This window comes from Oncorhynchus masou, chromosome 26 (genome assembly GCF_036934945.1).
Source record: "Oncorhynchus masou masou isolate Uvic2021 chromosome 26, UVic_Omas_1.1, whole genome shotgun sequence".
In the NCBI taxonomy this organism is placed as follows: domain Eukaryota; kingdom Metazoa; phylum Chordata; class Actinopteri; order Salmoniformes; family Salmonidae; genus Oncorhynchus; species Oncorhynchus masou.
In genome coordinates, this window is record NC_088237.1 from 12,578,819 (window position 1) to 12,639,766 (window position 60,948).

The following is a 60,948-nucleotide window of genomic DNA, read 5'->3' on the forward strand; positions in this document are numbered from 1 at the left end:
TTGATTGTTCCATATCAGCGATCACTTTATTCAGTGTCTTAGTCTTGTCCGACAGACCCTGATGCTTCAGTCTAAACACCAGTGCTTTAGACAGGTGTATGGGCAGCTTGGGGGAACATGTCCGTCCTGCATAGCATTGACAGGTGAACCTCCTGGAGAAGAGAGTCAGGTCAGCCAGACTGGGCGTCCCCAGGACCATGTACGTGCCCCTGGCCCGGAGGATACGGAAGTTCCCTGAGGACAGGTGGAGGTAGTGGTCCGACTCGTAGTGCTTCCGGACGCAGCGCCCGTTCCCCTGGCACAGGAAGTCGCCGCAGAGCTGGGCGGCGGCTGTCACGTTGGCGACGTAGGGGTTGAGCGTGGTGGTGAGGTACGAGGAAAGAGCCTGACAGGACGCCTGTGGAGGCGGGGGGGGAGGAGAGAAAGTCGGAGGATATGAAAACTCTTCATGTCCACGCGCAGTGGTGAGGTACACCTAGTGAGGCTCACAGGACGCCCGTGGGAAGGGAGGGTGGAGGGAAGGAACAATACACCAAAGGAAGTCAAGTGGATTCATGTGTGCTGGAGTTTAACGTAATATTCTATTCATGGTGAGAATGCTTTTTCCTGTTTTCGTATAGTTTTGTTGCTTAAAACAATGTTCTGTTTCTCAAATGGCACCCTATAAATGTCAGTGACATTGGCTTTCAGTGTGAGTAGGGAGTATCACCTTGAGTGTGTATGTGTGTCAGAAGCCCTGTTTATACCTGGCTCTAGCATGCGTCCTTTGTCCTAATATTGTCTACATTCTGATTTTGCCCACATTTTCAGAACTATGTGAGGCTTTAGTATTAACGTGTGACTCAAATCCGTTCATTGTGTCCACATTGTGACCAGATTTCCTTGTCCCTCCTTGTATGCGTATTTATTTGTTTTAAGATGCATATTAATGCCATAAGTTAATGGTGCCACCTGTCAAATATTTTAGAAGGCAGGATAAGGATGATTTGAATGGTTTCACTGTCCAGATCCATGTACACTTGTAAGATATCCAGACACAATGTGTGCCTGACCACCTCCGGAGGTGCTGAGCAAGATCTGATCACAATGCATCTTTTGATTGTCTACGTACACCTGCATGAAAATGTGGGCACAATCAGAATGTGGACAAGATGTGGACAAATGTCACAACCAGGTATGAACCGGGCTAGAGTATCACCTAACCTTGTCATCGTAGTCGGCACTGGCCCCCCACAGCACGGCTCCTGAGGCCCCCACGGCAGCACTCTCCCCGATGGTGCTGACCAGGTCCCCCTGGAGAACATCAAACAGTTAAAGCAGAGAACCACACACAGTTAAAGCAGGGAAGGGTTATTATTACGGTGGTAGGGGGTATGACAGAGGTAACTGCACCCCATGACAACATTTCTCTGACCTCAGAATCCCACCATCACCCTGTTTCATGTGTCTGGGGGGATTGGTCAAAAGCCTTTGTAAGAAGATATTTCTCACCTGGCTGAGGAAGCGTCTGTTCTGGTCGACGAAGACGGGTCGTGTGTACACGTAGACGGGTGCGGTGGTGGGCCGGGCGGGCAGGGCAGACACCCTCAGCGCCTCTTGGACTCGGTTTCTCACCAAGAGGGCGGCGCTATGCCTGTCCCCTAGAGACGCCTAAAAGAGGCACAACAACCCCATATGAGTTAGTCTCCCTTACCTTACCTACAAACTAGGAAGCAATGCAAACTAGGAAGCACTTTAGTAAAACCTAACAGACTACATAGGAGATGGCAAACCAAAACACATCTGGGGGTAGATGTTAGATTAGGAATTAGTCATATCCTGCCCACCCCCAACAACAACAAAAAACATTCTTACCTGCAGGTATATAGAGGGGTAGAGTGCGGAACTTGCCTCCCACAGCCAGAGCAGCTCATCATTCTGCCCCATCACCTCCTTGGTACATCTCCCTGTGTATCCCGGCACCATCCATCCATGGTTATAACAGTTGGGGAACAGGTAGAATCCCCACTGGTAGTTGGGCCTGAGGCGGCTACCCAAGGACAGAGTTCCTGCCATGTAGCTGCGGGCTGCTGCCTGGAACTGCTTCTTGGCCGTAGCCGTGGCCCGCCAGGCTGTGAGGGAGCGGTCCCTCTGGCGGGCATGGGTCACTGATAGGGTCCTGTAGATCCACTTGGAGCCCCAGTTCCTGGCCCACAGGGGGCGCCAGTCCTCCCAGTCGATCACAGCCAGGCCACGGGCCGTCCTGGAGGGAGGTGGTGGAGCAGTAAAGTTATAGACTTATTATGCACTGATCTAAGGTCAGTTTTGTGTCCCCAACTCTCCCTTAATGGTTAAGGTTAGTGTTTGAACATGGTGAGCTAAACATCGATCTGTGCCTAAGGGCAACCTCTACACGGTTAATAATTAAGGTTAGGGTTTTGGAGCTGATTCTAGGTCAGTACTTGGAGGGGATGTAGTAGTTGATGTCAGCCCTGGCCTTGGCCAGACTGGCCCTAAGGTTTCCTCTCTGGGGGATGCCTCCATAGAACTGCTGCCTGGAAGGCAGGTCCACGTGGGGGTAGAGCCCCAGTCGGTCAGTATAGAACAGAGACAAGAACTGACCTGGCACCTAGAAACAGGGAGGAAGGAAGCACAGTAACATTTTTGTTAGGAAAAAGTTATGTCTTGTACTTCTCTCAATAAATCCCTGTTAGGACATTGAAGTATATGATTGTTTCAGGTTTGATGTGTCAAACATTGTTATGGACATCCTTCAATTTCAAACACGTTACCAGCTATCCAAGAGGAATGTGCGTATTGTTTCTTACCTTGGCAGGTGTGGCCACGCCTCTGTAGGGGGAGGTGTCCAGGGAGATGTTGTACCTGTTACAGACCAGCTTTGGGATGTTCCAGGTCACTATGAAGGGCTCACGGTCAAATAGAGGGGGGGCAGTGTGGGGGAGAGGATGGGGGGAGGTTTTGGGCGGATTAGGAGTGGAGTTTTTGGGTAAGGGACGCGTGGTAGAGGGAAGAGGAGCCATTGTTGTTTTGGGAAGAGAAGGAACAGTAGTTCTGGAGAGAGGAGGGGTGAAGACCTGAAAGAAATGAGGAGTGATCGTTTTGGGACGTGGATGGGAAGTTTTGGGGAAGGGACTGGTGGTATGGGGGAGAGGTGGAGGAAGAGAAGGGGAGGTTTTGAGTAAGGGAGGGTTGGTCGTTTTGGGGAGACGAGGGCGGGATGTTTTGGGAAGGGGAGGGGTGGTATGAGGAGGTGGAGGAGGGGAGGTTTTGTGGGGGAGTGTGATGGTGGTTGTGAACAGGGGAGGGATGGTGGTGGAGGAAGTATAGAGGGGAGGACCGGGGGAGGACTGAGAGAGAGGAGAGGTGGTGATTTGGGGGAGAGGAGGAATGGTCGTTTTGGGAGGACGGGGGCGGGCGGTTTTCGGGAGATGAGGAGTTGTAGTTTTGGGGAGACGAGGCCAAGAGGTTTTCGGGCGATGAGAGGAGAAGATTTTGGGGAGACGAAGGCGATATGTTTTGTTTAGGTGATAGGAGGTATCGGGAAGAGGAGGGACAGTGGTTGTGAAGGAAGTGTAGGGGACAGGAGAAGGGGAGAACTGAAAGAGAGAAGGGGTAGTGGTTTTGGGTAAAGGAAGCACAGTGATTTTGGGGAGACGAAGGTGGGATATTTTGGGAAGACGGGTGGGGGAAATTATGGGGAGATGAGGAAAGGTAGTTTTGGGGGTTTTTGGAGAGGTTTTGGGTATCAGAATGGTCATATAGGGAGTAGGAGCAGGAGAGGTTTTGGGAAGGAGAGGGAAAGTAGTTTTGGGGAGACGAGGATGAGAGATTTTGGGGAGACAAGGGTGAGAGGTTTTGTGGAGACAAGGACGAGAGGTTTTGGGGAGATGAGTCAGGGAGGTTTTTGGGAGGGGACTGGCTGTGTCGGGGAGAAGAGAAGGGGATGTTTTGGGGAGACGAGGGCGGTAGGTTTCGGGGGGATGAGGGCGGTAGGCTTTGGGGGGACGACGGCGGTAGGTTTGGTTTAGGGGTGGCAAGGTATTGAGGACGGGAGGAGGGGAAGTTTTGGGGAAAGGAGGGACAGTTTTTGTGGAGAGGGGAAGTATGGTGGTGGAAGTGGTGTAAGAGAGCGGAGCAGGCGAGGACTGAGAGACAGGAATTATGATTGCTTTGGAGAGAAGTGGACGGGGGGTTTTGAGCAGATGAGTGGGGGAGATTTTGGGGAGACGCAGACGGGAAGTTCTGGGGAGGGGACTGGTCATATAGAGAGGAGTAGGAAGGGAAGTTTTGGGGAGACGAGGGCGGGAGGGTTTTTGGAGGAGGCGTGTAGTATGGGGGAGTCGAGGGCGGAATGTTTTGGGTTTGGTACGGGTGGTATGAGGTAGAGTAGCATGGGAGCTTTTGGGAAGAGGAGGAACAGTGGTTTTGGAGAGGAGTGGGACGGTGGCGTAGGGGAGAGGAGCGGGCGAGGACTGAGAGAGAGGAAGGGTTAAGGTGGTAAAGGAAGTTTGACGTTGGAGCTGGGGGGATGTGGAAGTGTGGGTGAGAGGAGAGGTGGCAGTAAGTGTAAGAGAAGGGCTGGAGGTTGTTGGAGGTAGGAGGGTAGTGGAGCTGATGACACCCAGGAGAGAGATGAGGGCGGACAGCAGCAGTACAAAGCCCCTGCTCTTCTGGATGTACCAACCCATCCTTTCTCCTGTGGAGGAGAAACATTCAGCAAAGAAACAGACAACAAACTGTCAGCGGGAAGTGTACTGCGTATAGAACATATATACTGTTCAGATTTACAGATGGCTGTTTGTTTTAGTCAATTAGAACTTATAGTCATTTAGAATGTACAGTTATTTAGAACTTACTGTCATTTAGAACTTACTGTCATTTAGAACTTACAGTCATTTAGAACTTACAGTCATTTAGAACTTATAGTCATTTAGAACGTACAGTTATTTAGAACTTACTGTCATTTAGAACTTACTGTCATTTAGAACTTACAGTCATTTAGAACTTATAGTCATTTAGAACTTACAGTCATTTAGAACTTACAGTCATTTAGAACTTACAGTCATTTAGAACTTATAGTCATTTAGAACTTACAGTCATTTAGAACTTACAGTCATTTAGAACTTATAGTCATTTAGAACTTACAGTCATTTAGAACTTCTACAGACATGTATTTGTTTCACAGAGAGATTTATATCATCTTAACAATCTTCTCACAAACATTTTTTAATCCCTTTCCCCATGTCCTTAAATGAACCTCCTTGGCTAAAGGTTGTTGCCATGTCAGAATGCTGGCTATGGCAGCTGAGTGCCAGCCTCAAAGATGCCCACAAAGATGGCTGGCACTGTATGGAAGAACTGCCATGGAACTGCCATTTGGATAATCACTATCCCTTATCCCTAGCCTGCCAAGCCAAACCCACAGATAGACATAACGACAAGGTAAAAGACAGACGACACGGTACCTGGTCATCCCTTCACATCAGGTCTTGACCACAGCTCCTTGATTTGACGACACTCTGGATCCAACGAAGACACCTTGGCTTTGGGAGAAATGGCTTTCGCACCTCAATCGGACCAGACTAAGAAGGTAATGTCAAAACAACCTTCTGGGTATCCTATACAGAGGAGACTAGACCCATTTCCTACACAGACCAACAGGAGGGAGGAGAAAGCTGGGCAGAGCTGTGTATAAGGATGCACCCACCACTGCCTGTTTGTCTATCGAGAATAACTTGTTATGGTCTGCACCAGCCAAGTTGGTCTTGGAGCAAGAGAGGATGAGACACCTGGGTGTGAGGTTGTGGAGCGTGTACTGTTTTAACCTCTGTAATGTAGCAAGCAGACTGGGACCGGGGGCAGGAGCTTGGCCGGAGTAAATACGGATTGTTAAGAGGATGGGCTGGAGCAGCATATGGGACTAGGGTTGGGTTAGGCTGGGGTATGGGGGTTCGGGCAGGGGATGGGGATTGTGATCGATAAGGAGATTGGTAAGGGGATCTTGAAGGGGATGAGCTAGGGCTGCATATGGGGTTGGGACAGAGCATCACAAAGAGTTTATGCTTTTGTATTTAAAGCAGTATTTCCGAATGCCTTACTCGTTCTGATTTGATTGCCTTTACACTGCACTGAATCAAAGCCGCCTTAAAATAGAGGTGTCACGTGTCACAGTCAACCGCTCATATGTTCCAGGAAATGAAACTGGGCTAGTTATCAAAGCACTGTAGCTGTGTAGTAATCTAAATCAATGAGACTTCCTGAACCTGACAGTCTGAGAAAGATCTTATAACAATTGTAACTTTCTATTGTCTGGTTCAGAGCACATTGTTTCAGTCATCTCCAGTACGCAGCTTGATGGGAACACTGGTTGTCTGTGCAGCACTCCGCTCTGGCCAGACTAGTTGTCTATGCAGACCATCTCACACCTCAGTGACAGGAGAGAAGACTATTACGTAATAGATCCTACATTGAATGTTGCTTAGAGACTCACTAGCAGCAACACCACTGTAGTCCGGGGTGTCAAACGTGTTTGTGGGAACAGACATGTTTTTCCTCCTAGGCCTCCAACGCGACAATGCGATTCAGACACTGATGAATACATACTTTTTCCAGGCATGGAAAGGGCGAGCTGGGAGAGGGTGGGAGGTATTGCAAGGTCTCTCTGCAGCTTACGGTACATTATTGTGAGGTCAAATATAAGGTAGACATACAGGCTGGAGGGTTCACGTAGAGCTGAGAAACCATAATAAACCATAAATCATTAGACAAAATGGCCAGGGCTTGAATGCAGAGTCTTGAATGTAGTACAAGTATTGAATGTAGTTAGTACGATATGAAATGATAGTAAAACAACAACAGACTCATTTTGAAAGGAAGAAGGGCTATACTTTATGAATCGTGATAGACTAAATTCCTCTGAATCTATTGAGGACATAGCACTGGCAGCACACCTCATGTTCTCTCTTTTCGCACGATGAACTCTGTGACATATGACCTCTGACCTGGTAATACTGGCTTACTATAGGATTACAGTCATGGGGCAGGGGAGTGGTCGACGGTGACGGTGATGGGGGATGACATGTGCCAGGGCCACAGGCACAGGGTGCTGATGGGGGATGGGAGGTGGACGTGGGGAGGTCAGAAATACAATTACATTGTATGATGTTAAAGAGCACATGTCGAACTCATTCCACGGAGGGCCAAGTGTCTGCGGGTTTTCGCTCCTCCCTTGTACTTGATTGATGAACTCAGGTCAGTAATTAGTAAAGAACTCCCCTCACCTGGTTGTCTCGGTATTAATTGACAGGAAAAATCAAAAACCTACAGACACTAGGCCCTCAATGGGATGAGTTTGACACCCCTGTTACAGAGGGTTAATGGATTATTTCACATACAGTGGGGAAAAAAAGTATTTAGTCAGCCACCAATTGTGCAAGTTCTCCCAATTAAAAAAATGAGAGAGGCCTGTAATTTTCATCATAGGTACACTTCAACTATGAAAGACAAAATGAGGGAAAAAAATCCAGAAAATCACATTGTAGGATTTTTTATGAATTTATTTGCAAATTTTGGTGGAAAATAAGCATTTGGTCACCTACAAACAAGCAAGATTTCTGGCTCTCACAGACCTGTAACTTCTTCTTTAAGAGGCTCCTCTGTCCTCCACTCGTTACCTGTATTAATGGCACCTGTTTTAACTTGTTTTCAGTATAAAATACACCTGTCCACAACCTCAAACAGTCACACTCCAAACTCCACTATGGCCAAGACCAAAGAGCTGTCAAATGACACCAGAAACAAAATTGTAGACCTGCACCAGGCTGGGTTGCCGCCCCTATCCCTCTAGTGGTGTGGGAGCTGTGCTTTGGCAAAGTGGGTGGGGTTATATCCTTCCTGTTTGGCCCTGTCCGGGGGTGTCCTCGGATGGGGCCACAGTGTCTCCTGACCCCTCCTGTCTCAGCCTCCAGTATTTATGCTGCAGTAGTTTATGTGTCGGGGGCTAGGGTCAGTTTGTTATATTTGGAGTACTTCTCCTGTCCTATTCGGTGCCCTGTGTGAATTTAAGTGTGCTCTCTCTGATTCTCTCTTTCTCTCTTTTTTCTCTCTCTCGTAGGACCTGAGCCCTAGGACCATGCCTCAGGACGACCTGACATGATGACTCCTTGCTGTCCCCAGTCCACCTGGCCGTGCTGCTGCTCCAGTTTCAACTGTTCTGCCTTATTATTATTGGACCATGCTGGTCATTTATGAACATTTGAACATCTTGGCCATGTTCTGTTATACTCTCCACCCGGCACAGCCAGAAGAGGACTGGCCACCCCACATAGCCTGGTTCCTCTCTAGGTTTCTTCCTAGGTTTTGGCCTAGCCACCGTGCTTCTGCACCTGCATTGCTTGCTATTTGGGGTTTTAAGCTGGGTTTCTGTACAGCACTTTGAGATATCAGCTGATGTTCGAAGGGCTATATAAATAAATTTGATTTGATTTGATTTGGGAAGACTGAATCTGCAATAGGTAAGCAGCTTGGTTTGAAGAAATCAACTGTGGGAGCAATTATTAGGAAATGGAAGACATACAATACCACTGATAATTTCCCTCAATCTGGGGCTCCACGCAAGATCTCACCCCGTGGGGTCAAAAAGATTACAAGAACGGTGAGCAAAAATCCCAGAACCACACGGGGGGACCTAGTGAATGACCTGCAGAGAGCTGGGACCAAAGTAACAAAGCCTACCATCAGTAACACACTACGCCGCCAGGGACTCAAATCCTGCAGTGCCAGACGTGTCCCCCTGCTTAAGCCAGTACATGTCCAGGCCAGTCTGAAGTTTGCTAGAGAGCGTTTGGATGATCCGGAAGAAGATTGGGAGAATGTCATATGGTCAGATCAAACCAAAATAGAACTTTTTGGTAAAAACTCAACTCGTCGTGTTTGGAGGACAAAGAATGCTGAGTTGCATCCAAAGAACACCATACCTACTGTGAAGCATGGGGGTGGAAACATCATACTTTTGGGCTGTTTTGCTACAAAGGGACCAGGACGACTGATCCGTGTAAAGGAAACAATGAATGGGGCCATGTATCGTGAGATTTTGAGTGAAAACCTCCTTCCATCAGCAAGGGCATTGAAGATGAAACTTTCAGCATGACAATGATCCCAAACACACCGCCCGGGCAACGAAGGAGTGGCTTCGTATGAAGCATTTCAAGATCCAGGAGTGGCCTAGCCAGTCTCCAGATCTCAACCCCATAGAAAATCTTTGGAGGGAGTTGAAAGTCCGTGTTGCCCAGCAACAGCCCCAAAACATCACTGCTCTTAGAGGAGATCTGCATGGAGGAATGGGCCAAAATACCAGCAACAGTGTGTGAAAACCTTGTGAATACCTACAGAAAACATTTGACCTCTGTCATTTTCAACAAAGGGTATATAACAAAGTATTGAGATAAACTTTTGTTATTGACCAAATACTTATGTGATTTTCTGGATTTTTTTTTCTCATTTTGTCTGTCATAGTTGAAGTGTACCTATGATGAAAATTACAGGCCTCTCTCATCTTTGAAGTGGGAAAACTTGCACAATTGGTGGCTGACTAAATACTTTTTTGCCCCACTGTATAGTACATTGTTGACGTTGTCTTTTGAGAAGACAAAGTCAGAGAGAATTTGCATGCGAGTGACTTTCCGGTACATTTTCAAATCCAACCACAAGATGGTGCTCCTGGTATGACATATGCATGGTGTTGTGGTGGATAAATTGTCCAATATAATTGTCCCAATACAATTTCCATCCTAATCTTCCACCATAATGGAGAGAGGTGAACTGTTAGTCTTGATGCAAACAAATCCAATGTCCAGAGTTTGATTCAAGTCGAAATATAAGAATCCATGTATTTGTCGTTCTTCTTGTTACAAAAATGTTACGAAATATCGAACAAAGCTAAATTGTTAAATTCAAACCAAAGAAACAAACAACATGCATGGTTTGGTATGGTCAAATGAGTGTGTGCTGCCATTGCAGTCACCCCGAAGACGTGGATGTCGATTAAGGCTGCCCTCTGCACCTCTCTGATTCAGAGGGGTTGGGTTAAATGTGGAAGACACGTTTCAGTTGAATGAATTCAGTTGTACAACTGACTGGGTATCCCCCTTTCCTTTCCCTTTCCCGATAGGCCTTGGAGCCTGTAGACATTTGAACTGTGTTCCCCTTCAGTAGAGGGGGATATACACACCTGAAAATGAATGGCAGTAACACATAAAAATATACAATATAAGCCAGGGATGAGCAACTGGCAGGTCACCCCTTTGCTAGGCCCGCAGATCCATTTCCAAAACGTACTGTTTAGAGTTAGAATAGTAGAATACACAAGGTGCCATTTTGGAATGTGGTTGTGCATCAGCAGTTTTTCACTTGTGATGTCAGTCACTGGGATTCACTCAATTAGTCACCATCCCCATTGATTTTGTTAGTCACTCTCACTCAGATATATTAAAAACTGCAACCATTTTTCTCCACCTAATGGCAAAATGTATAGAGAGCAGGAAATGAGTTGTACAATTGCAAAATGGGGGGAGTAACACAACTGAACTTAGGGGCCCCAAAAGGCTAAGGCTGGCTCTGACTGCATGTAGAACCGTGAGCCACCGCAACCCCTCAGGATGAATCCGTGTTTCTGGTGGCCCCCACCCCCATCAGTTGCTCTGACAAAGACGGAACCTTTTTCTTATTTTCTTCTTTCCAATGCAATGATATTTTCACAGGTTCCTCACTCAGCCTTTTCCTGTAGATGTCCCTTTCATACCTTTTAGTGCAACTTTTTTTTGTATTTCGTTTTTTACCCCTTTTTCGTGATATACAGTTGGTAGTTACAGTCTCGTCCCATCGCTGGAGAGGCAAAGGTCGATAGCCATGCGTCCTCCGAAACACTGCTTCTTGACACGCTACTTGCTTAACCTGGAAGCCAGCCGCACCAAGGCGTTGGAGGAAACACCTTAGGAAACGCCCGCCACAGGAGTCACTAGAGCGAGACGGGACAAGGACATCCCAGCCGACCGGCCAAACCCTCCCTTCACCCGGACAAAGCTGGACCAATTGTGTGTGCGACACAGCCCGGGATCGAACCCGGATCTGTAGTGATGCCTCAAGCACTGCTGCGCCTCTCGGGAGGCCTTTTAGTATTCATTTGTGCAGTTGAATGAGTGAATGAGTGGAGAAGGGAAAAAAGAAGGGCTATATTATATGATCTTTATTTCTGCCTAGTATATACTGCCATCTTGTGATAGAGTTATATTTCATCTATCTGTCTCTGATCTCTATCTCTCCCTCTGTATCTCTCCCTATGTCTCACTCTGATCTCTCTATCTCTCCCTCTGTCTCTCTCTGATCTCTCCCTCTATCTCCCACTGATCTCTGTCTCCCTTCCTGTCTCATACAAACTCTAATTTTCTTCATTCATTAAGTTACATAATCAATTATTTCTGTTCTGTGGGCATTTGAGGAACTGACCTGGTTGCTGCATTTACTCCCCCCTCACTTCCCATCGCTCTGTGTGTGAGGAGAGCACTAGTATGGCAAGGGGCGTGTGTGTTTCAAGCTTCACGTTTTTTTTAGTAGTCATGTATATGGGATGCACACCGTCCAGCGAAATGCTTAGATGCAGGTTCCTTCTCGACAATGCTACCACAACAACAAATAATAAAAGAAAGGAATACGAACAAAGTCAATGACAGTAGAATAGAATAAACATTTTATCATAAGTGTAATACAGGAAGACAATTTATAGGCCAATATGTACATGTGCTTTGGAGACGGGGACGTTGGGGGGCAAGTGTTTAAATTGTGCAGTATTTAGCAATAATAATAAAAGACTCTGGTAGCAGCAGTTGTGATATGTGTGTAGCATGAATGTATGTGGGTGTGTGTGTGTGTTAGTATTGAGTAGTGGGACCTGGATTATAGAGATTTCCCAGACCCACACACTTTTCCCAGGACATTTCTCCTGCGCTGCAGACAGCTGCATAGGTGCAGGAGTATTAAAGGCCTAGTGCCCCCCCCCCCCCCCCCCAACAAAAATAAAAAACCTAGATTAGAATATCTTGCTGGGCATTTTTCTTTAGCATTTGTTATACTAATAGAATATTTGTAGAGGGATGCAAGCTCTTGATTGCTCCATGTTAAATACAGCAGCCAATAGAACTCACTGGGAGTCTGAAAGAAGAGAAAAAACACAATGGCGGTAGGCTATCGCAGTTATTTATTCAGACCCATAACCATTCACTGTAACTGAAGAGAAGTAAAAGCCTTCTGCATTGTATTCTAGTTTTATTCAAGCATGTCATTAGAATAAGGAAGATAAGGAAAACACAACTTATTTCATTTAACTGTTGAAAGCAAAGAAGAGACGAAGCAACAATCGAGAGAGAAAGGAGAACAAAAAAGGAGAACAATAAGTTATGAATAATATAATATTATGAAAGTACAGTACCAGTCAAAAGCTTGGACACACCTACTCATTCAAGGGTTTTTCTTTATTTGTACCATTTTCTACATTGTACTGTATAATGTAGGAGGTATATTTCGGGTCATTGTGTAAGAACCCACGCTGGAGTAGAGAAGCAGGTACGGAGAGTGAACATTTCGTTTTGCACAGACATGGAACAGGATAGGAACAGCGTCAGAACTGGGTAACAAAAAAACAAGCAAACATTTAATGCTGAAGCGGGGAACAGAGCTGGGGAACAGACAGATATTAGGGGAGGTAATGAGGTGACTGAGTCCAGGGGAGTGTAATAATTTGCTGATGCACGTGACGAGGGAAGCAGATGCGCGTAATGATGGTGGCAGGAGTACGTAGTGCTGGGCAGCCTTGCACCCTCGAGCGCATGAAGGAAGAGTGGGAACAGGCGTGACACATTGTCCTATTGAAAAACAAATGATAGTCCCACTAAGCGCAAACCAGATGGGATGGCGTATCACTGCAGAATGCTGTGGTAGACATGCTGCTTATGTGTGCCTTGAATTCTAAATAAATCACAGACAGTGTCACCAGCAAAGCACCCCCCACACCATCACACCTCCTCCTCCATGCTTCACGGTGGGAACCACACATGCGGAGATCATCCGTTCACCTGCTCTGCATCTCACAAAGACACAGAGGATGGAACCAAAAATCTCAAATTTGGACTCACCAGACCAAAGAACAGATTTCCACTGGCCTAATGTCCATTGCTTGTGTTTCTTCACCCAAGCAAGTCTCTTCTTATTATTGGTGTCCTTTAATCATGGTTTCTTTGCAGCAATTTGACCATGAAAGCCTGATTCACGTAGTCTCCTTTGAACAGTTGATGTTGAGATGTGTCTGTTACTTAATTTGATCTCTGTGAAGCATACATTTGGGCTGCAATCTGAGATGCAGTTAACTCTAATGAATGTATCCTCTGCAGCAGTGGTAACTCTGGGTCTTCCTTTCCTGTGGCGGTCCTCATGAGAGACAGTTTCATCATAGTGCTTGATGGTTTTTGCGACTGCACTTGAAGAAACTTTCAAAGTTCTTGAAATTTTCTGCATTGACTGACCTTAATTTCTTAAAGTAACGATGGACTGTCATTTATCTTTGCTTATTTGAGCTGTTCTTCCCATAGTTTAGTCTTTTACCAAATAGGGCTATCTTCTGTATACCATCCCTACCTTGTCACAACACAACTGATCGCATTAAGAAGGAAATAATTTCCACTAAACATCTTTTAACCTGTTCATTGAAATGCATTCCAGGTGACTGCCTCATGAAGCTGGTTGTGAGAATGCCAAGAGTGTGCAAAGCTGTCATCAAGGCAAAGGGTGGCTACTTTGAAGAATTTCAAATATAAAATATATTTTGATATGTTTAACACCTTTTAGGTTACTACATGATTCCATATGTGTGATATTGCATAGTTTTGAGGTCTTCGCTATTATTATACAATGTAGAAAATAGTGAAAATAAAGAAAAACCCTTGAATGAGTAGGAGTGTCCTAACTTTTGACTGGTTCTGTATGTCACCCTCCTAATTATACAATTTTTAAAACGTCCCTATTAAAATTACATTCATAGTCTATAATTGTAACTTTGAAGGCAGCATGTCCCGAACCAGCAATGCAAGTTCTCTCCCAGCTTCATGGTTTGAAAGAGGTGTGTAATTCCAGTATATATAAAACAGTATAATACAATACAGTAAAGTAATACAGTCCACAAAATTAGCCTATTGGAGCTTGTTTCGTTTCTTTTCCCAAGAGAGCGTAGCTGCATCTATGGGCTTTCATGTTTTTCTGTCATGCATTATGTGAGGTAGCATATAGCCTACTGTATATCATAGGCTATTTATTGGATAATGGCACTATCATTTGGACTTTTTTGGGCTTGGGATCATAAAATCTATTTAAAGTAGGGCTCCTAAAATATCTTTAATGTATGGCTCGTCAGGCTCAGGTAGCATCAGGCTTGAATCTTCATGCTGGTCAAAGCTCGAATCAAATCCAGACATATTTATATGCTTTAGAATGACACTTCTGATTTTGGCGGGAAATACTGGGTTACCTGGGAGAAAAGTGATCTATTCTCGGGATGGAACATTTTTAAATACCGGGAAAATATTAAACCCTAGTGTGTGTGTGTGTGTGTGTGTACGTGACTGAGTAGGTGCGTGTGTGCTAAGGTGCAGGTGGTCAGTCCAGTTTGAGTGTTCAGCTGTCTAATGGCCTGTAGACAGAAACTGTCTCTGAGCCTTTTAGAATCAGACCTGATGATCCGTTGCCGTCTGCCAGTCTGACAGTAAGGGAGTGAACTGCTCGTGGCCGGGGTGTGTGGTGTCCTTGATGATGCTACGGGCCTTCCTCAGGCACCATTTTGAGTAGATGTCCTGGAGGGTTGGGAGCACGGTCCCCATAATGTAGTGGGCCGTCTTCACCATCCGCTGGAGGGTCTTGTGGTCCTGGACGGAGCAATTCCCGAAACCAGGTCGTGATTCATCCAGTCGATGTTAAGCAGTATTTGGAGTGCACCCTAGTCGGCATGCCGAATTTCTTCAGCCTCCTTAGGAAGTAGAGACGTTGTTGCGCCCTCTAGACAAGAGTGGTGGTTTTGTTGGTCCATGCCAAGTCCTCTGTGACGCAGAGGAACTTAAAACTCGGACTCTTTCTTTTGCAGTCCTGTTGATGTGGATCGGAGCATGTTCCTTTGGTTTGCTGACGTTGAGGGGGAGTTTGTCCAGGGGTCTCTGAGATACCGCAACACATGAGAAGAAAAGTGACAAACACAACGTAGGAGTGCAGCAGACAGAGTAAAAAGCCAAGAAGCCTACTATCTATGGTGGTGAAATGTACAGCGCTCTCCAAGGTGCTGATTCATTCAAATTATTTTAGACGTCACTGCGGAATATGTACTATGAACACTCTGCTCGAGCAGAGCTGTGGGGCTTACCCAAGTCTGAATCTCTCACAGCCTTTTAAGACATCAATGTACAGCAACATTTTTAGATTTCACTGCAGAACACCCATCATATGCATATAGAGCCCCACAGTGGATGTGTCATAATACCCATAAAACCAAGCAGTCAAACAGGGAAATGGTTCCAATTGTTTTTCCACCATTCATTTTTCCCATAGGGGAAAATTAAAATAAGGGCTGTGTTTCGTGAAGGCTTGCCCTGGGGTGACATTTTGAAAACCATAGAAATCTCGTTCAGACAAGGTGACTTTGATCAATATATTCGTCTCAATTTACTCTCAGATTCTAAAATGCTAATTAGCATCAAAGCAGCCATCGTGCAAAACTAGAAATCCTTGCAAGCACCTTCAAGTCATCTCTATCTGATACTTTTGCTAACAGGTATTTTGTCAATTTGAAACTTTCACTAGACAGTTCCCAGAATTGTCCATTTAAAGACATTTTCCCAATGTATTCAATACTACATTTAGCTAACATTCAATAGTTAATCCAGAGATTTCTTACCTTTGCCTCGAGTTATAAGTTTCGTCCAGATCATCATGAAATTTGTAGTTATTTATTTTAGACACATTAGCAGCTAATTAGCATTTCATTTGGGGGGGGGGGGGGGTAAATACATACATAAATATTTATAAAAGTCATATCATCCTAGAGAGATTTACACAGTTATCAAAATGTCACGCCAGAGTACACAAGCGTACACAAAACACAGCCCTTATTTTAAGTGTTTCTAAAATCCCCTATGTTGTTGCCGATCCTTGCGGCCTGTGGTCTGCCTGTCAGGAAGTCCAGGATCCAGTTGCAGAGGGTGGTGTCCAGACCCAGGGCTCTGGGCTTGGAGGGAACAATAGTGCTGAATGCTGAATTGTAGCCAACGAACAGCATTCTCACATGGGGTGTTCATCTTGTCCAAATGTGTAAGGGTCGTGTGAATAGTGATGGAAAAGGCATCTCCTGTGGATCTGTTGGAGTGGTAGGCAAATTGGAGAGGGTCCAGTGTGCCTGGCATGCTGACCTTGGTGTGGCCCGTGACCAGCCTCTCGAAGCACTTCCTGATTATCGGCGTAAGTGCAATGGAGCGATAGTCATTTGGGCATGTCACCTTGTTTTTCTTGGGCACTGGGACAATGTGTGTGTGTGTGCGTGTGTGTGCTTGATCACTGAGGCCAGGGTTTGCATTGTAGCTGTGTCTGTGGTGTCTCCATCTCTTACAACGTTCACTCTTGGGGCTGTTTTCTTTCTGTGGGAGTTTGCTGTAACTCTTCTTGGGGCATTGAGATTTTACAGAACACTCTCTGAGGAGGACAAGGGGTTGTACTTCAATCAAGTGGATGGATTGATGAGCTTCCCCTGAGCTACAAAGATGAAGGGTCAAGTATCCTGAATAGGCATGGAGTTTCAGGCATGGATGGGGCTCCATGCCTGAAGTTTGAAAATTCACATGACTCTGTTACTGGCACAGCCTGGTCAGTTCAGTCATTATACATTTCACAAGATGCCTCATCTCAAGTTGATTGGGAGTGAACCTTGGAAGACCTTTTGTCCGTCTGACTTCCCATTCCTTCAAATCATATTATGTAATCTAATCCTAGAGGTTAGAGTTTCCAGAGCACTGAAAACATTCTCAGTGTTGTGTGTGTGTGTGTGTGTGTGTGTGTGTGTGTGTGTGTGTGTGTGTGTGTGTGTGTGTGTGTGTGTGTGTGTGTGTGTGTGTGTGTGTGTGTGTGTGTGTGTGTGTGTGTGTGTGTGTGTGTGTGTGTGTGTGTGTGTGTGTTGCAGTTCAGTAGCCTGGTCCCATCTGCATGCCCTGCTTTAGCCAACTATTCTGACAACAATGGCATGCATGACACCAACGGTCAGAGGAGCTGGTTAACACACATACAGAGTTGATCAGCTAACCTGACCTCAGGTCTACTCCCAAACAGTCTGTATGTCAACTCTCTCTCTCATTTGGTGACATACTCTTAAGATCCTCGTGATTCGTACCAAAGAACGGTGAGAATGGTGAGAGACCAGAAAGCACCCAATGATATTGAAAAATCACAAAAGACGGTGTCCGAACGTTGACAGCCAAGTTACCTTATTACACACATCCCTGTCCTTAATTCGATCCAGCTGTAATTTGTGACTGCAGGGCACTCCTTTGTGCTCAGCTCAGTCCCAACCACAGGGAAACACCTCAGAACACTGAGGGATGTGAAACGGTGTAACTCTACTCAGAAAACCAAGTTTACATCAGTAACGCCCCATTCTCTGGCTTGGTTTGTGTTTCGTTGGCTTTACCACTACTGCCCTTTATAGACAGTACAACAAAGCTGTCATTGTACTTAAGTGAGCAGTTAGCCTCGTCCTCTTCATCATGATTATTATTGTCGTCGTCATCTTTATCATCGTCGTGATTTCCTTTACACTCTGAAAGAGCATTGTGTACTACATTCCTCTCCTCGACAACATTCATTCTCTCTATCGGCATGTTTCTGTGTTTGACAGGCCTCCTGTGCTGGTATGCCGTGGGCCTCTCTCCCTCTTTCTCTGTTTCACTGACCCATATTGAGACCTCTGTTCTCAGTGAGGAGGATCCTTCTCTGCCTGCCTGTCTGGTTCCACGGGTTCTTTCAGTCTGCTCCATTGAGCCACTCAGCAAAACCAGCTTACAGGTGTATGTATCATTTTATGGCAACTAATCATTTTCTGATGGGAGTGGCCTGAGTCCACTGTCATGATGTAGACCCAGAAAAACTATAAAGGCATGTTGTCCTGATGCTCTCATCAGGAGTGCGTGAGTGCGTGTGTGTGCGTATGTGTGTATGAATCACTCTGTTAGAGGCTGGGAGCCGAGGCTCTGCATCTCTACCCCCTCGAGCTCCATGATGAAATATGCAGCAAGAAACTTGTATGCTTCTCTCGTAGGCCTACATAGGCTTTGCTTCATTGTGAATATTAAAGCAAAATGAATCTGTGAAAACTGAACAAAAATATTTAGATGTGTGTTGGGTACTGTACTGTCTGAGTTGAAAGGGCCAACAACAATTGCTGACACAATTGGTTCATGTGTGATTTGTTCCAGCCCTGCCACGTGCCCTCAAGGGAAAGGAAAGGGGGATACCTAGTCAGTTGCACAACTGAGTGCATTCAACCGAAATGTATCTTCCACATTTAACCCAATCCCTCTGAATCAGAGAGGTGCTGGGGGAGGGGGGGGGGTGTATTAATTGAAGTGTATGTCATCGGCACCCGGGGAGCAGTTGATGTCAAATCAAATCAAATGTATTTGTCACATACACATGGTTAGCAGATGTTAATGCGAGTGTAGCAAAATGCTTGTGCTTCTAGTTCCGACAATGCAGTAATAACCAACAAGTAATCTAACTAACAATTCCTAAACTACTGTCTTATACACAGTGTAAGGGGATAAAGAATATGTACATAAGGATATATGAATGAGTGATGGTACAGAGCAGCATAGGCAAGATACAGTAGATGGTATCGAGTACAGTATATACATATGAGATGAGTATGTCAACAAAGTGGCATAGTTAAAGTGGCTAGTGATACATGTATTACATAAGGATGCAGTCGATGATATAGAGTACAGTATGTACGTATGCATATGAGAAGAATAATGTAGGGTAAGTAACATTATATAAGGTAGCATTGTTTAAAGTGGCTAGTGATATATTTACATCATTTCCCATCAATTCCCATTATTAAAGTGGCTGGAGTTGAGTCAGTGTCAGTGTGTTGGCAGCAGCCACTCAATGTTAGTGGTGGCTGTTTAACAGTCTGATGGCCTTGAGATAGAAGCTGTTTTTCAGTCTCTCGTTCCCAGCTTTGATGCACCTGTACTGACCTCGCCTTCTGGATGATAGCGGGGTGAACAGGCAGTGGCTCGGGTGGTTGATATCCTTGATGATCTTTATGGCCTTCCTGTAAAATCGGGTGGTGTAGGTGTCCTGGAGGGCAGGTAGTTTGCCCCCGGTGATGTGTTGTGCAGACCTCACTACCCTCTGGAGAGCCTTATGGTTGAGGGCGGAGCAGTTGCCGTACCAGGCGGTGATACAGCCCGCCAGGATGCTCTCGATTGTGCATCTGTAGAAGTTTGTGAGTGCTTTTGGTGACAAGCCGAATTTCTTCAGCCTCCTGAGATTGAAGAGGCGCTGCTGCGCCTTCTTCACGATGCTGTCTGTGTGAGTGGACCAATTCAGTTTGTCTGTGAGGTGTATGCCGAGGAACTTAAAACTTGCTACTCTCTCCACTACTGTTCCATCGATGTGGATAGGAGGGTGTTCCCTCTGCTGTTTCCTGAAGTCCACAATCATCTCCTTAGTTTTGTTGACGTTGAGTGTGAGGTTATTTTCCTGACACCACACTCCGAGGGCCCTCACCTCCTCCCTGTAGGCCGTCTCGTCGTTGTTGGTAATCAAGCCTACCACTGTTGTGTCGTCCGCAAACTTGATGATTGAGTTGGAGGCGTGCGTGGCCACGCAGTCGTGGGTGAACAGGGAGTACAGGAGAGGGCTCAGAACGCACCCTTGTGGGGCCCCAGTGTTGAGGATCAGCGGGGAGGAGATGTTGTTACCTACCCTCACCACCTGGGGGCGGCCCGTCAGGAAGTCCAGTACGCAGTTGCACAGGGCGGGGTCGAGACCCAGGGTCTCGAGCTTGATGACGAGCTTGGAAGGTACTATGGTGTTGAATGCCGAGCTGTAGTCGATGAACAGCATTCTCACATAGGTATTCCTCTTGTCCAGATGGGTTAGGGCAGTGTGCAGTGTGGTTGAGATTGCATCGTCTGTGGACCTATTTGGGCGGTAAGCAAATTGGAGTGGGTCTAGGGTGTCAGGTAGGGTGGAGGTGATATGGTCCTTGACTAGTCTCTCAAAGCACTTCATGATGACGGAAGTGAGTGCTACGGGGCGGTAGTCGTTTAGCTCCGTTACCTTAGCTTTCTTGGGAACAGGAACAATGGTGGCCCTCTTGAAGCATGTGGGAACAGCAGACTGGTATAGGGATTGATTGAATATGTCCGTAAACACACCAGCCAGCTGGTCTGCGCACGCTCTGAGGGCGCGGCTGGGGATGCCGTCTGGGCCTGCAGCCTTGCGAGGGTTAACACGTTTAAATGTTTTACTCACCTCGGCTGCAGTGAAGGAGAGACCGCATGTTTCCGTTGCAGGCCGTGTCAGTGGCACTGTATTGTCCTCAAAGCGGGCAAAAAAGTTATTTAGTCTGCCTGGGAGCAAGACATCCTGGTCCGTGACTGAGCTGGATTTCGTCCTGTAGTCCGTGATTGACTGTAGACCCTGCCACATGCCTCTTGTGTCTGAGCCGTTGAATTGAGATTCTACTTTGTCTCTGTACTGACGCTTAGCTTGTTTGATAGCCTTACGGAGGGAATAGCTGCACTGTTTGTATTCAGTCATGTTACCAGACACCTTGCCCTGATTGAAAGCAGTGGTTCGCGCTTTCAGTTTCATGCGAATGCTGCCATCAATCCACGGTTTCTGGTTAGGGAATGTTTTAATCGTTGCTATGGGAACAACATCTTCAACGCACGTTCTAATGAACTCGCACACCGAATCAGCGTATTTGTCAATGTTGTTATCTGACGCAATACGAAACATGTCCCAGTCCACGTGATGGAAGCAGTCTTGGAGTGTGGAGTCAGCTTGGTCGGACCAGCGTTGGACAGACCTCAGCGTGGGAGCTTCTTTTTTTAATTTTTGTCTGTAGGCAGGTATCAGCAAAATGGAGTCGTGGTCAGCTTTTCCGAAAGGGGGGCGGGGCAGGGCCTTATATGCGTCGCGGAAGTTAGAGTAACAGTGATCCAAGGTTTTTCCACCCCTGGTTGCGCAATCGATATGCTGATAAAATTTAGGGAGTCTTGTTTTCAGATTAGCCTTGTTAAAATCCCCAGTAACAATGAATGCAGCCTCCGGATAAATGTGGTGTTGGGGAGCAGCCCTTGAGCAACTGCCTTGCTCAAGGGCAGGGCATCAGATTTTTCCATCTTTATTTGTATTTTCTATTATATTCCTAGGATTTTATTGCAATAAAATAACGCCTAAACGGCAAACAATAGGAATAATAAATAATTATGGATTTAATTAGAATGAATTATCCATGTAATAATCAGCTACTAATACATGTTATCTAATTATGTCCTCCTGTCCATAATATATGGCCTATTAGTGGGGGAACGACTGTCCCCGTTCATTGAAGCCACAGAAGTTCAAGGCAGACCGTGCTACTACAGGCATAGTTTGCAGAAAATAGGATCCCCCTTTATAGTGGATAGAACATTTCTATCATGTTTGTTAATCTTCCAGTAAGTAAAAAAGGGTTATGAAGACAATCATGTTACCAATAATTGCTTCTAATACACCAGATGTATGTCCTTGAACTGATTTTTTAAAAATCGCACACAGAAGGATCAACTGAAACAGGAAGCACCCGTGGTAGGGACTATTCGATGTCGGTCTGATCAATCTAAATCTATGCTTTAAGTTTGTTTTGATCACGTGGACTGAAAAATATTCCGGGTCGCCTCTGAGAATAGTATCGACGTACATACTGACTCGGTGACTGGGTTCATCAGGAAGTGCATAGAAGATGTTGTTCCCACTGTGACGATTAGAATTGATCTAAACCAAAACCGTGGACAGATAGCAACCTTTGTGCAAAACTGAAAGTGTGAACCACCACATTTAACTATGGAAAGGTGACTGGGAACATGGACGTGTACAAACAGACCAGCTATGACCTCTGTAAGGTAATCAAAGAGGCAAAGCGACAGTTACAGGGATAGAGTGGAGTCGCAAATCAATGGCTCAGACATGAGACGTATGTGGAAAGAACTCCAGACAATCACAGATTATAAAGTGGAGCGAGCCACATCGAGGACACCAATTCCTCGCTCCCGGATAAGTTAAACACCTTCTTTACCTGCTTCGAGAAAAACAACATCGAGCCACCAACGCGGGCCACTTCCTCTCACGAGGACAGAGTGCTCTCGTTCTCCGTGTCTGACTTGAGTAAGCCAAATGAGTGGGTTGAGTCACTGATGTGATCTTCCTGTCTGGGTTGGCGCCCCCCCCCCCATTGGGTTGTGCTATGGCAGAGATCTTTGTGGGCTATACTCGGCCTTTTCTCAGGATGGCATGTTGGTGGTTGAAGATATCCCTCTAGTGACTTGGGGGCTGTGCTTTGGCAAAGTGAGTGGGGTTATATCCTTCCTGTTTGGCCCTGTCCGGGGGTATCATCGGATGGGGCCACAGTGTCTCCTGACCCCTCCTGTCTCAGCCTCCAGTATTTATGCTGCAGTAGTTTATGTGTCGGGGGGCTAGGGTCAGTTTGTTATATCTGGAGTACTTCTCCTGTCTTATCTGGTGTCCTGTGTGAATTTAAGTATGATATCTCTAATTCTCTCTTTCTCTCATTCTTTATCTCTCTCGGAGGACCTGAGCCCTAGGACCATGCCTCAGGACTACCTGGCATGAGGACTCCTTGCTGTCCCCAGTCCACCTGGCTGTGCTGCTGCTCCAGTTTCATCTGTTCAGCACCTGAGGTGCTGACTTGCTGCACCCTCAACAACTACTGTGATTATTATTATTTGACCATGCTGGTCATTTATGAACATTTGAACATCTTGGCCATGTTCTGTTATAATCTCCACCCGGCACAGCCAGAAGAGGACTGGCCACCCCTCATAGCCTGGTTCCTCTCTTGGTTTCTTCCTAGGTTTTGGCCTTTCTAGGGAGTTTTTCCTAGCCACCATGCTTCTACACCTGAATTGCTTGCTGTTTGGGGTTTTAAGCTGGGTTCCTGTACAGCACTTTGAGATATCAGCTGATGTACGAAGGGCTACAGTATATAACTACATTTGATTTAATTTAAGCGTGTTAACCATTACAAGGCTGCCGGCCCAGATGGCATCCCAAGCCACATCGCCAATGTACTGCACACTGCACTATTCCACCTGGACAAGAGAAATATAATAATGCTGTTCATTGACTACAGCTCAGCCTTCAACACCATAGTGCCCTCTGAGCTCTTCACTAAGCTCAGGGCCCTGGGTCTGAACCCCTCCCTGTGCAACTTGGTTCTGGACTTCCTGACAGGCAGACCCCCACAGGGGTGCGTGCTCAGCCCCGTCCTGTATTCCCTGTTCACCCATGACTGCATGGCCATGCATGTCTCCAACTCAATCAACAAGTTTACTAACGACACCTTGGCAGTAGACCTGATTGCCAACAATGATGAAACTGCCTACAGGGAGGAAGTGAGAGCCCTGGCGTATGGTGCCACGAAATTAACCTCTCCTTCAACGTCAACAAGACAAAGGAGCTGATCGTGGACCATAAGAGACAGCAGAGAGACTCCCCCAATCCATATCGATAGAGCCGCAGTGGAGAGGGTCAAAAGATTCAAGTTCCTCGGTGTACACATCACTGATGACCTGAAATGGGGGCACACTGCCTGCCCTCTACAGCATCTGGTGTCACAAGAAGGCTACGAATATAATCAATAACCTCAACCACCCGAGCCACGTCATGTTTATCCCGCTAATATCTATGTAGAACAAAGATTTCAAGCTCACTCAGGATATGTATATTTTTGATACCATTTGAAAGGAAATACTTTGAAGTTTGTGGAAATGAGAAATTAATGTAGGAGAACATAACACATTAGTTCTGGTAAAAGATAATGCAAAGAAAAAACATGCGTTTTTTTTGTACCATCATCTTTGAATTGCAAGAGAAATGCCATAATGTATTATTCCAGCCCAGGCGCAATTTAGATTTTGGCCACTAGACAGCAGCAGTGTATGTGAAAAGTTATAGACTGATCCAATGAACCATTGCATTTATATTCAAAATGTTGTATCAAGACTGCCCAAATGTGCCTAATTTGTTTATTAATACACTTTCAAGTTCATAACTGTGCACTCTCCTCAAACAATAGCATGGTATTCTTTCACTGGAATAGCTACTGTAAATTGGACAGTGTAGTTAGATTAACAATAATTTAAGCTTTCTGACAATATCAGAAATGTCTATGTCCTGGGAAATGTGGGGGATCCACTGTCACGCCTTGATCTGTTTCACCTGTCTTTGTGCTTGTCTCCACCCCCCTCCAGGTGTTGCCCATCTTCCCCATTATCACCTGTGTATGTATACCTGTGTTCTCTTTTTGTCTGTTGACAGTTTGTTTTGTTCGTAGAACTTACCAGCGTTTTGTTTCCCTGCTTCCACCTGTTCCTTGCTCCTGTTTCCTTGCTCCTTGCTCTAGTTTCCCATTTCTGACCATTCTGCCTGCCCTGACCCCAAGCCTACCCACTACTCTGGATTACTGACCTCTGCCTGACCTGACCCTGAGCCCGCCTGCTGTCCTGTACTTTACACCCTATCTGGATTATTGACCCCTGCCTGCCTTGACCTGTCGTTTGCCTGCCCCTTTTTGAGGAATAAACTTTTGTCTTCAACACTGTCTGCACCTGGGTCATACCTTAAAACGTAATACCCACCGATCCTGTAGAGGTTTTAAACCGTCGCCACTAGCCAGCCTGCAACCAGTACCCTGCCCTGAACCTTAGTCACTGTTACTAGCCGGCTACCACCCGGTACTGTACCCTGCACCGAGACTGCTTTGCCCTATCAATATAGAGTCATTGAATACTGGTCACTTTAATAATGTTTACATACTGGCTCATCCTATATGACTACTGCTGTACACACCTTTTCTATTCATATACTGTCCATTCACACCATTATAAAGTGCATTCGGAAAGTATTCAGACCCCTTCACTTTTTCCACATTTTGTTACATTACAGCCTTATTCTAAAATGTATTAAATAATTTTTCCTCCTCATCAATCTACACACAATTCCCCATAATGACAACATGAAAACAGGTTTGCAAATGTATAAAAAACAGAAACACCTTACTTAGATAAGTATTGAGACCCTTTGCTATGACTGTAAATTGAGCTCAGGTGTATCCTTTTTACATGTATCATCTTTGAGATGTTTCTACATCTTGATTGGAGTCCACCTATGGTAAATTCAATTGATTTGACGTGATTAGGATATGCACACACATGTCTATATAAGGTCCCACAGTTGACAGTGCATGTCAGAGCAAAAACCAAGCCATGAGGTCGAAGGTATTATCTGTAGAGCTCTGAGAAAGGACTGTGTCAAGGCACTGATCTGGGAACCGATACCAAAACATGTATGCAGCATTGAAGAACACAATGGCCTCCATAATTCTTAAATGGAAGAAGTTTAGAACCACCAACACTCTTCCTAGAGCTGGCCGCCCGGCCAAACTGAGCAATCGGGGGAGAAGGCCCTTGGTCAGGCAGGTGACCAAGAACCCAATGGAGTTCCAGAGTTGCTCTCTGGAAATGGGAGAACCTTCCAGAAGGACAACCAAACCATCTCTGCAGTAGTCTACCAATTAGACCTTTATGGTAGAGGGGCCAGACGGAAGCCACTCCTTAGCAAGAGGTACATGAGAGCCTGCTTGGAGTTTGCCAAATGACACCTAAAGGACTCTCAGGCCACGAGAAGCATTCTCTGGTCTGATGAAACCAAGATTGAACTATTTGGCCTGAATGCCAAGCATCACGTCTGGAGGAAACCTGGCACCATCCCTACGGTGAAGCACGGTGGTGGCAGCATAATGCTGTGGGGATGTTTGTCAGCGGCAGGCACTGGGAGACTAGTCAGGATCGAGGGAAAGATGAAATGAGCAAAGACATCCTTTATTAAACACTGCTCTAGAGTTCAAAGGACCTCAGACTGGGGCAAAGGTTCACCTTCCAACAGAACTAAGACCCTAAGAACACAGCCAAGACAACAAGGTGTGTTTTTTGGACAAGTCTCTGAATGTCCTTGAGTGGCCCAGCCAGAGCCCAGACTTGAACCCAATCGAACTTCTCTGGAGAGACCTGAAAATAGCTTTGCAATGATGCTCCCCATCCAATCTGACAGAGCTTGAGGAGATCTGCAGAGAAGAATGGGAGAAACTCCCCAAATACAGGTGTGCCAAGCTTGTAGCGTTATACCCAAGAACACTCGAGGCTGTAATCACTGCCAAATGGTTTTTTTTAAGTACTGAGTAAACAGTTTGAAAACTTATGTAAAATGTGATATTTCAGTTTTTATGTGAATTGCAAAAATGTCTAAAAACCTGTTTTTGATTTGTCATTCATTATGGGGTATTGTGTGTAGATTGTTTTTCCCCCTCATCAATTTATTAATCAATTTAAATAAGGCTGTGGAAAAACAAAATGTGGAAAAAGTCATGATCAGAATTCTATCCAAATGCACTGTATACTCTGAGTGTACAAAACATTAAGAACACCTCTTTCCTTGACAGATTGACCAAGTGAAAGTTATGATCTGTTATTGATTTCACTTGTTAAATCCACTTCAATTAGTGTAAATGAAGGGGAGAACAGGTTAAAAGATTTATAAGCCTTGAGACTTGTATTGTGTGTGTGTGCCATTCAGAGGGTGAATGGGCAAGACAAAATATTTAAGTGTCTTTGAACTGGGTATGGTAGTAGGTGCCAGGGGTACCGGTTTGTGTAAAGAACTACAACATTGTTGGGTTTTTCCAGTGCGAAATAATACAGCCAACTTGACACAACTATGAAAGCATTGGAGTCAACATGGGGCAACATCACTGTGGAAATATTTCGACACTTGAGGCTGTCCTGGGGCAAAAGGGGTGAGTGCAACTCAATATAAGGAAGGTGTTTCTAATGTTTTGTGTAGTCAGCCATACAGTGCCTTCGGAAAGTATTCACTTTTCAAGGTATTCACCCTTCCCTTTTTCCACATTTTGTTACATTTCAGACTTAATCTAAATTGGAATAAATAAACAATTTTCCTCAGTAATCTACACACAATACCCCACAATGACAAAGCAAAAAAACTGTTTTTTAGAAATGTTTGCTAATTTATTGCCTATATATTTATATTCTGGACTCTGACATTGCTCATTTGGATTTTTCTGAATTTCTTTCTTTTTACTTTCAGATTATGTATTATTGCTGCACTGTTTGAGCTGGAAACAAAATCATTTTACTGTACCTGTGATAACATCTGTCAATAAATGTTGATGTGATTTGATTTGTCCAGGCCTAGGCCTACTCCACCATAACCGCATCTCCGATATATCCTCAATGCTTATCCTTATCCTCAGTGCTGTGTTCACTCTCTAGTCTGAACTCGGAAACTCGGAAATGTCCGACTTAATAGCTGGTTGACGTAGCAAGTCGGAATGTCCGGGTTTCCTAGTTGCGTTCAGGAATAACCACAGATAAAACAACGAGCCAGATATTTCACCGGATGTATAGATGTGAAGCATCCGGTTTGCGTGTCCGCTCACTACTAAATATGGTGATATAGAGGAAGCCCAGTGGCCGGCAGTGGGAGAAGATGGAGCAACACGGATTTTGGCCAATGTTCTGCAAGTTTTCTCATCAATTAAACATACAGGTTTCTGTTTCCAAAACCAGAATCTGAAACAAACAGAGTGGACTGCCTTTTGTAGACATTTCCATTTGCCAAGGTTTCAAAAATTGCGTTGTTTAGAAGGAGTGCAAGGTTCAAATAGAGTTTTTGCACAGGCGCACTTCCCATAGTAGGCGTTCCCTAACGGATATATGTAAATTATTACTTAAATGCGCCAATAGGATCTCACTAGGTCGTGCTTGCCTCTCCCCACCTCCTTGCTCGTTCTGCCCACTGTGCTTAATTTGTTCCCGTTTCATCCATCTTGGGTTAGTTATAAGAATCTTTGGTATAAGCATAGGCGGACTGGATCGTACCGTTCTCTCCAAAAATATTTTAATTGCGCTTCTTTTGACGAATTTGCATTAATTTTTAATATAAAGATTTTACATGTGTATGTGATACATGATGTGTAACAACCGTTTAATGCTCTCAAGATGATCTAGTCCTGCATTTCAAAAAGTGCGCACTCCCCCCGTTAGGTCTTTGGTTTATTCCCACAGACTGCCATGTTGGATTGAGCCACAAATCTGCTGCTGTTCGCGCTGGAGTTCTGATGAAACTTTAGTATCTACCGTCTTCAGGACGTTGCAGTAATGTTCTCATAATTTGGATTGAAGGAGGACCTTGCGTTGTGTTTGGAACCAACGGGAATGTTCGCGTACTAAAGCGGTTTCTATCGGGTTGTGGTCAGACGTGCATGGATGTGAGGGTCCGGTTGCAGGCCACGGCAGATCAATGACTATTTGTTTGAGTTTCATACAACGACGAATCGGAATCATAACACACCTTTTGGTTGATTGTCAGTAATGAGTGGCCATCTGCCGCAACGGCGGCCCGCTAACAATGGATCCATACTGCTAACCCCACAAGAGAACGACTGTCTCTTCAATTACCTCGGCAGGAAATGCACGGTAAGTTTTATCAGTCATACTTTCTTTACTAATTGCTCATGGATGACGTTTACCCGTTTCAGAATGAATTGAAACCTGTGTAATTGATGCCTCAATATATTTGATAAAACAATCGAAAGGGAAACAACTCTTGCCACTGGCACTGACGGTCCTTCCATTGGCTTGGGCTAGACCGGTTGAACAGGGTTAAGGAAAAGGGAATGTTGATATCCCAGGACACAGTGCCATTTGGGCGGTAGAAAGTTTGTCAAGCCCGGAGGCCTCTGGTGTTTCCTGACACACCTGCATAGCATGGAAACACCCATACGAGGTAAACCACTTAACAAGAATGTGCTCCTCGGTTTTGTTGGCCTAGACCAAGGCCAGTGTTTGGATCTGGCAAACCCATCAACCCGGCTACGAATTATTATTCGTACCAGCGTTGCATAATGCCTTGGCAGATTTCGGAAGCCGCCTGTGTGTTCGGAACAATCTGTCTGGCATGCTACAACACTTGCCATTCATTGTTCTGCTGTCCACACGATACTTTCTCATAGGCAATCACACGATTCAATTCAGTTGACTGCTCTCCTCGGGTTTTGGAGATGCAGCAATCAGTGAAGAATGTGTCCAATGTAGCGTTACATTGTATCACTGGCAAATTATCTCTGCTGAGCAAGGCGCTATTTAATGTGACGGCCTGAAATGGATATTATATAACGCGTTTTGTTATCAATTGACACTTCCAGAAAATTATATTTCAATAGAAGCAATGTGTCCTCTTGAAATATGATCTGCATTGATTGCACTCTTTAACCTTGGGTATTTTAAATTGGTGTAATGTACAATAGAATTGTAACCTACACTTATGTCAACAAAACAGTACAGTATCTATTCGCTGTTTTTTTTTAGATCAAGTTGACACACTGGGGTGTATGTCAATAAACTACCTGGCTAGCCTTGGGTGGTTAACTAATTGTCATCAGATGAGAATGCACCCGCCCCTTATTTCACTCTCCATACAGGTATGAGCTTCCTGTAAACACCAGGTTGGTTTGATACAATTGGACGCCATTTAATGTTGTTAATCAGTTCATCGGGCATGTGGTTTAATCAGATTTCCTCGTGGATATAGGTCAGGATGTGTTGCGTAATGTTTGAAACTAAGTATGGCTTCTTGGCAGGTTTCTGCCCCGTGTGAAGACGGATACTGCTCGCACAGGTTCCCTACGGTGGTTGAGCCGACAGTTTCTCGAGAGTAGATGTTTTCTGTTTTGGTAGTATCCTTCCCATGCCACATTACCACACCCTTTACTTCCCCGTATGATCTGGCTTTGAGTCATGTTGCCGTTGCCATGTTCACAAAGTAGGCTCAGGTGGTGTGGAGGAAGTAGTCTTAACTTACTTCCTACTGCTCACGTGGTGGGCCAGAAGAGAGTCCCGCCTCCTACCTGTCAGTCAGTCATACCTGTCCCACGTGTCTCTGCACATGTGTTGTACACCTGCATACACAGCCAATGACGTCATTCCACAGACATCCAGGCCATGTCACTCACCATGTGACACAGCCCAGGCAGTTGCGTGAGGAACATTCCTGCCCTCTCTCCTCTTGAAAAAAAATCTTGTTAAAATCCAGGAGAGGTGAGTGATTGCTTGTTATGTAGTGGTCTCACGTAGCTCGAGATGAAAATGCAGGAACTCATTATTGCTGCTGCAGTCTTTTCTCTTCCTCCACAGAGAACTGAACAGACCCTGGCTTCTGTGTTTAACCTTTAGTTTAATTCCATTCGTTTAAGGCAAGTAATGTTATGCTAGCTGAGCCGGAAGCTAATGTCTAATACCCAAGTTGCCTGTTGAGACGTTGCTGTTATATGCTACTTGGAATCAGAGCTGTCAGTGGATTTCAGCTCAGTGTCTCTCTCCTCTCTTTCAGTCATTCATACATACAAACAGTGAGCCGCAAACTCTGAAACGCAGGGCCCTGCCAGATGATGAATCACACATGTGAGAGGTCCAACCTGGGTTGCTGTGGCTTTACTGACATTCAACTCATTGGTATTCCTACTGCTTCACTTTTTACTATCAGCACCAGGCTAGAGTTGGAAGCTATCCAATTCGTGTGTGTGAGAGACTGCCTGAGCAGCAGTCCTCTCCAGCAGGAAGTGCGGTAGTCGACCTCCTTCAGTGTTTTGTGCAGGAGTGGCAAAAACTTGCCTTTTGATCTTTACCACATACTCTCCTTCCCAACCTTTTCCCTGTTCCCACTCTTTCCCCACTTCTGCCTCCCCTTACCGGCCCTACTCTGGGCCTCTGCCTCCCCTTACCGGCCCTACTCTGGGCCTCTGCCTCCCCTTACCGGCCCTACTCTGGGCCTCTGCCTCCCCTTACCGGCCCTACTCTGGGCCTCTGCCTCCCCTTACCGGCCCTACTCTGGGCCTCTGCCTCCCCTTACCGGCCCTACTCTGGGCCTCTGCCTCCCCTTACCGGCCCTACTCTGGGCCTCTGCCTCCCCTTACCGGCCCTACTCTGGGCCTCTGCCTCCCCTTACCGGCCCTACTCTGGGCCTCTGCCTCCCCTTACCGGCCCTACTCTGGGCCTCTGCCTCCCCTTACCGGCCCTACTCTGGGCCTCTGCCTCCCCCTTACCGGCCCTACTCTGGGCCTCTGCCTCCCCTTACCGGCCCTACTCTGGGCCTCTGCCTCCCCTTACCGGCCCTACTCTGGGCCACTGCCTCCCCTTACCGGCCCTACTCTGGGCCACTGCCTCCCCTTACCGGCCCTACTCTGGGCCACTGCCTCCCCTTACCGGCCCTACTCTGGGCCACTGCCTCCCCTTATCGGCCCTACTCTGGGCCACTGCCTCCCCTTATCAGTGTCTACTCCTTCTCAACTCCATTCTGAATTTCCCCCTCTTTCTGTCCTTCCCAACCCCAGACATTCCTACCCTATCCCACTTTTTAGGATAAATGGGAAATACTGTCAGGACATGGATGGATGAATGATGCACAGTTGTCGTGCATTCAACATCCTGTTTATTTCCCCCTGTGAGCCCTCTACAGTCCCACTGGCTGTAGTGTGTAGTAGCACCAGCAGCCTGGAGAGTGGTGCCATGGCGAGCTTTGATGATGTCACTGGGACTGGGTGCCTCCTGTGGCCAGCGGGGCTCGTTCTGGCTGCCGCTGGTGATCAGAGCTGGAGAGGCTGATGGATGATACAGCTCAGCTCTGTGACCTCACTGCGGTAGCACAGCCCACTAGATGAGCACAGACAGATATTGCTTTCTTTGAAATGTAGGCTGTCCCCAGACCCTGCACAGCCCATCTGTTTGTAGTTAGCTACTAGGTTTTCTAGTAAACATGGTTTACCACTTTATGCTCTGGCCTGCCTTTCATCTACAGGGCAATGGGCCTGAACCCCTCTGCGACGAGGCTAGTAAACTCGGGGAAGGACCTTGGCCCCGTTTCCCAAAAGCATTTTAAGGCTAAGTTCGCTGTTAGAACTTTCGTAGGAGCATCGGTAAATCTCCGTGCTGTTTCCCAAAACCTTTGTTACTGAAGTTGCACTTGAAAGTGCTCGTTATTTACCGACGGCCTAAGACCACTCGTAAAACAGCTAAGTGTCGTTAGCGGCTTTTTTCCCCACCCTTCTGCGTCACTTTATTCACAGAAGATCTCTGCTAAACATAGAATCAATATGTTTATCTGTCTGATTGTGATCAATGATAAATTCAGAACAAAGTTTGACTGCAAACCTTTGCATTTGTTACAAACAAGTGAAGGATGAAAAGCTTTTAAATGAAACCGGAGATGATTGCATTAAAATATACTTTTGGTCATGTAATGTATGTGAACACCTGGTCATTGAACACCTCAGTCCTAAATCTTGAGCATTAATATGGAGTTGGTCCTACCTTTGCTGCTATAACAGCCTCCACTCTTTTGGGAAGGTTTTTCACTAGATGTTGGAACATTTCCGCTGGAACTTGCTTTCATTCAGCCACGAGCATTATTGAGGTTGGGCACTGATGCTGGGCGATTGGGCCTGGCTCGCAGTCGGCGTTCTAATTCATCCCAAAGGTGTTAAATGGGGTTGAGGTCAGGGCTCTGTGCAGGCCAGTCAAGTTCTTCAACACCGATTTCAACAAACAATTTCAGTATGGACCTTGCTTTGTGCATGAGGGCATTGTCATCCTGAAACAGGAAAAGGCCTTCCCCAAACTGTTGCCACAAAGGTGCAAGCACAGAATCATCTAGAATGTTACTGTATGCTGAAGCATTAAGATTTCCCTTCACTGGAACTAAGGGGCTTAGTCCAAACCATGAAAAACAGCCCCAGGCCATCATTGCTCCTTCACTTAACTTTACAGTTGGCACTGGCATCCGCCAAACCCAGATTTGTTTCCACTGATCCAATGGTGGCGAGCTTTGCAACACTCCAGCCGACGCTTGGCATTGCGCATGCTGATCTTAAGTTTGTGTGCGGCTGCTCGGCCATGGAAACCCGTTTCATACAATTCCCGCCGAATAGTTATTGTGATGACGTTTCGTCCAGAGGTAGTTTGGAACTCTGTAGTTAGTGTTGCAACCAATGACAGACCATTTTTACATGCTTCAGCACCCGGTGGTCCCGTTCTGTAAACTTGTCTGGCCTACCACTTCATGGCTGAGCCCTTGTTGCTCCTAGACGTTTCCCCTTCACAATAACAGCACTTACAGTTGACCAGGGCAGAGATTTGACAAGCTGACTTGTTGGAAAGGTGGCATCCTATGATGGTGCCACGTTGAAAGTCACTGAGCTCTTCAGTAAGGCCAGTCTACTGACATTGTCAATGGAGATTGCATGGCTGTGTGCTCGTTCTTATTTTATACACCTGTCAGCAATGGGTGTGACTGAAATGGCCGACTCCACTAATTTGAAGGGGTGTCTGCATACCTTTGTGTGTGTAAATAGACATGTACATGTATATTTGTCACATGCTTCGTAAACAACAGGAATAGAGCTCAGCACAGGCAAAGTCCTAGAGGAAAACCTGTAACCAGTCTGCTTTCCACCAGAAACTGGGAGATTTAATTCACTTTTGAGAAGGACAATAGCTAAAGCACAGGGCCAAATCTACAATGGGAGTTGCCTACCAAGAAGACAACGAGTGTTCCTGAGTGGACAAGTTAGTTTTGACTTACATTTAAGTCATTTAGCAGACGCTCTTATCCAGAGCGACTTACAAATTGGTGAATTCACCTTCTGACATCCAGTGGAACAGCCACTTTACAATAGTGCATCTACTTAAATCTACTTGAAAAAAATCTATGACATGACCTCAAATGTTTGTCTAGCAATGATCATCAATCAATTTGACAGAGCTTGAAGAATTTTGAAAATAATAATGGGCAAATGTTGCACAATCCAGGTGTGCAAAGCTCTTAGAGATTTACCCAGAAAGACTCACAGCTGGAATTGATGCCAAAGGTGCTTCTACAAAATATTGACTCAGGGGTGTTTGTACTGACATTTGAAGTTGGAAGTTTACATACACCTTAGCCAAATACGTTTAACTTCTTGCGTCGAGCAATCCGGGATCCTATTTATAGCCTCAAGCTCATTAGCATAACGCAACGTTAACTATTCATGAAAATCGCAAATGAAATAAATATATTTGCTCTCAAGCTTAGACTTTTGTTAACAACATTGTCATGTCAGATTTTCAAAATATGCTTTTCAACCATAGCTAAACAAGCATTTGTGTAAGAGTATTGATAGCTAGCATAGCTATAAGCCTAGAATTCAGCCAGCAACATTTTCACAAAAACAAGAAAACCATTCAAATAAAATCATTTACCTTTGAAGAACTTCAGATGTTTTCAATGAGGAGACTCTCAGTTAGATAGCAAATGTTCAGTTTTTCAAAAAATATTATTTGTGTAGGACAAATCGCTCCGTTTTGTTCACGTTTGGCTATGAAAAAAAACCTGTATCCAGTTATAGCCTCAAGCTCATTAGCATAACGTAACGTTAACTATTTATGAAAATCGCAAATTAAGTGAAATAAATATGCTATCTCTCAAGCTTAGCCTTTTCTTAACAACACTGTCATCTCAGATTTTCAAAATATACTTTTGAACCATAGCAAACCAAGCATTTGTGTAAGAGTATTGATAGCTAGTGTAGCATTTAGCGTAGCATTTAGCAGGCAATATTTGCACAAAAACCAGAAAAGGATTGAAATAAAATCATTTACCTTTGAAGAACTTTGGATGTTTTCAATGAGGAGACTCTCAGTTACATAGCAAATGTTCAGTTTTTCCTGAAAGATTCTTTGTGTAGGAGAAATCGCTCCGTTTTGTACATCACGTTTGGGTACCAAAAAAACCTGGACACCTGGCAAATGTAGTCTCTTATGGTCAATCTTCCAATGATATGCCTACAAATACGTCACAATTCTGCAGACACCTTGGGGAAACGATAGATCGGGCAGGCTCATTCCTTGCGCATTCACAGCCATATAAGGAGACAATGAAAAACAGAGCCTCAAATCCTGCTCATTTCCTGTTTGAAGTTTCATCTTGGTTTCGCCTGTAGCATCAGTTCTGGGGCACTCACAGACAATATCTTTGCAGTTTTGGAAACGTCAGTGTTCTCTTTCCAAAGCTGTCAATTATATGCACAGTCGAGCATGTTTTTGTGACAAAATATTGCGCTTAAAACGGGCACGTTTTTTTAATCCAATAATGGATTGGCGCCCCCATAGATGTAAGAGGTTAAACTCAGTTTTTCACTGACATTTAATCCTAGTAAAAATTCCCTGTTTTTAGATCAGTTAAGATCACTTTATTTTAAGAATGTGAAATGTCAAGATTTATTTCAGCTTATATTTCTTTCATCACATTCCCAGTTGGTCAGAGGTTTACATACACTCAATTAGTATTTGGTAGCATTGCCTTAAACAATTTAAACTTGGGTCAAGCGTTTCGGGTAGCCTTCCACAAGCTTCCCACAATAAGTTGGGTGAATTTTGGCCCATTCCTCCTGACAGAGCTGGTGTAACTGAGTCAGGTTTGTAGGCCTCCTTGCTCCCACACGCTTCTTCTGTTCTGCCAACAATATTTCTATAGGATTGAGGTCAGGGCTTTGTGATGGCCACTCCAATACCTTGACTTTGTTGTACTTAAGTCATTTTGCCACAACTTTGGAAGAATGCTCGGGGTCATTGTCCATTTGGAAGACCCATTTGCTTGGCAGGCTACTTTTACCATCCTGCGTGAGTAGACTGCCTAGATGTCAGTAAGCCATACAGAGGACAGTACTGGTGTGTACACACACACCACACACACACACGAGGACAGGGTGACTTTATTCCTGCTGAGAAATGAACCACGCTGCGGTAGTCTAAACTCTGCCAGTGCTGTCACACCTCTGTAGTAGTGTTTCTGCGCATACATTATTTTCTGACCTTGATTTAAAGGTCGACTTGGTGAGATGAGGTTGCCCTGAGCAGATCCGCGGACTTTGAGATGAGCGCGATGCAAACATTTGCGCAGTCGCAGAGTATCTGCGCAGGTGCGCTTCACACAGTTTCAGCATGACCGCTACGGGAACAAAACAGCAGAGAAGTTTAGCCACGCGCTTCCACACTCTTAGTTGTTGTAGAAATCGGCCTGATATTGTGTTTACTTGGATCCTTGAGTGTACCTTTTTTTTTTTACTAGAAAGTTGATTCCATTGAGGTCAAATACCTCTGTTTGTTTTTTTACTTAAAAAAAACACTCACTGTAAAACACAGACTGTTTGTGGGTCTTTGTGGGTTAAATCCCTATTCCATCTATTTTACATTTTACTCATTCAGCAGATGCTCTCATCCAGAGTGGTTTCGTTAGTGCCTTCATTCCTTGTATTAGGAGTACTATACTCTCATCACATCATTCATTAACCCCTTGTGCCTCTCTCTGTCGCTCTCTCTCACTCTGCAGTCGCTGTGTTCTGCGGTGGTGCAGGTATACGCAGCAGACAGGAACTCAGCCTGGACCAAGAGGTGCTGTGGTGTGGCCTGTCTGGTCAAAGACAACCCAGCACGATCCTACTTTATCAGGGTGTTTGACATCAAGGTGGGTTTAGTTCACACACAAAACACACACCAACTCGGGGACACGGCAGCACCTTTACTATAGAGCACCTTTACTATGTCCTTTACTATAGAGATGAGAGAGACACACACACTAAATCTGTTGAAGTGCCGTTGAGCAAGGCACTTAATCATAATTTGCTCCGAGTGTCCCGCACTACAATGGCTGACCCTGTAAAACCCATTTCACTGCACCTATGTGACAATAAAACATATCCACTCTCTCTCTCTCTCCCTCCACAGGAGGGTAAAACCGTGTTTGAGCAGGAACTCTACAACAACTTCTCAATCACAGTTTCCAAATCTTACTTCTTCACGTTCGCAGGAGATGTGAGTTATACCTTTCTCTATGTACTTGATATATCTTGCTCCAGCCAAGTCCTTTCACATCACATGGCCATTTGTTTATGGCAAAAACCTGTGTGTGTGTGTGCTGTTTTTTCAAGCTTGCAGTGTTAGTTCGTTCTTATGACATTCTACTTCCTGCGTTTGTGGGCGTGCGTATTTGTGTGTGTGGGCGTGCGTGCGTGTGTGTAGTCGTGCCAGATGGGACTGAACTTCGCAAGCGAGGAGGAGGCCAAGCATTTCCGGGTCGCCGTGGGAGACCTGCTGGGGAGACGACAGAGAAAATCTGGTGACTACCGACGCCATCTTTGATTCTACTGACCTCGGACCTCTATTAAAACCATCTCCTCTCCTCTGATCTCAGCCCGGTCTGCTAATGATTGGACAGGTCCTCTCCATTTTGAGATATATGGATCTCACCTTTATCTGCCATCTCCTTTACTTCCTAATTGTTCAATTGACAGCGCTCTCTTCCTTTCTCTCTCGCTCTCTTCCTTTCTCTCTCGCTCTCTTCCTTTCTCTCTCGCTCTCTTCCTTTCTCTCTCGCTCTCTTCCTTTCTCTCTCGCTCTCTTCCTTTCTCTCTCGCTCTCTTCCTTTCTCTCTCGCTCTCTTCCTTTCTCTCTCGCTCTCTTCCTTTCTCTCTTGCTCTCTTCCTTTCTCTCTCGCTCTCTTCCTTTCTCTCTCGCTCTCTTCCTTTCTCTCTCGCTCTCTTCCTTTCTCTCTCTGGCCCACCGTTACCTCCGGTAGAAGGGGAGCGGATCTAGAATCAGCTTTACCCTCTCTGAAATCCTAACTAGAGGTCGACCGATTATGATTTTTCAATGCCGATATCGATTATTGGACCACCAAAAAATAGCCGATACCAATTAATCGGCCGACTATTATGTTTTTATATATATAATGACAATTACAGCAATATTGAATGAACACTTTTATTTTAACTTAATATAATACATAAATAAAATCAATCAGTCTCAAATAAATGAAACATGTTCAGTTTGTTTTAAATAATCCAAAAACAGTGTTGGAGGAGAAAGTGAAAGTGCAATAATTGGCATGTAAAAAACCCAATGTTTTAAGTTCCTTGCTCAGAACATGAGAACATATGAAAGCTGGTGGTTCCTTTTAACATGATTCTTTAATATTCCCAGATAAGAAGTTTTAGGTTGTAGTTATTATAGGACTATTTCTCTCTCCACCATTTGTATTTCATATACCTTTGACTATTGGATGTTCTTATAGGCACTATAGTATTGCAGCATAATATCGGGAGTTGATAGGCTTGAAGACAGAAACAGAGCTGTGCTTCAAGCATTGATAAGAGCTGCTGGCAAACGCAGGAAAGTGCTGTTTGAATGAATGCTGACGAGCCTGCTGCTGCCTACCACCGCTCAGTCAGACTGCTATATCAAATCATAGACCTAATTATAATATAATAAACACACAGAAATACGAGCATTAGGTCATTAATATGGTCAAATCCGGAAACTATCATTTTGAAAACAAAATGTTTATTCTTTCAGTGAAATATGGAACCGTTACGTATTTTATCAAACGTGTGGCAACCTTAAGTCTAAATATTGCTATTACGTTGCACAACCTTCAATGTTATGTCATAATTATGTAAAATTCTGGCAAATTAGTTTGCAACGAGGCAGGTGGCCCAAACTGTTGCATATACCCTGATTCTACTTGTAAAGAACACGAGAAGTGACACAATTTCCCTAGTTACTATTGCCTGCTAACCTGAATTTCTCTGAATTAAATATGCACGTTTAAAAAAAAATATACTTCTGTGTATTGATTTTAAGAAAGGCATTGATGTTTATGGTTCGGTACATTTGTGCAACGAGTGTGCTTTTGTTAAATTATCACCTGTTTGGCGAAGTAGGCTGCGATTCGATGATAAATTAACCGGCACCGCATTGATTATTTGCAACGCAGGACAAGCTAGTTAACCTAGTAATATCATCAACCATGTGTAGTTAACTAGTGATTATGTGAAGATTGATTTAAAAAAAGAATTATAAGTTTAATGCTAGCTAGCAACTTACCTTTGCTCCTTGCTGCATTTGCGTAACAGGTGGTCAGCCTGCCATGCAGTCTCCTCGTGGAGTGCAACATAACCTGCCATAATAGGCATCCAAAAATGCCAATTACCGATTGTTATGAAAACAACTTGATATCGGCCCTAATTAATCAGCCATGCCGATTAATCGGTTGACCTCTAATCCTTAACATAAACCTGTGATCAGCTAAGACCAGTGTCCAGGGGCAACAGTGCTCCTGAAGTGCTCCTAGAAATAAGCTTGCTTTAGTAACAAGGTCAAGACTGTTTGCCCTCTGTCCCAAACCAGCAATAGTCTATGCAGTCTCTGTATGAATGATGGTCCTCAACTCTTTTAGATCTGAGCTCAGTTTTGTCAGTCTGCCTGTGATCGTTCTGGTAAATTACTAACTCGTACAACTTGATATCGGCCCTAATTAATCAGCCATGCCGATTAATCGGTTGACCTCTAATCCTTAACATAAACCTGTGATCAGCTAAGACCAGTGTCCAGGGGCAACAGTGCTCCTGAAGTGCTCCTAGAAATAAGCTTGCTTTAGTAACAAGGTCAAGACTGTTTGCCCTCTGTCCCAAACCAGCAATAGTCTATGCAGTCTCTGTATGAATGATGGTCCTCAACTCTTTTAGATCTGAGCTCAGTTTTGTCAGTCTGCCTGTGATCGTTCTGGTAAATTACTAACTCGTACACCTGCGCTTGACGATTAATCCACACACACACATACACCCCTGCTGCTTATAAACTAACTCGGTCCGAACCACCCCCTTGTTGCAGAAGAGTTCCTCTTTGATCCGTGCACTTCAGTCACCTGTCACTCCATACCAATCCCTCACCTCTCCCTTTCACTAACACTAACACACAGCACTATACAGGAGTTTAATTCTATACATTTTGTTTTACAGAAAAGAGACGTGACCCTCCAGGTCAAAATGGTAGGTCCTTCATGAAATTCACTCTGAAAATAATTTTTATTTTAATCAGAAATTGATGTACACACTACGCTTTTAAACAACCCAGAAATGATTTGACTTAAAATATTCCTCCACAAACACAATTGTCACTCCCCGACTTCCCCACATGGCTTTGATTGAATGTTTCCAGTGAAAAGCCATTGGATAATCCCCTGATAGCAGGGTCTTAGAGTGAACACCTCTCTCAAGCCCCTGGCTAACAGATGACCTTTCCCCAGTCTTAATCTTAACCAAAAAGGGCATGGACGTACTGTATATCTGACTGTAGCATCAGTGGTGAGAGGCAATTTCTAAGTACATAGATCCACTATACAGGACATGCTTTAGGTATTCTGCACACACACACTCTCCAGAAAGCCAGTTCCACAGGGACGTTGAGCAGATCCCTCCCCTCAATCTGAAAATACCAAACCTGTAACAGCACTCATACTCCAAACCAGGCCATATGAATAGTCAGCCTACATTCACAGTAGATCACTCAGCTATAGATAAGATATATATATAAATATAAATAAAATAACCTTGTAGCATATAAGCGGCATCTCATGCTCAAATCCCCTCTCATCAGCACCCAGACAGGCTGGGGGGTGATACGGTTCATGTCACTTGGTACCAGAGCTTTCCCCAATTGTACAGATACTATAGCAGTCGAAAGCTCTTTTAGAGATGCTCTCTGAACTGGTCATGTAGATTTGCTGTTGTGGAACAGTACAGTGGCACACTTTCATAGCACTCCTTGGCATCGCTTGGCAACAGTGCATACTATTGGACTTCAGCTAGTTTGCTCTGCCTGGCTCCCCATAGTATTGTACTGGTCTGACTGGGTGGACAGACGGTGTCAATCCCTGCTCTGCTTAATCAGGCTAAGAGGATTTAATTCAGCTGCTAATGTTAGTTACTGCACAGCACTCACACTACCCCAGTCCCCTAACACTCATAGCAATGTCCATGTGGAACGGAAGGAGTTGTGGTGTAGGGGTAGAGGAAAGGGGGGGGGTCAGAATTGGTGACATTTTCTCTTCATCATAGCGGTGACCTGTAAACAGATTGCTGAGGGTTGATGTTTTTGCATGGCGCGGCCTAGACCTATCCTGTCCCCTGAGGGTTGATCAAATCAAATGTTATTGGTCACAATCACATGGTTAGCAGATGTTAATGCGGGTGTAGCGAAGTGCTTCTGGTTCCGACACTGCAGTAATATCAAACAAGTAATCTAACAATTCCCCAACTGCTGCCGAATACACACATCTGAAAGGGGTGAATGAGAATATGTACATATAAATGTATGGCTGAGCGGCGTAGGCAAGGTGCAATAGATGGTATAAAATATAGTATATACACTACCGTTCAAAAGTTTGCGTTCACTTAGAAATGTCCCTGTTTTTTGAAAGATAAGCAAATGTTTTGTCCGTTAAAATAACATGAAATTGATCAGAAATACAGTGTAGACATTTATTAATGCTTTAAATTACTATTGTAGGTGGAAATGGCTGATTTAAAAAAAAAAATACTACTAATAATGGAATATCTACCAAGGAGTACAGAGGCCCATTTATCAGCAACCATCCCTCCTGTGTTCCAATGGCACGTTGTGTTAGCTAATCCAAGTTTCTCATTTTAAAAGGCTAATTGATCACTAGAAAACCCCTTTGCAATTGTTAGAATGGCTGAAAACTTCTGTTGATTTAAAGAAGCAATAAAATTGGCCTTTAGACTAGTTGAGTATCTGAGATTTGTACAGGGTAAAATCCTTCCTCCTTCAAGTTCGCTATCACTCCATTTTACAATGTCATGCCATACCCTGTGGACGGCGCGTTCCTCTTACAACAGAACAATGACCCAAAGCACAGCTCCAAACTGTGCAAGAATTATTTAGGGAAGAAACAGTCAGCTGATATTCTGTTTATAATGGAGTGGTCAGCACTGTCACCGGATCTCAACCCTATTGAGTTGTTGTGGGAGCAGCTTGACTGTATGGTACGTAAGAAGTGCCCATCAAGCCAATCTAACTTGTGGGAGGTGCTTCAGGAAGCATGGGGTGAAATCTCTTTAGAGTACCTCAACAAATTGACAACTAGAATGCCAAAGGTCTGCACGGCATTAATTTGCTGCAAATGGAGTATGGGACAGCAGACTGAGATAGGGAGCAATTGAATATGTCCATAAACACACCAGAATAACTACAATGTTTATATTCAGCCATATTCCCAGTCCTCTTTCCATGGTTAAATTGGGTGGTTTGCGCTTTCAGTTTTGCGCGAATGCCGCCATGCATCCACGGTTTCTGGTTGGGGAAGGTTTTCATAGGCACAGTGGGTACAGCCTCTCCAATGCACTTCCTTTTAAAAATTCACTCACCGAGTCAGAGTATAGGACGATGTTACTCTCTGAGGCTGACCGGAACATATCCCAGTCATCATAACAATCTTGAAGCGTGGATTCCGATTGGTCAGACCAGCATTGAATGGTTCTAGTCACTGGTACATCCTGTTTGAATTTCTGCCTATAAGACGGTAGGATCAAGATGGCATTGTGGTCAGATATGCCGAAGTGAGGGCGGGCTTTGTATGCATCACGGAAGTTAGAGTAGCAGTGGTCAAGTTTATTACTCCCGTGCATAGTGCCCAAGCCAGACTGGCATGGCTTGGGCTTTGCCCATACAGACAACATTGTGGTCTGGTTGGCATTGTGTGTTCTGTCTGCAGTAATGACAGGTGAGAATAACCCTGCGGATAGGAAGAGGGCACAGCCAGATCCAAATTGGGCAGATGGATGTGCTACCGGGTTTGTTTGCGTATGACTCACTAGTGTGTGTCTGCGGAATTAACTGTGTTCACCCGGAAGGTTCCAGTTTTCGTTGCCTTGAATGCCCTCTCACATTCACCTCTCCCGCTCCTTATCGCTCTCGCTCTCTCCCGTTTTCTCACACCATCTCTCCTCCTTTCTCCATGCCGTCTCTTGAGTCCTGCCTCCCACCCACCCAGCCAGCCTCTCTCTCTGATGTAGATTCATCATGTTTAAGAGAACCTCAGGGATTATGGTGGATTAGCAGTGGGCATTAATGGTTATGTAAAATCCAGCATCATTGTGATTTGCTGGGATTAGAGGTGGGCTGGAGTTGGGGGTGTGGTTTGGCCTGCTGGTGGAGAAAAGCAGAAGGGAAGGGATGAGAGAGTAAGGGAAAGAGTCAGGCTCAGAGATGGGACCTGGCAGTGCTCCCTGTTGTGAAGGGGAGGAGAGAGTACTCAGTTTGGAGGCGGGGCCAGCTGTTGCTGTGGCATTTTCCCAAACCCTAGGCACCTCACTTAGCCGGAGGGTCTTAGTCTGCCTGGCTCTGCCTGCTGTCTGTCTGGTCCGTACCCTGCTCAGTCTCCTCTCTTGATCTCTCTGGTTGCTCCTCCACCTGGTTCTCTGGATCTGAATCCTGGAGTTGGTTCTGTGGCTCGCACACCCTGTGTTCCTCTCGGGATGTCTCTCTGATTCTCAGGACCAAGAGATCTCTCTATAGCCCAGGACTGGGCACCACGTAGTCTTGCCCCCCCCATGCTGCCTCCATCGCTCTGTGATGATGTTCTGTACCACCTTCCTGTCCTCTCCCTCTGAGGACCTATCTGAGGGGGGAGGAGGAGGGATCCATCCAGGAGGGTGTCTCTCCACCCTCCACTGCCTGATCCTTCCCCAGGAGGAACTATATGCGCCCCCCTCTGACCCTACCAACCGCCTCTCGCTACGCCACGGGGACCAGGCCTGCAGCGTTGTGGGTGAAATGCTTCTGGACGTCAACACAGCAGCTGCCGGAGGGTGTAAGGGGGACAGAGGTGGGAGGAAGGGGGACGGAACTCCCTGTGACTGTAGTCCCTCGGTCAGAAAGAGTCCCCGTGGGGACTCGAGCCACAGAGGTAGGTGGCTGAGGAGTCAGGACACTCGTGTCCGTAGAATTCAGTTTGGTTTGACCGCTGTGTGGGTGTCACAGGACGTGTGAGCCGCAGGCAGTGGCAATATTATTCCGTGTGAGGTTTCCACACGCATCTCATCCAGTCAGTGTGGTAGTCGTTTTTCTTATCTGCTGTGCGTTGGTTAGCAGACACATCTCTCTGACTGTCCTAAGCCTAATGGGAGGCATTCGAGAGGAGATGGTTGTACACGAGGAGTGCTTAGTGAGAATGTAATGTGATCTCAGCAGCAGATTGTGTGTTGTGACGCTGGCTGAACTCTCCAGGTGTTAAAAGGCAACGCACTGTGTCACCCTGTGTGCCCTCTCATCGAACTAATTGGAGGAGGACGCGTCAACGATGGAGTAGACCTCCATTAATGAAATGTCAAAAGTCTCTATTGTAATCCAGTATGTTAAACTACCTAGATCTGAGACTCTGGTCTCCCCCAGACCAAGACTCTCCGGGCCTGTTGCGTTGTGGGTACTGTAGTTCTGACTCTCTTCTCCCCCCCCCCCCCAGGCCCGGCCCTGCCCATGGCCACGGTGGACATCAAGAACCCAGAGATCAACACTGTGTCACGGTTCCACGGACACACCTCTCAGACTAACATGGTGAGCAGCAGCTTCAACAACAACAAGAAGGAGAAGAAGGTGAAGGGAAAGAAGGGCAAGAAGCTGACCAAGGCAGACATCGGAACGCCCAGCAACTTCCAGTGAGTTTACCATTCCATTCTCATGTATTACTCTCTATTCTGTTCTATATGATTGTTATATTCTGTTATGTTCTATTTCATTCTGTTCTATTTTAGGTGTATTTTGTTTTTAAATTCGGCTCTTTTTTTGTGTCACACCTGAGCAGTAAGGGTCATTCTCAAGCCCACAGTGTGGGTTGAATCCTCACATGAGATTAGATTTGTGGGGAACATCTAGTTCTGTGTATGTCAAGTTAGGATGTGGCCCGTTGGGGTCATCTAGGGTGTATTGAATGGCTAATGTATAGAGGAGTACCTCTAGCCATACTGCCATGTGTTAATGTGTGGCAAAGAGTTGATGGGACTTTTTAAAATCGTGGACATATTTTTAATCTCATGTAATATGTATCTGGCATGATTGATGCGAGGATTATATGTCCTGTGTTTTTAGGACTAGGACACTGGTAGTCAATACTATAGTACTGGCTTACTGAAGTAGTGTAAACCAGGTGTATTTAAGCAGGGGTCCACCCTCCGGTATTGCACGGGACTATGGGAGAAAAAAAATATATATGTGTGTGTGTGTGTGTGTGTGTGTATATATACACAGTACCAGTCAAAAGTTCTGACACCTACTCATTCAAAGGGGTTTCTTTATACTCTTTTCCACGGTGTAGAATAATAGTGAAGACATCAAAACTATGAAATAACACATGGAATCATCTCGTAACCAAATCAAAATATATTTTAGATTGTGCAAAGTATCCAACCATTGCCTTGATGACAGTTCCCACATATGCTGAGCACTTGTTGGCTGCTTTTCCTTCACTCTGCAGTCCAACTCATCAAAAACCATCTCAATTTGGTTGCGTGATAGTGGAGGCCAGGTCATCTGATCTCAAATATTAAATCTCAGCCGTCATACCACTCAGGAAGGAGACGCGTTCTGTCTCCAAGAGATGAACGTACTTGGGTGTGTAAAGGGCAAATCAATCCCAGAACAGCAGCAAAGGGCCCCGTGAAGATGCTGGAGGAAACAGGTGCAAAAGTATCTATATCCACAGTAAAACGAGTCCTATATCTGCATAACCTGAAAGGCCGCTCAGCAAGGAAGAAGCCACTGCTCCAAAACCGCCATAAAAAGGCCTGACTACGGTTGGCAACTGCACATGGGGACAAAGATCATAGTTTTTAGAGAAATGTCCCCTGGTCTGATGAAACTGTTTGGCCAAAATGACCATTATGTTTGGAGGAAAGGGGGGGGGGGCTCGCAAGCCAAAGAACACCATCCCAACCGTGAAGCATGGGGGTGGCAGCATCATTTTGTTGGGGGGTGATATATGTTTTTATGAATATCACTAGCAACAACAGTATAAACATTTTGAATTAGTAGTATCTTTCTATCCAACTTTATTTCTCAACTCCTAATGTTGAGCTAATTACAGTCTCTGGGGTGTTTGACAGCCTATTCGCAGGTGCTTTTTCAAAGCCTGACCGTGTGGCGGGTGCAGTGTCCAAGGCAAGACATACATTTTTGCCAACACATGATTCATCCTTGTTTAAACAGCTGCTCTTAGCGAAAATGTGCTTGGAGTTAACTTTCTAGCTTGGCTACTTTTAGAGTTTACACTTCCTCTGTGTATGAGTTTAGGGTTTTTGTGTGTGTGTGTGTAGTAGGTAGGTAGGTAGCCAGTAGGTAGGTAGCCAGTAGGTAGGTAGCCAGTAGGCAGGTAGCCAGTAGGCAGGTAGCCTGTGTGATCATTTCCTTAAGCTCTGTACTCCTCTCTCTCTGATCATGTGTTTCCTTCCAGGCACGTTGGCCACGTCGGCTGGGACCCTAACACAGGCTTCGATGTGAGTATGACTGACCGACAGACTGGGTTCTGACTGAGGAGATGTTGTCTACACTGTAGCATCTGACTAGTAGAATCATCCCCTACTTCTAATGGTACGGGAAGATCCTATGTGACCTGCGATCTGTCTCTTCTCACGCGGTGGTCTAGCTAGCCTCTGTCATATAACGTATGGGACATTTTCCATTTTAATGTCGCATGCACAGGTACAGTGAAATGCCGGTCTTGCAAACTCAAACCAGTAGGCCTGGACAGTGGGATGGTTTCTCCGAGGATGTGTATTACTGGGAGAAAGAGGGGGGGGGTTTATCCCCCTTGCGAGTTCTCAGGCTCAGAACTTGTTTATTTCTCATGTCGTGTTCATCAGACATGATTCTCCTCAGAATTAAATATGAAATATTATGTCATCTCTCCTCTCAGCCCCCTGCAGTAGTCACTGCCAGCCCAGGGTTACACAAGGAGACCTTGTAAACCTGTTTCTGCGTCACCCATTCAGTTGCTTCCAAAAAAGGATAAGTAATTATTGCGTGGTGTTCTACACGCGCATCGAACAGACTGGGACCCGGATGATTTGTTGACATTTTTAAAATAAGATTTCAATGATTTTTGAGTTTCAGAGCTTTAATACTGTCAAGAACTTAAGTGGACAGAGAGAGATGAGCGAGTTTAAGAAAAGAGCTGTAGGGTGTTTTAACATGGTTTGACAGGAAAATTGAAAGAATACCCCTTACAGCAGTAATTCATTACATCAAAGAACACAACCTGAGTTACATAAACTAAACCAACTAAGCTGTTTTGTGTCTCTGCCCAGAGATCAAGAGTAGTGGTTTAAAGTAGATGTGATATTCACACAGAACTAGATTACACAGGTTTATATAATCCCACAGCCTTCAATCCACTCTCCCGCCTGGGCAGTGCCAACCTGGCACAGTTCCCCTCAGCCACCAGGTGGCGATGCAGGGGCTGTTTACAACAGAGGTGCCAACATCTGAGCAGTTTATCTGAACATGAGACCGCCAGCTCTGACATGTGTTTCTAACTGAGTAGTGTTTTATCCCAATGATGTTCTAACTCCATTGAGGTTCAAGCTAAGTTAAGTTGTAACCAATTGAAGTGCTGAGTGACGTTCTAACTGATAGTGGTTCTAACCCAGCATTGGTTCTATTCCTGTTAGTTTCTTTTCCAGTGTTACAGTGTGGTTCCAACCCAGTGTTCTCTTTTCTCCTCCAGTTGAACAACCTAGACCCGGAGCTGAAGAACCTGTTTGACATGTGTGGCATCTCTGAGGCCCAGCTGAAGGACAAGGAGACCTCCAAGGTCATCTATGACTTCATCGAGAAGAAGGGAGGCGTGGAGGCAGTCAAGATCGAGCTCCGCAGACAAGGTGTGTGTGTGAGAGTCGGGGGGGGAGAAGAACTAAGGGCTTTAGGTTCTGTGTTTGTCAGAAGAATATCCATAGTGACTGACAAACAAGTTGTCTTGTAGCCTAAACTGTGCTAGAGTCCATGTAGATTGTTTAGTGCTCTAATGTTCATCGTGTGTTCCTCAGGTCCTCCACCTCCGAGGTGGTGTGGTAGGTTGGTTTATCTCTGCATGGTGCTGCTGTGGCATTAGTCTGACTGGAAGCTGTCTGATAGACTAACTCTGACCTCTGTAGGACAAAAGAGTAGTTTCATCTCTGTCCCAAAGTCTAACATGGGGTTTCCCCAAACTGGGTCCTGTGTGCACGTTTTGTTGCCCTAAACTATGATTATTTGAATCAGCTGTGTAGTGCTAGGGCAAACGCCCAAAAATGTGCTCCCAGGAAGGGGCCCCAGTACCCAGAGTTTGGGAATCCCTGGTCTAACACAGGGGTGCACAACTCAGGCCCCCCCGAGTTCCTCAGGACTGATGCCCTTGAAGACCAGGGTCTCTGTCCGGTATCTTGAGTAGGAATGGTGATCTAGGCTCTGTTTTCTCTTCTAGATCATAATGAATAAGATTCTATGGAAAGAGCCTAGATCAGCACTCTTAATCGCAGACGCTTTGTGGAGAAGGACCCATAGCTGTGCAACCCTGGGCTGGATCTAACATGTCCACCTTGACAGACCAGACCAGGAGTCAGTTTGCAGTGTGCTGAAGAGATGTTTGCCTTTTTGACTTTAGAATATCATGTTAGTCAATGCTATGCTACCACAGAGCTTTTGTTTTGAGTTTCTGGGTTAGTTGAGAAGAATAACATGAAGCATAGCTGTCCCTAGTGACTACAGTCATTACTGCATGCTGTCATACCAGCAATTGAGCTGTATTTATTGCTGCCTTTCCTCTTGAGGTTCTTCTAGAATTGAAAGCATGTTGTGAAGTGGACAGTAGGCTCAGAATGTGTATATATGCAATAGTCGATTCCATGCAAAAATAATTTATCTTCTCTCTGGTCCAGCCCCCCCACCCCCTCCTTCCAGAGGTGGACCACCACCCCCTCCCCCACACCAGACATCCGGCCCCCCGCCCCCACCCATCAGGGGAAGGGGCGCACCTCCCCCTCCTCCCCCCTCCAGAGCACCCACCTCAGCCCCACCACCACCTCCCCCCTCCAGAACAGGCATGGGAGCTCCACCCCCACCCCCAACCAGAGGCCCTCTGCCCCCTCCTCCCCAGCCTTCCCATGCCTCCCTGGCTCCCCATGCCCCACCTCCTCCCCCGCCTCCCTCCGCCCCAGCAGGTATGGGTTCCGGAGCACCCCCTCCTCCTCCCCCGCCTCCCGGCCCTCCTCCCCCACCCATGCTGCTGGAAGCTGATGGAGGGGGTGGTGGTGCTGGTAAGCCCTCAGCCCTGTTGAGCCAGATCAGGGAGGGGGCTCCGCTGAAGAAGGTGGAGCAGAAGGAGAGGCCCGTTTCCACCAGCACCGGCCGAGACGGTCTCCTCGAACAGATACGACAGGGCAAGCAGCTAAAGGCTGTGAGTGGACATTACCTTATACACTACACTCTAACCCCTATGCCCATGTTCCCTATACCCTAGCTCCTACCTCAACCACTAAAAGCCAATTTATGATTGCTCCGGTATTACGATCCAGATGCTGAGTACTGAGGGTATGATACAATTGCAGAGCTTAATCGAGCTCTGTACCGCATCGCCGTGCGCCTCCCAAATTTTGTAACAATGTGGAGGGCTCCGTATTGTGCTGTATAGCTCCGCATTGACATGATTGGCTGACGGTAGGTGGGGGCGGGAAGTCCTCTATAAACACAAACTCGCTTCCTTGACATCCATTCCTTCACAACAGCTCTGCGACGCGCAGGAAGTATGAATGGCCTGACCTCTACACTTCCCCTACCCTAGTGATACTAGATGCACAGTCTCCTATACTGGAGCGTGTTGACTGGTGTGTGTTCCTGCGTGTTCCAGGTGACTGACGAACCAGGGTCAGGAGGACCCGCCACCCCTTCAGCCGGCATCGTAGGAGCTCTGATGGAGGTGATGCAGAAGAGGAGCAAAGCCATCCACTCCTCAGGTACACACACACACACACACACACACACACACATCAGATAAGAGACTGCTGTTATATTCATACCAATGTATTTTCTATGTTCGTGTGTCTCTCTCCTCCCTAGATGATGATGACGATGATGATGAGGAAGAGGACTTTGAGGATGATGATGAGTGGGATGACTAGTGACCCCCCCCCCCAGATGATTATGACAACACTACATTGTTCCTAAATTGTTTTTCTAAATCTTATTCAAATGATAATGTAAATGTTTTATCAATTTGCTGTATATTTTTGTTGCCTTTATGCTTTTTTTTATTTGTATTCTGTGCAATACCTCATTTAATCTGTAAATGTTTGTCATGTTCTCTTTCTGTAAAGTTGTTCTCTCCTGCATTAACATTTTTTTTTATGTCAAGTTTCTCTTGATCTGTAGAGTTCAGTCAGTGACTGGAGGGAGAACAAATGAACAAACTGACAGGGCCCGAAATGTTAAGAGTTGTTAAAAATCGAGAACACTATTTTCATACCCTTCTCTTACTTAATTTTTACTTATTCAAAAATCCTAGTTTAGCACTCTTATTTTCTTACGAAATCAGCTCTGTTGGATTATTTAGTCCCATTCGCTGTCGATGGTAAATCTACTCAGAGTTTGTATTTTTGCACGAATTGAAAGAAGAGGCTCAGTACGTGAATACGGAGCAGTATCATGGCTGTATCTGCAACGTTATGCTTTAAAGGCTACCGATATCACTTCAATTATCCAATACTGTCAACCCGTACACTACAGTAGCGTACACACACACACACACACACGGCTGTCTTGCTCTGCGTTTCGGCTTGTTTCATCAGTTACGGTATATAATTACAGTATAATCTACAAACATGTTTGTTTTACTGTAGCAATCAGCCACCTGCAGTTCTTTGTTTGAATCAGGTCGGTGTGGATGCAAAGCTTGAGGAGGAATTAGTTTTGTTAATATGACATCTGAACTGTTTCACTAACAAACTGTCCTTCAGGACCAGTGAACTACACTAACACTCATCTACCATTGACACTAACCTAGTCTCTACACAGAGGGATACTGCTTTCTCATTGGGGAAGGGAACTAACGCTGTTTTTTACAGTATCGCTCTGTCTGTTTTCACGGTTAGTGAAACGCTGTTCAGTAACCAGGATATATGGACCTCAAACCTTCAGAAATTAGGTTGGAAGAATAATGGACTATTAAATTGTACACTCAAATAAATGTTAATATTTACAGCGACGCTCTCCTGTTTTCTGTGGGATGGATGTGAGTATGATGATAAATATGACCAGCCTTTGTACAGTAGGATACGTACCGTACAATAAGTGTTTGTTTGGGCCTAGGGTTGTTTGATTGAGAGCAACCCCTGAGTGTTTACTTGTTTTGATGTTTGAGCACGTTAAAGGCGTGCATGTGTACTAAGCCCTCTGGCAACCCTTCCATCAGTAGTGAGTGATGACCAGAGCTCTCATCACCAGCAGCTTGGCATGATTGAGCAGACAACAGCTGAGACATATTCACATGGGGTCTTTGAACGGTACATATAGCATTTAATGAATAGAGCAGACTTGAATCTCTTATGTGCTACAGAGCTGTCTGATCTACACTTAACAGTTCTATCTGACTGTCCAGTGGTGTTCCATGGCTTGTCTAAATACCTGAATAACCCCCTGGTATGTCTGCTCCCACAAACTGATCTCAAACTGAAAGAAGATTGCCTGCATTGTTGATATTTATAATTAATAGTAGTTGGGTGTTATTTCAATCCGTTCCAGGTGATGCCTGTGTAGCTATGCCAACGGTAGAGTGGGGGCAGCAGGGTAGAGCGTGTCCTTTGTCCTCTCCCTTGTGCACTTTGATAGGCCTGTAGGACCAGCGTCCCCTATGAATGGTTTACGAAAGGGGTTATAGTGGGTATGTCATAGTTCCAGGTCACTAGCACTGTGAATTACACCTCAGCAGTGAGCTTGGCACCCCTAGTGACAATACACTGGCGACAGAGCATGGACATAGCAACAACGGGACTTACTGTAGGACAGGTGGCATGGCAACAAGGGAACGGCTGCTTAATGGGAACACATGGACATATGGCGAAAGTCTATAACAGCCACTAAATCTGAGTACTGGAATGTTTGCTGCAGGCCTGTAGAAGTGTAATGGGAGGGTAAAGTAGTGAGACAAGACAGTATTAACAGCTGTTAAAGTTGGTTTCAGTGTGACCTATGGTCATTGTGTCTCAGTTCCCAGTACTCATCATGTTGGCTAAAACCACACATGAAACTGTGAGGTCGAATTGAGTCCACATGCCATAACTCATGGACTATTTGTAGTGTGTATGTAGAATATATTAAACTGGAATGATTGAATAGAGGGATGGAAATAGAGAAGGAGAGCAACTTTTTTTTATGTATGAAAATAGTTTGCCAGGCAGTGGGATTAGAAAAATAACTCAAATTACCTTTCAGTATACACTTTATTAATTGGTAAAATAACTATCTGCCAGCTACGTTAGGGTTAAGTTACCAATTCTCTCCACATCCTCTTGGCTGTTTACACAATCTATTTATATATGACCCATGTCAGATTTGCACATTCACACTGATGTAGCCTCTGAAGTAGCACACCGATGCAATGCTCATTTTCTGTCACTAGCTAGTTTTCCATCCAATTGGCGACAGATTTTCATGCGAATATTCTAAAATAGGGATAACAAAATATGCGCAGTTTCCACCAAACAGCCTAGTCGCGGATAAAAATCAGTGCGTGATGACATTTTGCACACAAAATGTACCTTTTCGCAGTAAATAAACATCTCTAGTCAACAGCACGGACAGGCTATATTTTATTTAACTAGGCAAACCAGTTATGAACAAATAATTATTTACAATGACGGCCTACCGGGGACCAGCAGATTTTTACCTTGTCTACTCGGGGATTCGATCCAGAAACCTCACTGGCCCAAGGCTCTAACCACTAGGCTACCTGCCGCCCCATGATGGATTAAAAGCGAGAATATTTGTATTAGTGAAACAGAAGTCAAACATCATGTCACCAGAATAAGACTCTCGACCACCGTACGTGCACTCCACCCTGTGAAGTTCATCATCAATTATTTAATCTGTAGCCTAATAACGTGCATGGTTTTGCAAATTATAGTGAGAGGACCACACACCATATCATCCCGTGACTACTTCGATATTATCGTTATTATATCAATATTGTTTGCACATGTAGGCTATTCCACCGCCATTTATTTCACAATTTTCCCGACACAAATATCTGCATTTATAAAATTGTTCCAAAACTTCCTGTTTCCATCACACCTGTCATTTAGTTTATTTTTTATAGTATGACTTCACTCATGAAAACTGGATGGAAACAAGTGTTCCAGGGTAGTTTTCGTTGTAATGGCTGGTCTTGTAAAAAGACAGGCAAAAAAATCTGAGTCCAAATCATAGAGATCCTATTATTTTAATTCCATGGTCAAGGATAGGTCTCATATGGAGCATTACAATGTTATCAGGATTTAGATCCACGTATGCATATGGTGTACATCTAAACTCAAAAGATCAGATTCCATGATTATTTTTAAAATTCGGTTTACACATTAGGGAAAGATCAGATATACAGTACCTGATGATAATACCGGATGATAAAAACTGTGCGGAAATTGCTCCGTCAAGATCGTTGTGTTGTCTAAGTGGTGAATATTGTTTCCCTCCAAGTCAGTTCTTTAGTGGAGCTGAGGTAAACTGTGTTTTTGCTGAGTTTGATGTCCTTTCCAATTCCATGTGGGAAGCTCGGATGGTTATTCAAGGACAGTTGTGGCTGCTGCCAAAAGCATTTCAGTGTTGTGTTTGCTTTTAACAGCTGTGGGGTGGATTTAGGACCATTCCACAAAACTATTCCAAGACACACAAATGCTCAGGGGGAGTATTAGGTGTTCCTCTGCTACATACAATGAGTATAAACTACATTAAGAACACCTGCTCTTTCCATGACAGACTGATCTGGTGAATCCAGGTGAAAGTTATGATCCATTAATGTCACCCTTATTAAATCCACTTCAGTCAGTGTAGATGAAGGGAAGGAGACAGGTTCAATATGGATTTTTAATTAGTGAGACAATTGAGACACAGACTGTGTATGTGTATGCCATTCAGAGGGTGAATGGCCAAGATAAAATATTTAAGTGCCTTTCAACAGGTTTTGGTAGTAGATGCCAGGCATACTGGTTTGTGTCAAGAACTGCAACGCTGCTGGGATTTTCAAGCTCAACAGTTTCATGTGTGTATCGTGAATGGTCTACCACCTAAAGGACATCTAGCCAACTTGACACAACTGTGGGAAGCATTGGGGTCAACATGGGCCAGCATCCCTGTGGAATGCTTTCGACACCTTGTAGAGTCCATCCCAACGAATGGAGGCTGTTCTGAGGGCAGCGGGAGGGGAGATGCTGTCCGACAGGAAGATGGATATAACTTTTTGGCTTTTGGACAATCTTTTTGACAAACCCTTTTTGGACAGAAGCCATAGGACAGTAACTTTAGAACATTACATTTTGTAGAGAATCTTTTGGACAGTCACAGTAACTTTTCAACTGTACTATGGTTTAATCAGCAATAAAATACACTTCATTGTGTTGTTACTTTTATCTTCATGTTCAATTCATATAGTATATTCCTCACACACCGAATACAATATTTACAATTATACAAAAAAAGGTTACCTCAGTAAACAATTTAGACAACAATGTATACATTTATCATCACAAAAATGTAGACAACCAAATGCCATTCTGCAAAAGCATACAGCATAAATACATTTAAAAAATATATGAATTTCATATTTATTTGTTTCTCCAATAAGTAAAGGTGTTATTGCAGTGGTAATTTCCAGTATCTTCTCTGAGGAAAAGTCCAGTTCAATCTGAACGTATTGTTTGTGTCCTCAGTAGTCTCAGGGGTTCCCTGTGTCTTCAGATCAGCTAGTCTCTTCATCAGGGACAAAGACAAACTTCCTCTGTGGGACTTCCACCTGCAATTAAAAAGATAACGATTTCTGTTTTATATGAAACAGGATTTCTTTTCTTATGCCAGGTTCCCTCGAAAACAAAAGATTCCATGAAAGCTAGAGCTATTTCAGAGAGAAATACATGTGAGCAGAAGAAAAACATATATTCTGTAGCCTAATATTGTCCAGTCCTTCCAGGATTTTGTGATACTGCATTGTTTGTAAAATCAACAATCCCCTACATATTATGCAAGGGCTTGCAAATTTGATCCTCCAGCGCACTATTACCGCATCTAACAGTCAAATCACCACAATATTACTGCATAAAACTGTCCGATCATCACACTACAAAAAGAGGGCTCACAATTAAAACCAATCACCATACTTTTACCGCATAAAGTGGTTCAATCAAGCCACACGTCAACAAATGTTTTCCCCGTCAGCGCATTTTCCTGATAAATTGGGCAAAACTCATCACAAAATGTCAGAAATATCTAACATTTTTGCTCGCAACTATAACAAAAATCCCTCTGCACTTTCCTTATTTACTGTTTGTTGTCAAAGTTCGTTCTGGTACTGTGAGGCCTCTCCCGTTTCCCTTATCATAGCAGCTGTACAACAGTCCTATTTTTAACTCTAGTTAAGTGGCAGGCATTCACATCCCCTAGACCCTAGCCTTCTGAGGGCAACCAGGATTTTCCACAGTAACAACATAACAAGCAGTTACCACACATTATTGGGCCCACAGAAACACTAGAGACTAGACTACTCTTCTCTCTCTCTCTCTCTCTCTCTCTCTCTCTGTTTTTATCCCCCCCTCTTCTCTCTCTCTCTCTCTCTCTCTCTCTCTCTCTCTCTCTCTCTGTGTGTTAGGGACTTCAACCAAGGCTTGTGTTGTGTTTGGCTTTGTTCAGACATACCACAGCGCTTGATGATGGAAAAGTGTCATATGATCGACGTCCATCGTAAAATAACATGTCAACCACAGGAGATGACTCCGACAGCGATGTTCCTCTGTCACCTGTCTAAATCACACTGACCTCTGAGGTATGTGTGCCCTTTGAATGTAGGAATCCACCCTAAGGTTCTCAAAGCACAACCTAATTTATCTTAGACCGTTTAGACCAGATACTTTCTCTCAACCATTTTATATGAGTTGTCTTTGACATTTTCCAAGATGACATAGTGTCTCAGTCTGTTGGCTTTGTCACAGAAATAGACACTTTTCCAGATGGAAGCATGTGGAAACATGTGAATTAGTCCAAGAATACCCAGCCCAGGATACAGATAGAATAGCCTCCATGTTGGTAAGGGCCAATCGTTTTTCCTGGCCATGTCACCTGACCAGAAAATGACTCCGGGCCCTAATGATGAGGTATGAGACTAGGAACTCTCATAGGTTTTGTCTCACCAGCTGACCATCTTTAACCCTTAAACCCTTGTTAACTCTTATTGGCTGTGCATGTACACACACACATGCACGCACATGTACTCACACACACAATCTCACCTTTCTGAGGGAGCGGACACTGGCGTTGCGGATGGAGTCCATGAGCTGGTCGTGTGAGGAGCGCAGTGGAGTGGGTGGCCTGCTGTGCTCCTGGTCTCTGGTCTCTGCCACTGGCCGCAGAGCTTTCTTCAGCTCCTTCAAGATACTGTTGGTCTCTTTCAGTCCTTTCTTCCCCTTCTTCCCCTTCCCTTTCCCTTGCTTCTTAACGACCTCCTCGTGGAGCCTGATCACCTCCGCTATCTTCCTAGTCGGCTTCTTCTTCTCTGCCGGGGGCTGGCAGGGCAGTGAAGGGGGTGGGGGAGGGGGTGGGGGAGGAGGTGGGGGAGGCGGCGGGGGAGCAGGAGGGGTCTGTTTTTTGGGGAGTTTGGGGGATTGCCAAGGAGACACCCGCGGGGAACCGTAGGGCGAAGAACCCGGAGTGGCCTTCAACAGAGCAGTGGTACGGGGGTTAACGGCCCCCTCTGTCCCCGCCTGCTGGTTCTGTCTCTGCTCTTGCAGGCGTTTCTGTCTCTGACGATCCATGTTACGGGTCAGGATGCCTGTCATGCTCATCCGGGGGCCTGGAAGGTGGAACTGGTAACCCAACTTGATCAAGGCGTGGTTCTCCCTCAGAACCTTCACCATCTCCATCTCCACCTGACAGAGAGAGAGAGAGAGAGAGAGAGAGAGGGGGGGGATCGTGAGTTTGTACTTTTACTATTGCCTGTGCATGTGTGTTGAGCAGCTGCATCAAGATCTAATACCAAGTCCAGACTGACTGACCTGTCCTCCACACATGTGTCTCTGGTTGTGGAAGCGTAGCTGAGTCAGGGTGCTATTGCTAGGCAGAGCCTGAACCATAGCCAGAACCCCTTTCCCTGTCACATAGTTGGACTCGATGTTCAGGCTGACGATGGAGGTGTTTTCGCACAGCGTCTTGGCAATGGCCAGCGCCACGGGGTCATCAGCATGCGTGTTGGCCAGGCTAAAGACACGCACGTGTGTGTTGGAGCGCAGTGCCTCAGCGAACTGGATTAGAGTGTCCTGTGAGATGTCCTCGATGTTGTTGAGGTTGACCTCTTTGAGCTCAGGGTCGTTATTAAGGACTCTTTCCAGGGCCTCGTCGACAACTGTTGGGTTGCCATCGGCGTTGGGGTCAAGCGGAGGTGGGGGCGGGGTTAGTCTCATAGGCTCCACCCTTGGGGGTCTCAGGAGGCTAGGGGAGGAGATGACGACTGACAGCGGTGATGGAGGACCAGGATCCTTTGGGGGCGCTGCTTCAGGCCTTTCCTCTTCTGGCTCCTCTTTATCCTCCTCATCCTCTGTTTCAGCTTCCTCTTCTTCACTCTCCTCCTCCTCTTCCTCTTCATAATCTTTATTTTCTTTCTTGTTCTCGTCATCCTCCTCTGCTTCGCTGTTGCTTTCTGTCACACATTCTTCCTCACTATTTTCGGCATCGTCATCGTCATCCTGTTTCGACACAAGGTGTAAATCTCTCATTAATCTGACTCAGACACATGGTCATGTTCTCTTATAACTGTATTATGTCTAAAATTAGACTGGATGATTTGCATTTTTTTTTTGTGTGAGGGTCCTAACTGGTTCTATGTTGTACAATAAAGTGATCATTATTGAATAATGAAGCTTCTTAATTGGTCAAACAGAATTGAAGGTTATATAGATCTGAGTGTAGCAAGCTAGCGGAGTTCAGACTCTCCTGATCACTGACCTGTTTGGGACTGCTGGTTTCCCCTCTCTCATCCTCCAGTATCCTCTTGGTCTCCTTCTCCCAGTACTTCAACAGAGAGTCTCTACTGAAGGTGCCAGTGGGGGTCTTCTCCGTCTGGTCCCTCTGTCTCAGACCGATGGGCACGTTGGCATCAGGGTCAATGTCTGCCAGCTCCATCTCCAGCTCTGCAAGCTCCTCTGGGCTGAGAGAAGCCAGTAGTTCATCCTCATCCACATCCTCATACTTACTCAACTCCCGACGGTACCCAAAACCGTTCATCGCTGAAGAGGTTGGCCCCTTGGCTGAGCTCCAGGTAGATGGGGCTCTGTGTGCCGTACGAGTCCGATCAGGTTGGGATCTTTCTGGGATAGGTTTCCGGTCAGAGTGGAGTCTTTCTGGAGGTGTGGGTCCAGTCAAGTTCAGTCTCAGCCAGTTCTGTTTGTCCTCTACTGCTTCAGTTTGAACAGTACCAGTGGTGTGTGTGCAAGGCAAGGGGCCTAGCTGGGGTGTCTGTGTCGGTGGTGTGTGTGTTGAGTGTGTGTGTTGAGTATGTGTCCTGTTCTCCTCTCTTCTAATCTCTCCAGCTGCTGCAGAGGTCTTAAGAGAGGGATCAGTGGGGTGCAACAAAGCGTCAGGCCATGATGCACAGTGCTTTTTTGGGAGGCGCTGCTCAGAGCGGTAGACTAGAGCCACAAAAAGCATGTGAGCTCAGAGAGCAGAGCGGCCCTGGTCAGGCCTGTCAGCGGATCTCAGCAGCGGCCACGTTGTTCATAGCCAAAAAAATGCCCAACCGGACCCAAGAGAGACAGACAGCGAGTCATCGAGGCACATAACGACAAGCAGAAACACAGAGACACATAGCAACACGAAAACACATATTTACACACATAGGGACATCACATCACACATAGAGAAACCCACGGACATAGAAAGACATTCAGACTCAGAGACCCACAGAGACACACACCATGACATAAATATGTCTCAAATAGTACACTTTTCCCTAGGTGGCTCTGTTCAAATGTAGTGCACTACAGAAGGAATGTGGTGTAATTTCAGATGTGCCTCTAGTAAAGACCAGAGAGGTTGGTTATCCCATAAGGGACAGAGTGAATTAGGCTGTATTGAAATTGTTACTTTTCAAGTGGCTTTATCACCAATCAACATTGTTGTGTGACACCACTGGCCATCCTGTGGGATTAACTACTACAGATAACAAAGGTTTCTGTGGTAACATGTTTCTATGGAGCAGACGAACAGAGCAATAATGTGAAAGTAGAGCTGTATCTTTTAGTGGGCTTTGATTTAGTCAAATGGTTCCTGAAATACTGGGAATAACAGTAGACGATTGCGTTAGTGGGCTTTTTTAAAAGAGGGTTATGTTATCATTTTAGGCTTGTCAGAGTAGAGTGGAGGAGCTTCTCTGAGAGCTGGCAGACAAGGCAGTGGGATGTTCTCTATCTCTTCTATACACTGCTGGCTTTGGGCTTTTAATCTGACCTCTTTATACATCACCACTCTGTCTGGCTTAGTTAATGAAAAATGGTATTTGGTTGGAGAACAAAAACGGTCTGTTTATCTCGTCACTTTAAACAATGCCACTTTATATAATGTTTACGTATCTTACATTACTCATGTCGTATGTATATACTGTACTCTATACCATCTACCGCATCTTGCCTATGCCGCTCGGCCATCGCTCATTCATATATTTTATGTACATATTCTTATTCATTCCTTTACAACTGTGTGTAAAAGGTAGTTGTTGTGAAATTGTTAAGATTTACTTGTTGGATATTACCGCATGGTCGGAACTAGAAGCACAAGAATTTCGCTACACTCGCATTAACATCTGCGAACCATGTGTATGTGACCAATAAGATTTGATTTGATTTGATTTGTGGAGCTTTGAAGAAGCTCTCCCGTTCAGTCAGTCTAAATATTCTAATGACCCTGGGTGATAATAGTCTGGCTAACACCTAACTCTCAAAGTCCTCCTGACTTCAAAGTCAGGAATGGCTCTTTGAAGTTGTGGGCATAATATGTCGATAATGAAGGGGGCTGTGCTTTTACTGATTGGTTCATCTCTGTGTCTTTCTCACTCAAACATCCGTAGGCACAGTCATACGCAGGCCCAGAGCGCCGCCCCCCTTCCATTACAACAGTTGGATTTTCAAATCCAAACAAAGCCGTCTCAATCCCAGAGGGGGGAAAAAACATTTGAGAGAACCAATCAAACCCGTCGCTCAATTTCGGAGCGAATACTGCATTAACAAATGGCCTCCTTTGCAGACTAGTGTGTCACAGCTCTCCGTGCTCTGGGTCACGTGGGTCGCGTCAG

General features: G+C 45.2%; 3 protein-coding genes across 4 annotated transcripts in view; 1 reads left to right on the top strand and 2 right to left on the bottom strand.

The window, feature by feature from the left end:
• The window catches only part of LOC135514602 (hyaluronidase PH-20-like), a 3,128-nt gene extending 108 nt beyond the window's left edge, over positions 1-3,020 (bottom strand). The window contains exons 1-6 of the mRNA XM_064938026.1: positions 2,808-3,020; positions 2,442-2,608; positions 1,855-2,242; positions 1,492-1,650; positions 1,204-1,293; positions 1-397 (exon numbers count right to left, since the gene is read on the bottom strand). The exon at positions 1-397 is cut by the window's left edge and continues 108 nt beyond it. Of these exons, the coding sequence (XP_064794098.1) occupies positions 1-397; positions 1,204-1,293; positions 1,492-1,650; positions 1,855-2,242; positions 2,442-2,608; positions 2,808-3,020 (1,414 nt within the window). The remainder of the gene's footprint in view (positions 398-1,203; positions 1,294-1,491; positions 1,651-1,854; positions 2,243-2,441; positions 2,609-2,807) is intronic.
• A 25,275-nt stretch (positions 3,021-28,295) lies between these two features.
• LOC135514817 (actin nucleation-promoting factor WASL-like) lies at positions 28,296-51,611 on the top strand. 2 transcript variants are annotated; one of them, XM_064938446.1, is made up of 11 exons: positions 28,296-28,919; positions 36,862-36,996; positions 37,257-37,343; positions 37,551-37,647; positions 40,328-40,357; positions 44,851-45,043; positions 46,834-46,876; positions 48,106-48,259; positions 49,295-49,812; positions 50,263-50,368; positions 50,472-51,611. In XM_064938446.1, the coding sequence occupies exons 1-11, from the start codon at positions 28,815-28,817 to the stop codon at positions 50,531-50,533; spliced, it is 1,530 nt and encodes a 509-aa protein (XP_064794518.1). In that variant the 5' UTR covers positions 28,296-28,814; the 3' UTR covers positions 50,534-51,611. The 2 variants fall into 2 exon arrangements, with proteins under 2 accessions (XP_064794518.1, XP_064794519.1); XM_064938447.1 differs by lacking the exon at positions 40,328-40,357.
• A 2,879-nt stretch (positions 51,612-54,490) lies between these two features.
• On the bottom strand, positions 54,491-59,163 carry LOC135514539 (leiomodin-2-like). The gene is made up of 4 exons (XM_064937969.1): positions 58,608-59,163; positions 57,662-58,348; positions 56,900-57,535; positions 54,491-55,413 (listed from the first exon to the last, which is right to left on the bottom strand). The coding sequence occupies exons 1-4, from the start codon at positions 58,884-58,886 to the stop codon at positions 55,360-55,362; spliced, it is 1,656 nt and encodes a 551-aa protein (XP_064794041.1). The 5' UTR covers positions 58,887-59,163; the 3' UTR covers positions 54,491-55,359.
• Between the last annotated feature and the right edge of the window lie 1,785 nt (positions 59,164-60,948).

Bases quoted from the DNA above. Each gene is read 5' to 3' on its own strand.
- LOC135514817 (XM_064938446.1), top strand. From the start codon at position 28,815: ATGAGTGGCCATCTGCCGCAACGGCGGCCCGCTAACAATGGATCCATA. The intron at 37,344-37,550 runs GTGAGTTATACC...GCGTGTGTGTAG, and splicing joins TCTTCACGTTCGCAGGAGAT to TCGTGCCAGATGGGACTGAA. The intron at 45,044-46,833 runs GTGAGTTTACCA...GTTTCCTTCCAG, and splicing joins GGAACGCCCAGCAACTTCCA to GCACGTTGGCCACGTCGGCT.
- LOC135514539 (XM_064937969.1), bottom strand. From the start codon at position 58,886: ATGAACGGTTTTGGGTACCGTCGGGAGTTGAGTAAGTATGAGGATGTG. The intron at 57,536-57,661 runs GTCAGTCAGTCT...TCTCTCTGTCAG, and splicing joins GACACATGTGTGGAGGACAG to GTGGAGATGGAGATGGTGAA. The intron at 55,414-56,899 runs GTGAGATTGTGT...TTTTAATTGCAG, and splicing joins GTGTCCGCTCCCTCAGAAAG to GTGGAAGTCCCACAGAGGAA.